General features: G+C 56.7%; 5 protein-coding genes across 6 annotated transcripts in view; all 5 read right to left on the bottom strand.

The window, feature by feature from the left end:
* Nucleotides 1–4085, bottom strand: part of LSMEM2 (leucine rich single-pass membrane protein 2) — an 8793-nt gene extending 4708 nt beyond the window's left edge. The window contains exon 1 of the mRNA XM_026657034.1: nucleotides 4052–4085. Coding sequence (XP_026512819.1) covers nucleotides 4052–4073 — 22 coding nt within the window. The 5' untranslated portion in view covers nucleotides 4074–4085. The remainder of the gene's footprint in view (nucleotides 1–4051) is intronic.
* Nucleotides 4086–12154: 8069 nt separating this feature from the next.
* On the bottom strand, nucleotides 12155–31943 carry HYAL3 (hyaluronidase 3). Its single transcript, XM_024193628.3, has 4 exons — nucleotides 31897–31943; nucleotides 15839–16822; nucleotides 13311–13400; nucleotides 12155–12825 (listed from the first exon to the last, which is right to left on the bottom strand). The coding sequence occupies exons 2-4, from the start codon at nucleotides 16757–16759 to the stop codon at nucleotides 12391–12393; spliced, it is 1446 nt and encodes a 481-aa protein (XP_024049396.1). The 5' UTR covers nucleotides 16760–16822; nucleotides 31897–31943; the 3' UTR covers nucleotides 12155–12390.
* NAA80 (N(alpha)-acetyltransferase 80, NatH catalytic subunit) lies at nucleotides 25682–31701 on the bottom strand. Of its 2 annotated transcripts, none has more exons than XM_024193629.3 (2): nucleotides 30745–31701; nucleotides 25682–27060 (listed from the first exon to the last, which is right to left on the bottom strand). In XM_024193629.3, exon 2 carries the CDS (start codon nucleotides 26759–26761, stop codon nucleotides 25727–25729), a length of 1035 nt encoding a protein of 344 aa, XP_024049397.1. In that variant the 5' UTR covers nucleotides 26762–27060; nucleotides 30745–31701; the 3' UTR covers nucleotides 25682–25726. The 2 variants fall into 2 exon arrangements, with proteins under 2 accessions (XP_024049397.1, XP_024049398.1); XM_024193630.1 differs by lacking the exon at nucleotides 30745–31701 and adding an exon at nucleotides 30523–30728.
* A 9136-nt stretch (nucleotides 31944–41079) lies between the features above and the next one.
* On the bottom strand, nucleotides 41080–45271 carry HYAL1 (hyaluronidase 1). The gene is made up of 3 exons (XM_024193631.3): nucleotides 43169–45271; nucleotides 41831–41920; nucleotides 41080–41526 (listed from the first exon to the last, which is right to left on the bottom strand). The coding sequence occupies exons 1-3, from the start codon at nucleotides 44072–44074 to the stop codon at nucleotides 41206–41208; spliced, it is 1317 nt and encodes a 438-aa protein (XP_024049399.1). The 5' UTR covers nucleotides 44075–45271; the 3' UTR covers nucleotides 41080–41205.
* Nucleotides 45272–53171: 7900 nt separating this feature from the next.
* Nucleotides 53172–64890, bottom strand: HYAL2 (hyaluronidase 2). Its single transcript, XM_024193633.2, has 4 exons — nucleotides 64811–64890; nucleotides 62141–63114; nucleotides 54991–55080; nucleotides 53172–54437 (listed from the first exon to the last, which is right to left on the bottom strand). The coding sequence occupies exons 2-4, from the start codon at nucleotides 63065–63067 to the stop codon at nucleotides 54036–54038; spliced, it is 1419 nt and encodes a 472-aa protein (XP_024049401.1). The 5' UTR covers nucleotides 63068–63114; nucleotides 64811–64890; the 3' UTR covers nucleotides 53172–54035.
* Nucleotides 64891–68379: the final 3489 nt, after the last annotated feature.

The raw sequence follows: 68379 nt of genomic DNA on the forward strand, positions 1-68379 counted from the left end.
GGGGGTGCGCTGGGCCGGGGGCCGGGGCCGCCTCCTCCCCCCACCCCCCCAGCTTACCTGCTTCCTGCTTCCCGCGAATCAAATGTTCGCAGGAAGCAGGGGAGGGGGCGGAGTTGGGGCGGGGACTTTGGGGAAGGGGCGGGGCTGGGGGCGTGGGCGGGGCTGGGGGCGGGGCCGGGGCCCCGTGGAGTGTCCTCCTTTAGGAGGCTCCAAATATGGTAACCCTAGCATAGGGGCACCAGTTTAATAATACTGCACAGGGTCCCATAAATCCTAAGGACTGCCCTGGGGGCGCCAAAAAGTGGTGCCCTGGCTCGGCAGGGAGAAGTCGCCTTCCAGAGGCACCAGAGAGCCAGAGCGTTGGCTTGCGGGGGCGGTGAGCCCCAGCCATGGAGGAGCCGGTGCGGCGCAGGAGGGCAGGAGCCCTGCAAAGGCGGTGGTGCCGCTAGCAGGGAGCAGCTGTGCCCTCGCCCCTCCTGCCCAGGCTGTGGCCTGGCCCCCCTCAGGGGGGCTCCTGCAGGCTGTAGCAGATGCATGCGGGCAGAGGCCCCCGTGCGCCCCCCCAGCTCCCCCCTCGCCACACTCGGGCTCTGCGGCTCCTGGGCATGTGAGCCACCACCGGGGCGCGGGGCCCTGGGCCCTGAATCAGCTCCGGGAGGAGGAGGGGCGGCGGCTCACACTCCCGGGAACCGCAGAGCCTGAGCGCGGCGAGGAGGGAGCCGGGGGGCCGCACGGGGGCCTCTGCCCACATGCATCTGCTGCAGGAGCCCCCAGGAGCCCCCAGAAGGCAGCTCCTCCCTGCCGAGCTGCTGCAGCGGCCCAAGCCCGGCAAAGTCAGTGAGTGGACTCGGGGCAGGGGCCAACGGGGTTGGGTGGGGAGGGCTCACGGGGGGGCTGTGCACCCTCCAGGGAAGTTCAGGGTGCAGGGAGCGGGGAACCTGGTTTGGGAGCAGCCCCTGGGCACAGCTGGTCCCTGGGGTCTATAAAGGCTCGTTGGGATTTGCCCTCAATGAACCGATGTTACGGGGGGGGGGGGCAGGGGGCATAAGGTGGAAGTTTCGCCTAGGGCGCAAAATATCCTTGCACCAGCCCTGCTCACAGCACTTTCCCTCTGGTTCCTAGTCCTGCCAGGTCTCATCTGGCAGCTTCTGCCCATGCAGAACCCCTTCTTGTGTACAGTCTCCGGGGGAGCTGCAGATGGACTGGACCACACAGTCCCACTGCTTGGTGCAGGCAACCCGGAGTCACGTCCAAGCTATGCCAAGCAGGCATCACTATAGCTTGTAACAGCCGGTCACACCCCTGTGCACTTAGCTGGATTTATCCCACAGGATGCAGCGGATGTGTCATTCCCGGCCAGCCCATGGCAAGACTCAACGGCTGGTGGGAGCCATGCCCTAAATGAGCATTGCAGACTGATGTCATGCTACCACGCGGCCATAAATACACAGCTGACTTGTTAATGCCACCCGGCTTAATCACGCTAATGTCCCGCTCTCCTAAAACGGTGCCTGTCCTTAGCTGTGGCCATGCAAAATCCATTTGGTCTGGACATTGGAGCCTTACTGCCACCTGCCATTTGACAAGCAAAACCTTCTGCAGAATGGGACAAATCATTGCTAAGAGGAAGCAGTTCATTGCCCCCACCCACCCAGAGAGCCCCATTGAGACCTCCTCATGCCCTCCCCAAACCCTTTTCCTCAGCCCCCACAAATTCTCAGGGTCAGTTCTGGTTACCCTTGTCGCTCGTAAAGGGGGTCCACCTTACTTCATCCCAGGAAATGGTTGGCCCTTTTTTAAATTGGCACTAGATGGCTGGGGGAGAGAGGACAGGCTGGCGCCTTTCCCGGCTGGCTCACTAGTGTGATCCAGCCCTTATCAGCACTAATACAAAGTACAAGAATGGTTAACGCACATCTGGAAATGGGGGCAGGGGGAGGGTGTTGAAACCCCATCTATTCCACAGACTCACTGCATGACCTTGGGCAGGTCGTATTGCTGCTCTATGCTTCAGTTTCCCCAGCTGTATAATGGGGGGGGGGTAATCCCCCCCGCCTCACAGACATGTTAATGCACGTGGTGGTGGTGCTGCTCAGACCTTATGGGCAAAGACTCTGATGGCTGACAATGAAGCAGCGATGGCCGATGCTGACTAGCAGTGCCAGTATAGCGAGCATTGCTTTGCTCACAGACCAGATGCCAGCAGAGAGAGTATATCTCTGCCAATGCCCCAGACTTGACCTCTGGGACCTGTTCAACCCTTGGCCTCTCTGATCAAGGACACCAGGTAGGGCCAGTTGTGAGGCTGCAGTTTGTAACATGAGCTGATGAACCAGTCACAACCTTGCCATAGCCTGTTACCAAGTCCCCACCCCCACCCCCGCAGACAGCTTCTGTGCCCAGCTTTGGATTCCCACAGGTCCAAAAATTGGCCGCCGTCACCCAGGTCTGATACTCCTGTTTCAGGCTCAGGCTGTTTAGCAGCAGTCATCCCTGCCAGACTCCTGGAGCTGCGTGAGCGGGAGGAGCCACCTGGCCCATGTGAAATGTATCCGCCGGCAACAAACACTGCAGCCTATTAGCCCTGTCACCTTAACATAACCGTCACACTGCCAAGCTGACCTGGGGGGAAATTCCGACCCGACCCCAGATCTTGGGATTGGATGGACTCTGAGCATGTGCGCAAGCCTCACCAGCCAGGCATCTGTACGAGTTATTGATGAGACCCTTGCGTTGTTCTGCTGCCCACACCACAAAGCAAACGGTTGCTCCAGCCCACGTGCCACAGGGTCCCCCTCCTGTAGGGTTTAGTTTTCTGCTTCAACGGGACCCAGCCAGCTAGAGCCAAGCCCAGCATTAAGGTGTTTCAAGGGGTTTAACCAACCCAGCGCCAGTGAGGGACTCAGCCATCTGGCCAGTCCCAACAACCATGGCAGGCTCTAGCAAAATCATGAGAGTGTTTTAAAAATCGTGAGATTTTAAAAAAAAAGCTATTTTGGGGTCTTTTCCTTTGTCTTCTCACTTTGGAGTCTTTCAGACACCTTGGGGGTCACATTTTCAAGCTTGTCTTTGCAACCATAATGCAAAGAAATGTACATTTAAAAAAAGGTGCTCACATTTTCATGTGTTCCCATGACTCCAGGAGCTGGGGCTTTAAGGATCATCAACCTTAACACAGCACATGTGACCTACTGCCCTGTGTGGTATGGGTCCGCCTCTGGTCCAATCAGCAGAGACTATGAACCGATTACAGGCCCCCAAGCGCAAGCTTGGGTCTTTAGTACTGGAGGGCCGTGGCTCAATCTCATCATGTGTCAGCCAAGCTAAGTGAGGGCTGGGGGGGTTGGTACTTTAAAACAGAGGTGCCATAGCTCATGAAGGTCTCCTGCAAGCAGGTTAAGCTGGCGCTCATGTTCAAGGAACTCCCAGTTCCACCAGCTTCTCCCTGTTGCGCGTTCTCTGCTGCCCTAAGCGTGAGCCGATGGCACCCCGGTCTTGTGCCCAACTGTCAGGGAGGGACAGTGCCCAGCCTGGGGTTAGCGAAGTGCAGAGCAGGCACTGAGCCAGCCCCATAGGATGTGGGGATGGGAAACCAGGGGGTTAATGGGGTGTTAACACCCTGATAGGCTGGCAGGAGCGACAGTGCAGTTATCCCTGCATGCCGGCCTGTGCTGCCAGCAGCCTCGCTGGGGTCAGCCTGGCCTTGGACCCACCTGCAGCTGCCTGTCCCATCTTGGGCCTGAGCTGGGGGCTCCACCTTTAAGCCTGGCCTCTCCTGGGCTGGGCTCACGCTGGGACCCCCTCTCAGGCCTGTGCTGGCAGCTACCTCCTCCAATCTGATCTTGCCTGGGGTCTCTGCCCTCCCAGGGCTGGGCCAGGGTGGCCTCGCTTTCCCCTTGTAATCCCACGGCTGTGCCCGGCAGGATGAACACCGAGGGAGGCAGCTCGAGGCTGGCACAGAAGCAGGGGAATGGCTCCCATGCCCTCCATCCCACCCACTTCCCACACACTGACGGGCACAGTGCCCCTGACGACTGCCCTTCCCCCATACCTTCTCCAGCCTCCCTGGGCATCGCTGCGGGGCCAGCAACCGCTGCAGCCGTTGTGCCTCTGCCAGTGGCCGTGCCGCAGGAGCCGCCAGAGGAGGGTCCCGGGTCCCTTGGGAGCTGCCCTGGAAGCCGGCGCTGGTGCCGACAGCACCAGCTGCTCGGGCTTAAAATAGGCCTGAGAGGAGCCCAACGAGGAGCTATAAATAGAGGGGGAATGAATTGGGGCGGGGGTGCGATGGGCTATATTAAGGGAATGCCTGGGATGCCGCCACATCTGGGGGCAGCCAGGGGAAGGGGAGGCAGCCAGCCTGGGGAGCAGTGCAGGCTGAGCCGGAGCTGGAGAGGGTAGGGAGGGCCCAAAAGCCGAGTAGGTAGGGGAAAAAGGGGCCCCAGTCCATGACTTGTCTCAGACCCTCCTTCAGAGCTCTGGCTGGTTAGGAAATAGTTAACCCCATGAGACCCATATCCACTTCATGGCTGGGAATGAGAAGGGCTCGAGCCTTCTGGAACATCCCCAACCCCCGATAGGAGCAGGGGCAGGGGCCACCCCCCCAACTAGTCTGAGGCTGGAACTGGAGGGGCTGCTATGGCGGTGTGGCCTGTGCAATTAGGGACTGGTCTTGCCAACCCAGGAGGGTCCTTCCAGGCTGATGATCCAGATGGGGAAACTGAGTCACGACAGAGCAGGTGACCTGCCAGAGGGTCTGCAACAGCACTGAGGAGGGCAAACCTGGTGGTTAAGGCAGTGAACTGGCACTTGAGGGACATGGGGGGACTCCCAGTCACTTAGTCCCTCCCTGTGGGAGGAAGAATAATTCTGCCCTGTCTAATTACTTTGTAGGGAATGACCCTCACTAGGGCTGGGTGCAATGGTTGGTGAGTCCCACTAGAGCACACTGCCTCTCACGTGAAACCCTGTTACTGCATCATCTGCCCTGGGATGGGAGCTTTCGCTGGTTCCAGACACATCACGTCAGCTGCAGAGGAACGTGACAATCCCATCAGGGAATGGGAATGAAATCAGATTACAAAAATCCCTGGGGTATCCTGGGGAAAGCTTGGAGACCTGCACCCTCCATTTCCCAGGCAGATCCCATGGTCCTTGCACATTCAGCCTCCCCTGCTGACGTCAGTGGGAGTTTGACGTATACAAAAGCTGCAGGCTGGTACTTGCTTGGTGCTATGCAAAGAGGATGTCTGGCACCCCAGGCAGAGGGCCAGCACAAAGCCAAGGTACCCCGTAAGCCCTACCAGGGGGTTTCAGCAAGGCACAAGCCTGGTGGGGCCCCTCTATGGGAGTGACTTACACCCAGAGTGTGGGGAAGGTGGCAGGTTTCTTTGAATCAGAAAACCAGAGTTCTCCTCATCTATCCGGGACAGCAACTTGCTCCAATTAACCTCTGCTGAGAACGTCCATCACCGAGGAGCTGTTGGTCCATCCTGGACACTACATAAGAACCTGTGACCCCCAACTGGCAAAGGGCACAGAGGGGATGCCTAGGGGTTTACAGGGTGGCATGTGAGGTCTCTGCCAACAGTAACACAGTGGTCCTGTTAGCCACTGTGAACTTGCAGGTGATATTTAAGGCATGATGGATCTAGGCTGGAAATTCTGACCTTGAAGTTAAAAGCAGGTCGCCAGGCGGTGACAGGCCAGGGACTGACTCTGTTCAGCCAGGGGGCAGGAGATGCTTCCCTCTCTTTGCCTGCTCAGGTGTGTAAGCAGGGGGCTGTCCTGCTTATGAACAAGAACAAAGGCTTGTCCTGCCTTAGCTAAGGGCCCCAAGCGATGCCTTTCAGCCTTCACAGAGGAGACAAGTCGAGCGTGTGGCTGGGTCCATGAAAAAGGGCTTGCAGGGCTGCCTGGCTGGAAAATGCTGCAGATGGCTGAGCTAAACGTCATTATACAGGACAGTGTTGGCCAATATATGCCGGTAGCACATGTGTATATATAATATTAATCATAGCATATTAGGGGCACCATGCATTAGTTTGCACAAAGCACAAATAACATTAGGCACAGCCAGTTTTATAACCTAAATTGGCCTATACCTTTGCTCTAATACTGTTCTCTTTGCTAAGTAGCCCACACCACATTGCAGAAGTCAGTTTTTGGCTTAAGCAAATAGAGATGCTGTTGAGCTCAGGTCAGAGGAGTGTTTTACCATAGCAACAGAAAGGGAGTTACTCTCACAGGCGAACACGGCCTGTTCCAAAAGAGGAGGACAAGACATATGATTGTTCTACACCAGTACAAACCTAGGAGGTGTCTTCATGCCCCATGGTACAGTACTTGGAATGCGTGTGTTCAGAACAAAGCGATAAGGGGTACCAGAAAACAAGACACAAAGCTGAGTGGTTACCTGTAGTTTCCGGTGTACCCTTTACTTGTAACCAGGCAGGATACAAACCGATGGCTGTAACTTTGGGAGCTGTGTAAGGTGAACAAAACAAGGCTGCACAAGCCAGCTTCCTGGAACTGTACTGAACCTTTTTCCTTTTCTATATTCTTCTTGCCTTTTAGCAATAAACCCACTGATACTGCGTATTTGATCTCCTGACTCTATTTCATAACGAACCAAACTGTGGTCAAGCAATGGCCTATGCAATTTCTCAACACCAGTATCTTGTTAAGGAAGTCGCAGCTCCAGAAGGCTTTTATTTGACATGTAATGCCATGGTCCCAAGCTTGCTACTTGCCAGCACTTAATTCGCTGCTCTTTGGTAAATACACTTTAGCGCGTGTTCACTACAAACATGTCTAAGTGCTGTGTGTGTGAAGCAGAGCTGTGTGCAAAGGGGAAGTAGGGACATACTGTGAATCCCACGAGTGGCCAGTGGACCAGGGGTTTGGCACTCCAGAACCTATCACTAACCTACCAAGGAACAGCAGAGCCAGCATGGCTGGCGGAGCCAGGGAGCTGACCCCTGGCGGGCACAGACAAGGTTTCCTCACACTAAGGGCAAGTGGTAGCAAGGGGCTTCACAACCCTGGGTACCCCTGGGAAGCGTCACAGAGCCTCTAAGCAAAGCTCCCCGTCTGGGCTTGTTGGGGCAGTGGAGAAAGACACCAGCTTTACACAGTTAAGGCTTTAGTTAAGTTATATTGCATTCACATGGAGGTAACACGTATCACTCTGATTCATTTCATCCTTGGGAGCAGGGCTAAAAGTGAACAACCATTTGAGGGAGTGGCCAGAGAGGAAAAGGCGTGGTTGATTGGACGCGCAAGCTTTTCACTTTAATTTGGGGGCAGGATCATAATAAATGCTGCTGGACTGTGATTGGCTGAAATCCTTTCCCTCATCTGAAGTCATCTTAATGGACTGGTTTTAGTCGGCCATTAATTGAAGCTGTAGGAGTGGGGCTGGGGGTCTGATCACATCCGGGCTGAAGCCATGGGGAGGAGAGACCACGGTGGGGCTTCCAGGGATGTAGAACATAGAGATGGGACCATGCCACACAGCTCAGCCATCCCCAAGGGCTCGGGAATCAAAAACCAGGGGCCAGTCAGTGAGATCTGACCTGCTGCCAAGGTGAGGTGCGTGGGAGCCCACGGCTCTTGGCTTGCTCCCCTCACTAGAGCATCTGATGGCTGAGGCCCTCAGAGGTGCCCATCACAGCCCATCCCCAGCCCTTTGCAGTGCCAGGGCCCCTCTTGAGATGGCAGCAAGAACATGCGCAGCTGGCCCTGTTCCAGAAATGCAGCCATCGGGGGCGGGGAGGGGTGGTGTAGGGGCATTGGGGGCAGGGAGGAGGCCAGGGTGGGGGAGTCATGCTGCCTCCTGAAGATTTGGGGCCTTTGAACTGCACCATCCTCCCTGCCAAACTCCCCCACTGCCTGCGACTTACTGCACGAAGCAGCTCCTTGCTGATCTAACGGCAACTGAGTGCCTGTTACTCACTGGCCATTGTGTCTCTCGCTAGCCCTGGCCCTCAGAGGAGATAAGAGCTAGAGCCTCCTATGAGGAGCAATTTATAGAGCTCATGGGGTTGGGGCATGTGCTTTGGGGACAGAAGGTGCCCTGGTTCTGTCTCTGCTGATGCAGCTCATGTTGGGTGTGTTCCACGGGGCTAGATCTCCCCTGGATGAACTCATCTGGGACTGGGCATCTCCTCCCAGATGGATTAAAGATTAAAGAATCCTTATTGAGGCTGCAGGAACAAACCATCCCGATGTGTAGAAAGAACAGTAAATATGGCAGGCGACCAGCTTGGCTAAACAGTGAAATCCTTGCTGACCTTAAAGGCAAAAAAGAAGCTTACAAGAAGTGGAAGATTGGACAAATGACCAGGGAGGAGTATAAAAATATTGTTCAGGCATGCAGGAGTGAAATCAGGAAGGCCAAATCACACTTGGAGTTGCAGCTAGCAAGAGATGTTAAGAGTAACAAGAAGGGTTTCTTCAGGTATGTTAGCAACAAGAAGAAAGTCAAAGAAACTGTGGGCCCCTTACTGAATGAGGGAGGTAACCTAGTGACCGAGGATGTGGAAAAAGCTAATGTACTCAATGATTTTTTTGCCTCTGTCTTCACGAACAAGGTCAGCTCCCAGACTGCTGCACTGGGCAGCACAGTATGGGGAGAAGGTGACCAGCCCTTTGTGGAGAAAGAAGTGGTTCGGGACTATTTAGAAAAACTGGACGAGCACAAGTCCATGGGGCCGGATGCGCTGCATCCGAAGTGGAAGATTGGACAAATGACCAGGGAGGAGTATAAAAATACTGCTCAGGCATGCAGGAGTGAAATCAGGAAGGCCTAATCACACTTAGAGTTGCAGCTAGCAAGAGATGTTAAGAGAAACAAGAAGGGTTTCTTCAGGTATGTTAGCAATAGGGTGACCAGATGACAAAGGTGAAATATTGGGATGCAGGTGGGAGAGGGGGGCCGGCGGAGGGAGAAAAAAAAGGAGGCGGCAGAGGGGAAAAAAAAAGCCACCAGAGGGCCCCCCACACACCAGCTCGCCTCGGGACCCCTTGGAAACCTGAGGTATAGTCTGTGGGCCCCCGGGGACCCCAGGTTGAAAACCACTGCCGAGTTGAGCCAGCCCCTCCAACCGCACCGCAGGTGTCAGGGGAGCCCAGCAAGGGACAGGCATGATGGGACCACAGCCGAGCAGTGCAAAGAGGAGCAGAAACGGGGTCCCAGCCGCAGAGCTGCGCCCACGGAATTCTCCAGCGGTGGCTGCAGCAGGTGGGAGGTAGGCCAGGGGGAGCCGAGTGGGGCCGCCGGGCCGGGGGAGCAGCGGCAGCTCCCTGCAGCCCAGCTAGACCCCCTGCAGCACTAGATGGGGGGCCGGCGCGCCTGCAGGGCAGAGTCTCTTTGTGACGGCAGCCGCTAGGCGGCACAGCCCCGACTCCACCCGACTCTATGGTGGCCACAACAGCTGAGCGCGCCCCGGCCCGGAGCTGCCAAGCCCACGTGCTGCGCTAGATCCCCAGGGCAGCCTGGCTTACTTCCCGGCCGCCCTCCCCACCCGGGCCGGGCCGGGCCGGGCCGGGCCAGGCCGCTCCGTGAGCCATGACTGGAAAAAGGCTAATGCAGTGCCCATCTTTTAAAAAGGGAAGAAGGAGGATCTAGGGAGCTACAGGCCAGTCAGCCTCACCTCGCCTTCTACCGGGGGCTCGGGCGGAGGGAGCCGCTGCGGGATCTCTGCCGCGCCGTGCTCACCTTCCTGGAGAAGCTGGACTGGAGCAGTTCGCAGGGTGAGTGCTGGCCGCCACCCCCTCCCTCCAGCGCTTGCGCCGCCATACAGCTGATCAGCGCAAGCCTGGGAGGGAGGAGGAATGCAGCGTGCTTGGGGAAGAGGCAGGGCCAGGGCGGGGATTTGGGGAGGGATCCAATGGGGCAGTGAGGGGGCGGGACTGGGGGTGGGGCCAGGGTGGGGATTTTGGGAGGAATCCAATGGGGGAAGGAGGGGGCGGAGTCGGGGGCAGGGGGGGCGCGAGCCCCTCCAGGCGCCGCCTGTGCGCCGGAGTGGAGGGCAAAATTGCTTGTTTGTCCAGTGTCCCGACCGAACATCGGTCGGGACGCGGGACAAATAAGCAAATATCGGGACAGTCCCGATAAAATCGGGATGTCTGGTCACCCTAGTTAGCAACAAGAAGAAAGTCAAGGAAAGTGTGGGCCCCTTACTGAATGAGGGAGGCAACCTAGTGACAGAGGATGTGGAAAAAGCTAATTGCTTTTTTTGCCTCTGGTCTTCACGAACAAGGTCAGCTCCCAGACTGCTGCACTGGGCAACACAGCATGGGGAGGAGGTGACCAGCCTGCTGTGGAGAAAGAAGTGGTTCAGGACTATTTAGAAAAGCTGGATGAGCACAAGATGTGCTGCATCCAAGGGTGCTAAAGGAGTTGGCGGATGTGATTGCAGAGCCATTGGCCATTACCTTTGAAAACTCATGGCGATCAGGGGAGGTCCCGGATGACTGGAAAAAGACTAATGCAGTGCCCATCTTTTAAAAAGGGAAGAAGGAGGATCTAGGGAGCTACAGGCCAGTCAGCCTCACCTCAGTCCCTGGAAAAATCATGGAGCAGGTGATCCTAAGGAATCAATTCTGAAGCACTTAGAGGAGAGGAAAGTGATCAGGAACAGTCAGCATGGATTCACCAAGGGCAAGTCATGCCTGACTAACCTAATTGCCTTCTATGAGAAGATAACTGGCTCTGTGGATGAGGGGAAAGCAGTGGATGTGTTATTCCTTGACTTTAGCAAAGCTTTTGTTACAGTCTCTCACAGTATTCTTGCTGGCAAGTTAAAGAAGTATGGGCTGGATCAGGGCCAGCTCCAGGCACCAGCGTAGCAAGCAGGTGCTTGGGGCGGCCAATGAAGAGGAGGGCGGCACGTCCGGCCGTTCAGCGGCAATTCGGCGGCGGGGCCGTCACTCTCTCTGGAAGCGAAGGACCTGCCGCCGAATTGCCGCCGATCACAATTGCGGCATTTTTTTTGTGTGTGTGTGTGTGTGCTTGGGGCGGCAAAAACGCTAGGGCCGGCCCTGGGCTGGATGAATGGACTATAAGATGGATAGAAAGCTGGCTACATTGTCAGGCTCAACGGGTAGTGATCAATGGCTCCATGTCTAGTTGGCAGCCGGTACCAAGCAGAGTGCCCCAAGGGTCGGTCCTGGGGCCGGTTTTGTTCAATATCTTCATTAATGATCTAGAGGATGGTGTGGACTGCACCCTCAGCAAGTTTGCAGATGACACTAAACTGGGAGGAGTGATAGATACGCTGGAGGGTAGGGATAGGATACAGAGGGACCTAGACAAATTAGAGGATTGGGCCAAAAGAAATCTGATGAGGTTCAGCAAGGACAAGTGCAGAGTCCTGCACTTAGGACGGAAGAATCCCATGCACTGCTACAGACTAGGGACCAAATGGCTAGGCAGCAGTTCTGCAGAAAAGGACCTAGGGGTTACCGTGGACGAGAAGCTGGATATGAGTCAACAATGTGCCCTTGTTGCCAAGGCGGCTAATGGCATTTTGGGCTGTATAAATAGGAGCAATGCCAGCAGATCGAGGGACGTGATCATTCCCCTCTATTCGGCATTGGTGAGGGCTCATCTGGAGTACTGTGTCCAGTTTTGGCTGAGGCCTACAAGAAGGATGTGAAAAAATTGGAGAGAGTCCAGCGGAGGGCAACAAAAATGATTAGGGGGCTGGAACACATAACTTATGAGGAGAGGCTGAGGGAACTGGAATTATTTTAGTCTGCAGAAGAGAAGAATGAGGGGGGATTTGATAGCTGCTTCCAACTACCTGAAAGGGGGTTCCAAAGAGGATGGATCTAGACTGTTCTCAGTGGTACCAGATGACAGAATGAGGAGTAACGGTCTCAAGTTGCAGTGGGAGAGGTTTAGGTTGGATATTAGGAAAAACTTTTTCACTAGAAGAGTGGTGAAGCCCTGGAATGGGTTACCTAGGGAGGTGGTGGAATCTCCTTCCTTAGAGGTTTTTAAGGTCAGGCTTGACAAAGCCCTGGCTGGGATGATTTAGTTGGGGATTGGTCCTGCTTTGAGCAGGGGGTTGAACTAAATGACCTCCTGAGGTCCCTTCCAACCCTGATATTCTATGATTCCCCTTTAAACGGGCTATCCCAGCATAGATTCATTATTGTTTTATTTGGGGAAGGGAAGGATGGATTCTTATGGCTGGACTGGGCAGTCCCGGTTGATCCCCTAGGAACAGTTGATCATCCTGTGGCAGATCCAGCCGTCTAGCCAGGAATAAAGGGCGCATCAGTGCATGAATTTCCACCACCACCACCACAGGCTCCCTTCTCCCCGAGTTCCATATCTATGAGCCTGCTGAGGTCACAGGAGCCACTCCTTGATCCAGGCGGTCACCTGAGCTCCGTCTTCCCCTCATAGGCAGACTTAGGGCAGATCTGGGAGCCCACAGTGTTTCTGTCCCGCACTGCGACGCAGATGTCAGGATGATGGGCCCGCGCAATGCAGTCCGGACCCCTGATGGGCTCAGTCCACCCCGGCTTCTCACAGCTGACTCCCGTCCACCCGTGGTAGCAGCGGCAGCAGAACTGCCCCCATGCCCTCTGGCCCGGCTCGTCCAGGCCCACATAGTTGTTCAGCATGGGGTCCGCTCCCCACTGCTGCGGGCTGAGGTGCAGGAAGGCTCCCAGCTCGTCGGGGCGCTGCCTCACACACCGTCCATGCCCATGGCACAGCTGGCGGCTGCACAGCTTGGCCGCTGATGTCACGTTCACCACGTAGGGCCCCAAGGTGTTGGTGATGTAACGGCGGAGGCTCCTGCAGCTCTCCTGGGGGGCGGAAAGCCACATTTACACCCAGTTCCGCTGCAGAGGCTGGCATGACCAGGGAGCAAATGCTGCCACCCATCTGCCCCACCAACGACCCCAGCCCTGCCCTGGAGGGACCCCACCTCCAAACTGAGCTAGGTCTCAGGGGCCCATTGGCTCGTGGGCCTCCCTGCCGAGAAAGAGGAGCAGCCAGTGCCAGCCATGCAGGGCCCCAGGGAAGGGATCTGAGAACCCACACACTCATCTCACACCCCTAAGAGTGAGTCCCTCTTCCCAGACATCTCCTACACAGCTGCTTGCATTACGACTAACACATAGGTGAGTAAATGCAGGCATCGGGCCACGTGGCTGGGCACCGTTCATGCCACATGGACAAAGGGCAGGGCCGCCAGAAATGAACGTACAGACTATTGCAGCTCTTAGTATCTAGGTGACGACCCCCTGGCTCTGCTGAGGGCCTGACTGGGGCAAACTGGGGTACTTACAGCTGAACGGGAGTAGGAGTTGTCCCCCCACAGTGCCAGGCCGGTGGCACCGAGCACCGCGCTCTCCCCGATCGTATGGACCAGGTCAGCCTGACCGAGGAAAGAAGGGAACGAGAAAGGGACATTTAGACAAGTAAACTTTGGGCACCAACTCTGGCACCAGTCAGTGGGGGCATGTTACCGTACAGGGCTGTTTTCTTTGCTGGTCTCATGGCACTGGCACCGCATCATCTGTGCATGTGTGAGAGGCAGTGCCCGTGGGACCGGTACCCGCCTGGTTCCGGACAGGTGCAGCGTGGTCCTGAGGGCGCCCACGAGGCGTGAACGTAATGTTTATGTTGGCCTGCAGGTGATATTGGCATCCCCCATGACACTGCATGTGCCCCCAGTACAGCACAGCCCCATGGTACTGTCGGGGCAGCATATGAGCCCCTGGCCCCACCTGCACTGAGCAATGCCCCTCATTCAGCGGTCGGTGTCACTGATGTGCAATGAGCCCTAAGCAGAGATCAAAACAAGCCGGGGTTTGCACTGACTGAGGCCGTGTCTACACTACAAAGATAAATCGACCTATGTAAGGTCGACTTACAGCCACCACATCTATTACTGCGGTGGCTGATGTTCACACTGCCCTCCTTCTGTTGGTGGTGCGCATCCTCACCAGCAGCGCTTCCACTGACTGAAGAGGGGCAGTGTGGGGGACTGAGATCCAGGGAGTGGAAACTGTGTGGCTGAGGAGCCAAGAGCAGACTTTCTTGTCAATTTCACAGCTGCAGTAGAGGCCTGAAATTGACAAGATGGCCAACAGCAGATGTTACTACAGGAAATTCTGTGCCAAAAAATTAAAAATTATGCACATAAAATTTTAAAATTTTGCTAATTGTATTTGTCAATAAATAAATGTGGCTCCAGCATGGGGGTGGGGAGCACAGGCAACTGGCTGCACTGAGGTGGGCGATCTCCCTGAAGCCTTCACCTCCCCCTGTACAGTGCCTGGCAGTGAGGCTGCACCTGACCCTGACACAATGCAAGGGCTGGGCCTGCCCCAGAAATGCCCTGTGGGCCCTGCCCCTCTGCGCCAGGTACACCAGGTGTGGGCAGGTTCAGTGCATCAGGATCCAAGTGTGGAGGGGCTTAGTGTGGGGGGATCCAGGTGTGGGGTGAGAGGGTTCTGTGTGGGGCAATCTGTGTGCAGGTGGCTCAGTGGGAGATCTGGATGCACAGTGGCTCATTGGAGGGTTCCGGGTGCAGGGGCAATGGGACTCTGCAGGAGATCCAGGTGAAGGTGGTTGCGGCTCAGTGGGGGGGTCTGGGTGAGGGGAGATGTGGCTCAGCGGGGGGGTCTGGGTGTGGATGGCTTAGTGGAGGGGGTCCGGGTGCTGGGGGAGTGGGGCTTGATGAGGTGGGGGTTCAGGTGCAGCTGGTTGGAGCTCAGTGGGGTGGGAGCCTGGGGGAGGGCTTGTCGGAGGGGTCCAGGTGGAGTGGGGGGGGCTTGTTAGGATGAGGGTTCGATGGGCCTGCTTAACAGGGGAGCCCCAGTTGCTGCCGAGGGGATGCTGCATGCCGGGTTCCCGCTCGCCTCCCCCCCCCCAGCAATTCCTCTATCCCCTTTTCTTCTCCATTCCCGTCCCCTCACTCCCACATTCCCCTCCCCATGCCCTATTCCACACCCCCTTTCCTTCCCCACTGTCTCTTCTCCCCACCCCATCACTTTCCTCACTCCCCCTTACCCAGCCCCACTGCGGGCACTCACTGTTGCACAGAAAACAGGAAGGCTCCCAGCACACAGAAGGAGAGCCCGACTGGCAGTAGGACCCAGGAGGCGGCATACAGCTGCAGTCAGCAGAGCCCAGATGCAGCCTCCTTCAGCTGGGCAGCTCTGTACTTGCAGAAATGGGGCGGGGGGGGCGGCAATGGCATGTAACCCCATGTATCCCCCATGCCTCGCCTCTGTTTGGGGGGGCAATAATATCCCAAAAACTACACCCATGATCTCCCCCACACACAATGTGTAGCTTCCCTGACATTTTCTGCAGGGAAGCACAGGAATTCTGGGGCGGGGGGGCATTTTCTGTGGGAGCACAGTCACGCAGAATCCCCCCAGGAGTAATCAGATATAAGGAAGGCAGTGTCTACACAGACACTACCTAGTCCTAACTACACCGACATAAGCCTCTCATTGAAATAGTTTTATTATGTCAGCATAGCAGGGGAGTTACATCGGCAAGAGGAGTATTTCAGTGTGTACACCTACACTGTTTTGTCTGCAAAAGCTGACTTTCATTGACAAAACTGTGTAGTGTAGACAAGGCCTGAGGCAACTGGGTGTATCCTGATTACAACAGCCCTCATCCTTGCTAGCCCCGGCTGTCCTAGAGGTGCAGCTTCATCACCTAGTGGCCATCAGCGGCTGATCCAGGGCTATTCCCAACCACCAAGAAGGCTGGAGTCTACTGATGAGCAGGATACCAGGCACATGGATCTCCAGCTCTGGTTCTCTCCTTTGTGTCCCAATCCCTGGCTCTTACCTTGGACAGGTACCTGGCGGAGTGCCGATAGGAGACTCGGGAGTATGCTATCACCGGCAGGGGGTGCTCCAGGCCAAACTGTGCCACGCGGAAGGCCTCTTGCAGGCGGTGGTGAACGTAGCTCTGGCGCTTGGCCGGCGGAAGCTTGGGTGGGAGGTAGATGCTCGGGTAGAGGGCGGTGGAGGCCTCCCAGAGCCACATGAGCCGATTGTTCCGCAGCACCTCCATGGCATGGCACTCCCCCGTGTAATTCCCCCCCTTCGTCCAGTTATCGTTGAAACAGTCAGGGAACCTGTAGAAGCCCCACAAACCCCAGGGCCTCAGCTCTTTCCCCAGCGCCAGCGTCCTCTCCATGAGCTCCTGGGCTGCTCCCTCGAACTCTAACTCGGCCAAGTAGACTCGCTTCTTGGCACGCATCTCTGGGAACCTCTCCCGGACCCACTGTTCAGAGGCCTCCTTGTACACTGCCTTGGGGCCCCAGTTCCGTCTCCACAGCGGCCTCCACTCCTCCCAGTCGACCACGGCCAGCCCGTGGAAGTCTGGCTGCAGGAGCTGGGTGATCGCCGCCGCAGCCCTCTCTAGGTGCTGCTTGAGGCGGACTTTCTGGGGGATCCCCCCATTGTGGTGCTTGCCCTCCAGGGAGATGTAGGGGTAGAGTCCAAACTTGTTCTTGTAGAAGATGGTCATGTTCTGGCCCTGGAATGCATTGCCTTGGTTCTCCACGATGGCGTAGTCCTCGAGAGGCAGGGCAACCCCAAAGCGCTGGTGGCACCGGGCTGTGGGCATGTTCCACACCACCACAAACGGCTCGTGCTGGAGAAGGGGGCCGGCGGATGCACTCTCCCAACTGCGCCCTCTCAAGGGCAGGATGGCTCCGAGGCAGAACAGGACCCAGGGCCAGACAGTTAGGCCCAGAGTCATGGTGGATGTTCTGCAACTATGTCCGGTCCAGACCCCCTCCTGCTTCCTTCCTGAATGAACACCCTACAAGGAGAGAGCAAATCAGAGGCGGGGTGAGACCAGGGAGCCATGCCTGATCTAACACTAAGGGGAACAGCTTGTCCACGGCTTCCTCTCTCAGCCCCACATCCTCTCCCTTGAGCTCCAGCCATGGCAATGGGAGCAACCAACACAACCTGTGCCCCAGGACAGACTGTGGCAGGTCACCCTGGAATCCTGGGGAAAGGCCCCAGCCCATATCACCCACGTCAGGCTAAGGAGGACCTGATGCCAGCTGAGAACTGGTCTTTTCTTGCTACATCCTGAGATTGCCCAAGGTCGGCTTGTGGTTGAGCCCATTGGGGCACCAAAGGGCTACTGGAGAGGATAGCTGTGCAAATTATGCCCCAGGATTGAGAAGCATAAAACCCCATGGCTTAGTTTGCTCTGGGTCCCTCCTCGTCCTTTGTTTTCCCTTCCAAATTACAGGTGTAATGGGTGTTGAAACCTATAGGTGGTGTTTCTCTGATTGCATTAGTGCATCCCAGCCAGCTCTCAGCCTGGGCTTTGTCTGCCCCCATGATGTTGTCTCCACTGTTTCCTGCCCCTTGGACTGGACCTCACCTCTGACCCGGCCTTCCCAACAGATCACACTTGGACCAGGGACTCGCTCTCCACAGGGAAAGAGCCAGAACTCCCAGTGTTGACACCAGCAACCAGCATCACCCCCAGATTGGTGCCCCGGGAAAGGAGCCCCTGCTTGGCCCGTCTGGGTGCAGCTCCCAGGCTGGGATGCTTGAGAGGATCTAAGGCTCCTAATTCCCAATGGAAGCTGGGAACCTTTGTGGATCTGGGCCTTAGGTTCTTTGGGGCAGGGAGTGTCTCTTATTATGCATGACGGGCAGAGCTGTCCCTAGGGTACGGTGAATCGGGGTGACCGCTCCGGACCCTGTGCTTTGGGGGCCCCACGGGCTGACACAATTGGCCAGCATGGCTGGTCCCGGAAGTGATGGGTCAGTCCCGGAAGTGACAAATTCATCACTTCCGCCCCGGGCCCCGCAACCCCTAGGGACAGCCCTGATGACGGGGTCCTGATCTTGGAAAACCTCCTACAATGAAACAGCCACATTCTCGTCTCCCGCCGTCGCTCTGATCTGCGGTCAGGGCCTCAATAGCACGTGGCTAAGGGCAACACTAGGTTCTCTCTGCTGGTGCCCCTCCACACCAGGGTACACAGATGGTCCTGAGTGGGCACCAAGAAGCTCAGGCTGGGGGAACCACCTAGGGGGAGATTTGCAGGCAGGGGTGCAAGTAGGGCAGTACCCTCCAGTACGCAGTATCAGCAAGAGATTTTTAGTGGGTACGGGGTATCAGAAAGACTTGGGGCTAGCTCCCCACCCCGGAGGGCGGGGTGGGGCTGCGCTCTGCTCCTTAAAGGAGCAGAACGGGGCTAGGGAGAACATTCATTCTTTAAATGGCTTTAATAGCACAATACATATGCTAACAAATGTAAACAAAGGCTTTGTTTAAGTTTTTTAGCATATATATTGTGCTGTTACATTGGTCAGGGGTCCTTAGGGGGGATGGGGGGGGGGATGGACAGAAGGTGTTTAAACAGTGTTTTTGATTCTGTTTCTCCCCATTGGTCTGAATTATCCATGACATTCATACTGCATCACATCAAGTCCAAATCATTAGAGGAATGCCTCTGCTTGCACCAACCAGAGGATGTTTGGATTCTGATGTCAACCCAGTTCTGCAGCCTTATGGGAATCAGGTATTGTCCCCAGTGTACACAGAATTCTTCTTTGCAGCCAAACTAGTCTAACATGCATTTTGTTAACTGGAACTGGAGCAGCAAAACAAAGAAAACAAATGCCTCATTTTCCAGCTTTGTAGGTGAGAGAACTATAAGTGAAGATTATAATGCCGGACACTGATGGCCATAAACCAGCTGCCTCAGGAATCTGCCAAGAACTTTGCTGAAAATATGTTCCTCATCTTAGCAACGGAACTACAACTTATCAGACATCTGCCCACCTTTATTCGAATGAAGCTCCTTCTGATCTGACAGCTCAGGCATTGTCAGTTTCATCCAGAACAATTTACAAACTTGGAACCTAATCCTGTAAACTCTTAATCATTTGATCAGTCCCATTGAAGACAATGGGACTATTTGCATGACTATGGACCACTTTTGTGGACTAGTAAGAGTTTCAGAAGTCTGTTCCTATAAAAACAACGAGGAGTCCTTGTGGCACCTTAGAGACTAACGAATTTATTGTGGGTTATAGCCCACGAAAGCTTATGCCCAAATAAATCTGTTAGTCTCTAAGGTGCCACAAGAACTCCTTGTTGTTTTACTGATACAGACTAACATGGCTACCACTCTGAAACCTGTTCCTATAAAGGAAGTTGAATGCCCCATTGAAATGCAATGTTTGGGAACAATACCATAAAGCAGTTAAGGATACAGTTCTACTTAAAATTTATCTTTTAATAAGTCAGACCTATGCTGAAATGGCTCCTCACCAAACTCCCATATTCCATATAAACAGACTGAATACTATATATGTGGGGGGAAAGTGAGTAGTTAAGCATGTTGATGTTTGTATATACAAAGGGGGGTGTCAGAGGGGACAGGGAGAGCGTGGGGTCCCCGGGCTGGGGGCAGGCCAGGGAGGAGTCACATGGAGGGTCACGTGGGGAGGTCACGTACCCCCCCCCCCTGTGTCCCTCCCATGAGTGCTGTACCGGGAAGAAATGATTTCTACTTGCACCACTGTTTCCAGGGGGGCAGTTAGGCACCACTGGGAGTTGGGCGCATAATGCTCAGGCTGCCTGTAAGCCGCAGCACCAGCGGGGAGCATAAAATATCACGTTCCCGCTCATGCACAAGCCATGCCACTGCCCCCCTCCCCACTGGGCTCAGATGCACCCTCCCTGCGGTCACTCCAATGGCCAGCGAGGCGAATGCAAGGTGGGGGAAGGGGTCCAGAACAGTTCTGACTCTCCCCACTTAACATCTGATCCAACCGTTGGACCAGGCCCGGCTGCATGCGGCCAGGGCAGCCAATGCCAGCTCGCCACTCCCCAGCTGCGACAGAGATATCTTCGGAGAGAGAAGATTAGGAACCAGATCGGTCTCGGGTGCCGCGTGACAGCCCAGAGCCACGCTCTAATCCCCCCAGAATGCACTGCCTGGGCTCTCACTGCCTCCTAGCACCCCGGAGACAGGCTCTAATCCCCCCCCAATCTGCTGCTCAGAGCTCAGTTACAACTGACCTTGTTGCTTGAATGTCATCTACCTTTTCCCCCATCTATTTTCACAGCCCTGGTAATTCTAGGTCTGTGTTTTCCCAGCACAAACATTCCAACACTTATCTATACACTGCACTCGCACCAGCAGCCCAGCCCTCCTGGGAGACCCTGCAATAACAAACCCAAGTGCAACACTCAGCACTTGCAAGCAACCCTACGATAACAAACCTGTGTGTGTATAGCCCAGCACTTCCAAGCAACCCTACAATAACAAACTCACGTGCAACATCCAGCCCTTGAGAAACTCTATAACACCCTAGTGTGTGAATTCCAGTGCTAACAAATGACCCTGCAATAGCAAACCAATGTGTGCAGCCCCTGTCCCCCCAACAACCCTACAGTACCAGCGTGCATGTAACTAGCTCCGCTTGAGCCCTTAGCGGGGTTTGATCGATGGCACTAGAAGCACAAGCACTATTTGAGCTAAAGAAATACCTCTTAGCAGGCAGCTGTAGTAGACTTTTAGCCTCTTACATGAACCCGCCACTAGAGGGAGACAGAGACACACTCTCCCCAGTGTGGGTTACATGTGCTCTTGAGCAACTCTGCAATGACCAGTCCCTGAATATAAAGCGCATCATCAGAAGCAAGCTCCCCACAGAGCAGGACACTCCACCTCACACCTGCCAGAACAACAGATGCAAAACCTGCAGCCATATCTCCACTGCTACAATGATCAACACCCCCCTCCCCCAGCACACTTTTCAAGATCCACAGGTCCTACACATGCCAATCACAACATGTGCTGTACCCCATCCAGTGACTAAATGCCCCAATAGCAACTATGTTGGTGAAACTAGGCAATCCCCATGCTCTGGAATGAACCCTCACAGGAAAATGATAAAAAGACAAAAGCACCCTATCACCCATGGCCGAACACATCTCACAAGGCGATCACTCTTTGTCCTTTGACCATTCAGTCCTCAGCCCCAAAGGAAACCTGCACAACACTTACAAGAGATGAGCCTGGGAGCTTAAATTCATAACTTTGCTAGACACTGAAAATCCCAGACGGAACAGAGACAGACAATAGATTTATGGCTTATCACAACAATCTATAACCCACTAACAACCCCTCTCAGCTCCTTTCCTCCTCTAACTGCAAGGGTGTTAATGGGCCACCCCACCTTGACTGGTCCCTTGAAACATGTGTTAAATACTTATGCTAAACAATTGTTCAAATCTGGGATTTAATTGTGGCACTTTGAGGAAGAGCTCTGTATAGCTCCAAAGTTTCTCTCTTTCACCAACAGAAGTTGGGCCAATAAAAAATATTACCTCACCCGCCTCTAATATCTCCTGTCTAATGTCTCTCTAATATCCCCTAGAGTCAGAGAGCACATGGGCATGTGATGGGGAGGGGACATTTTTGCTAAGGAAGCTTCCGAAAGGAGCTCAGCAACATTTTTAGATGGGGGGATAGAACGGGTGCATGACAGCTTCAGCAGGGATGCTGTGCTAGCCGAAACATTGTCAGGTCAGTACAACTGGCCCCACGGAGCTCACAGTGTGCAGTGTTCCAGGGATGCACAGACAGCTGTTCCGTACTCGGAGCTCCTCAGGGGGCTGGGGTATTGACAGGCCAGCATTCAGGGTGGCTGACGTCCCACCTGGACTCATTCTCATTTCCCCCACCCCAGCTGAGGGTCCTTTCCCAGCAAGCTCCACAGCAAATGAAGATCCCGGCAGCAGGGAGTACGGTGTGAATGATCACATGACTAACAATGACTACATAGAACCAGCTGATGGCTCTTGAGGGTGATGGGGTAGGGCGGGATGCAGCAGATTGATCTCAGCCACTCTCTTCCCCAGTTCTCCCGGTGTTGTCACTGGGGTTCAGAAGAGCTACAGCCACGACAAACCCCATTGCCACCTTGCATGTCAACCGTGCTTCCCCACTAGAGCTGCTCCCCTCCCAGGTGCAGGGGGACAAGTGTGCAGGAGGCTCCTGGGGGTTTCCCTCATCACACATGGGTCTCTGCAGAGAGTGCTGCCTCCTACAAAGGAGCCTTGATCCTGGTGACTCCAATCTACTGGACAGGAGTGGATCCAGTGGGCCCACAACAGAGGTAGGGGTTACCACCCCAGAAGTGGCTGCATTTCACCAGTGGGGGAAGTGACTCCTGTATAGTAACCATAGGCCAAGGAGGCCAGGTTTGATTTTTCTTGAGAAAAAATAGGAGTGGTTCCGATGCTGGTTCCATTTTATCCAAAGCCCCGATCTCCAGATAACAGCCAGCGTGGGCCCATCTCCCTTGTGAATACTTAGAGCCACATTCTACTTTCAGATCCATACAGCGCATCTCCACTTACAAGAACCCAGTTAAACTCATAAGAACGGCTATAGTGGGTCAGACCAATGGTCCATCTAGCCCAGTATCCTGTCTTTGGCAGTGTCCATGCCAGGTGCTTCAGAGGGAACAAACAGAACAGGGCAATTAACAAGTGAGCCATCCACTGTCGTCCAATCTCAGTATCTGCGGGTTTAGAGACAGCTGGAACATGGCATTGTGTCCCTGGCCATCTCAGTTAACAGCCACTTATGGACCTTGCCTCCATGAACAGATCTAATTCTTTTCTGTGTATAGAGCAGGGGTTGGCAACCTTTGGGAAGTGGTGTGCCAAGTCTTCATTAATTTAAGGTTTTGTGTGCCAGTAAAAGGTTCCGCGTGCCAGCCTGGCAGCACGAGCAGCAGACGGAACCTCAGACCGGCAGCGGGCTGAGCCGCTCAGCCCGCTGCCGGTCTGGGGTTCCGTCTGCCGGCTCCTGCCAGCCAGGGTCCCAGCCTCTGGTCCCGCTCAGCCCACTGCCGGCCCAGGTTCCGTCCATCCAGGCTGACAGCGGGCTGAGCGGGGCTGCCAGCCAGGACCCCGGCTGGCAAGGGGCTGGCGGCCGGGACCCCAGACTCGCAGCGGGCTGAGCGGCTCATCCCGCTGCCGGTCTGGGGTTCCATCCACTGGCCCCTGCCAGCCAGGGTCCCAGCCGCCGGCCCCGCTCAGCTCGCTGCCGGCCCAGGTTCCGTCCATCCAGGCCGGCAGCAGGCTGAGTGGGCCTGGCAGCTGGGACCCTGGCTGGCAAGGGGCCGGCAGCCGGGACCCCAGACTGGCAGCAGGCTAAGCAGCTCATCCCACTGCTGGTCTGGGGTTCCGTAATCCAGGCCGGCAGAGGGCTGAACGGGGCCGGCGATCGGGACCCCAGCTGGCAGCAGCATGCCACTAAAAATCAGCCCGCGTGCCGCAGGTTGCCGACCCCTGGTATAGAGCAATCCCTCACTAAGCCCACCCCCCTACACACACACAAAACCAGCTGCTTCTCCCCACCTCTCAGCACAGTTAAGAGCAGACAGAGCTGTGGCAAGAATTCACATTACCAAGACTTCCCTCTAGTTACGAAACAAGTTGCCAAATGGTAACACAAAGCAGCCTTGTGGGTCAGAACCCACCACGATTGCCCCAACAGACAGATCAAAGGCCTTTTGAAGAGGCACTCGCCTGGTTTGCTGGAAGTTGCATTTATTCCCTTCCTTGCAAGATACGCTTTTGCAATGGGGTTTCCCAGCCATTAGCCTGGGGAAATTCACATCTTAGTGGAGCCTGCTATGAGTCAATTGTCCCATTGTGCTATCTAGCACATGCCCAGTACAGGATCGTTTGCAATTAACCCCTAGAACAACTGACCAAGGGTCCTGGGCCTTCTCCATCACAAACAATTCTTAAATCCAGATTGGTTCTAGGAATTATCATGGGGCAGTTCTCTGGCCTGTGTCATGCAGGAGGTCAGCAGATGATCACAAGGGACCACCCTGGCCTTGAAATCCATAAGTCACATCACACAGTTTGCGTGACATAGGGGAGTTGGCGAATGGGTCTGGAACTAACCCTTACTGCTCTCCCACCTGTATATATAGGACTTTAGCTCCACCCCTAATTCAATTAACCTGGTCCCTGGGAGGGCCTTATTTTAAAATGACCCATTCTCCAGTTTGGGTTCCCCCCTCCAAAGAGAGAGAGTCAGACTAGAAGCTGGCAACCAAAGAGACGAGGGAAGAAGTGACAGAAGAGCGATGGGTCAGAGGACGCCCCCTCCAGCCAGCCTGTCCTCTCTTGAACAAGAAGGGTGGCACCTCCTTGATGCCAGCTGGGATGCCCTTCTGACACTCACCCACCATCCCTCTACATAGAGTGCCCCAAGAACTTCTTCCGGTCCGTCCGGTGCCTAGTTATAAATGCCTCCCAAAGGATCTATTTGCAGCAAGACAGTGGCCACCGCTGTCTTCTCCCCGTGTACCTCACACATTGCAGATATTCTTGTCTGTCCTGTATGGGCGCCTGCATGTGACTGTTGCCCTGGGGGTCTGGCTGTGAGACTGATGGCCTGGCAGTGTGCCAGGCCCTCCCTGTGTCTCAGCTGGAATGTGCCTGTTATTAGCTGCAGTAGCTCAGGGTGATGGTTGATCCCAGCCCGGGGAGCAGGTTGTGGGGGGCCCTGGGAGAGAGGCACCTTCCCCTCTGCGCTTGCCATAAACTCCTGCAGTGTAGCCTAGTGGGTCGAACACTGAAGTGGGTTCTATTCCTAGCTTGGCCGGCTGGGTGACCTTGGGCAAGTCATTGTGCTATCTGTGCCTCAGTTTCCCCATCTGTGAAAGGGGGCTAATGATCCTGACCTCCTCTGTAAAGCACTTTGGGCTAGATTCACAATAGGACTTTAGACACAACTGCTACTTTAGACACCTGAATCAGGGATTCACAAAACCACTGCCCCTACCCCCAATCTCTGTAGGTGCCCAAACTTTTTCGGCACCTAAAACTTTCAGGGTAAAAGTTCCCTGGGCACATCTGTTTCTGCCTCTGAGCATGCACACTGCAGCCCCACACATCCGGGCACCTACACCCCAAAGAGCGATCCATAAACCACAGGTCTCGCAGGCGGTGAGATCAGCGCCCTGCTGCTTAGCCAGCCATGCCAGTCTCCTGCCCTCGCTGAATCCTTGCCTGCTGGAACTGGGCACGTGACCAGCCAGGCTTGGCACAGGTGTAACCCACCAGAGCTTCGTCATCAATGCACAAGGACCAGCCCCACGCAGATTTGTTAGCAGGGCTCTTAGCTGATCGGCCTTGGACACACAAGGAGCAGGCCTGGGGAGTCCCTTTGCTACCATGCTTTCAGCTCCAAGCCCCATGTCCCATATCTGGGCCTCAAAGGCCTTCCCCTCTGGCAATGGGAATAGAGTAGGAGGCCACTTGCTGATTTCCCCACCCCGGCAGCTTGGGGGGCCCCCCATCATAAGGCCGGCCCTGCTGCTGCTAGAGATTTCTCCAGCTGCTTCCCCAATGATCCAAGGAGGCAGCTCTCGTGAGTATCTCTACATCATAGATTTGCAGAGTCTCTCTGTAGAAATCCCCTTCTGGCTGGACCAGGAGAGATACAGGCTCTCTGATTTACCCAGGTGAACATGGCAGATGGCCCAAAAGGGAATGCCTGGGATTTGGACTCCCACCCCACCACCCACGGGAGTTTGTGGTAGCCCAATCAAAACTAAAACAACCAAGCAGTGGGTAAGGTGGAGGGGGAGAGTTCTCCCCACCCCCAACTTTTAATCAGCATCTCATTGGCACACTGTGCGGGAGTCAAATGTCCTTCTTCATCCAGAAGATGGGGAGCCCTCTGAGGTCACGGTACGGTGTCTCCAGGAGGGTGTGACCATAGGGATCCTTCCCTGGTGGACTGTAGGCGATGGGGCCAGGAGAACCTGGTTGCCCTGGCAGAGGGAGGAGGCGTGGTGGAGGACCAGGGGGAGGGGGCAGAAAGTGTGCAGAGCTTACATGGGCAGCTGGTGCAGGTAAACGGGGTGGTGGAGGCAGCCCAGCAGCAGCAGTCCTGGAATGGAAAGGGGAAGCATGGGGTGGTGAAGGTGGCAAGGGGAGTGGAGGGGGAATGGCAGATTGTGAGGAGTTTAAAGAGCGGGTCGGTGGAGACAGAGATGGTGGCAATGGTGGCGGAGGTGGTGGTGGGCACACAGTGGTGGTGCAGTGGGCAGGGAGCGTGGAGGACGGTAGTGGAGGCAGGTTGGCTCCTGAAGTTCTGCTGTTAAGATGGGAGGTGATGGGGCTGGGCTTTTCCAGTCCCCAAGCAGGTGCTCTAGCATGAGGAGGGGGGCTGGAGAACATTTGCAGGAACTCCATGGGGACCAGGGAGCTCATGAACCCCATGCTCTGCACCGGCTCAGATGCAGTGTAGCCCAGGTGGGCATAGAAGTGCTGCTTGTCATGTGTAGTCAGATGCAGGTGCCTGAAGCCACGGGACTTGGCGTAGCACTCGGTGGCTTCCATCAGCTTCCGGCCATACCCCTGGCCCCGCAGCACCCTGGAAACCACTACCGTTTCCACAAACAAGCTCTGGGGCTGGCTGACTACGCGGGACAACCTGGCGTGCCCAAGGAGCTGGGTCTTCGCCATCTTCCCTTCCTCGGCAGCCTCTGTGGCCCTCTGGGTTTTAATCAGCACCAGGCACAGGGGGAAGTTGTCCGTGGACTTCTGGAGTGAGTACATGCGAGAGGTCTTGCTTTTCTTCCACTCTTCGTTGATGAGCTCGGCGCAGACCTCCACCAGATCCGGCCTCTGGTGAAGGGGAACTGCTGTGAGCAGCTCCGAAACTGAGCCCATTCTTCCCACAGACGGGAGACCAAGCGGGCAAAGCTTTGCAAGTCACAGAGAGCTAGCACCGCTCCCCAAAGCCACGATACACCTGGGCGGGTGCACACAGCCAGACGCAACCTTGCTGCTGGAATTCCAACGATCACTGCAACGGGCCATTCCCACTGGCCTTGGGCAGATTTGCGGCAGGGTAGGGAGACACCAAGCCCCCGGGGGGGGGGAAGAAACTCCCCCAGGCGAATCCAACCAGGCGCACGCCCAGTCTTGCAAGGGTTCAGTAAGTGCTATAGGTCGTCTTGCACCAACAGCTGATGGAAACAAAGCAATAGGCAGAGCTGTCACCATCTCACTCCATCTGGCACCTGGAGAGTTTATTTCTTTTAATTTTTTCCATTTCTGGATGAGCATTTGAAAATCCACCCACAAAACTAGCCCTATAAATACCACATCTATTAGAGGAAGGGATAGTAAATGGGGCAGGAAGGTCCCGGAGGAATACTGGCTGGGTCACAGAGCTGCCAGAGCCGAGCTGGGCTGGTCCCCTTCCCTGCCCCAGCAAAGGGGTATGGGCCAAAGAGTGCTGGGCTCCGACTGGTCACACCTGGCAGATGGCCCCTGGGGGCCAGGGACACAGAGTGTAAATCCGAGCATGCTCTAGCTTACATCCAGGGGTGGGTGACAGCTGGTCCAAGAGTACATGGAGGGCAAAGGTGGCCTAAAGCCATCTCAGGCCAGGCGCCCTGCTCCTGCATAGACAAAGAGGAGTGGGGACTCCGCAGTCTGCACAGTAGATCAGTCTCAGGGGCCGGTCGAGTCCTCACTGCTGAGACCAATGGGGCTGATCAGTGCCAACTGCGATGCCAGGTTCTGTGATCAGGACACCCGTCCGAGAAGGACAAGGCTGAGAACCACCAACTCATTGCACGCATGCCCTTGCTGCCCACTTGAGAGAAGGCCTCGGCTCGACCGTCAGGACAAAGAGGGAGAGGGCTGTGTTAGGCTGGGCTGGGCGAAGTGGGAAGGGGCCATGCCACAATCACAGTCCGTTCCAGATGGGCACCGTCTGTACCAGGCCGAGGAGGTCCCTGCCCCATCTCAGCTTTGGCTTGTGCCGAGCTTTAAACCCAGGAGACACATGCACACGCTGAGGCTTGGTGACTACTTTAATGGAGGCTGCCTGTGCCCCCCACGAGATGGCAGCAAGTCATGGCATACGGGGTACCCCTCCTGTGTGCCAGCTCATCTCAGAGCTGCTGTCGGGCAGCTGGATCAGACCCTCACAAACCACCCGTGCACCCAAGCTAGGGGAGACAGAGCACAGTAAAGGCTGCACCTTGCCAGTGGACAGTTTAGGTAGAGCGTCCCTGCCTCCCAGTCACCCCACCCACTGGCACTGAGCCAGCAGGTCACAGCCCAGCAGATAGGCCTGGGGATGCAGTGAAATCCTCACCCTGCCCCCACTCCCCCGACTTCCGCTCTGGCTGGGTCATGAACCTTGTGAAATTGCAACATGCACAGTCACCACCACGACTTCCTCTGAGCCATCCACTCGCTGGATTTAGAGGCGCCTTGAAAAGACCCCAGCCTCTCCCAGCAGGGGGCGCTGTAGGGATGGGGCAGGAACGCTGGCTGGTGAGGGGGGGTCCTAGCTACTCCAGCCCCAGCCTCTCTCAGCAGGGGGCGCCGTGGGGAGCAGGGCAGGGGGTGCTGGTTGATGACTGGGGATCCCAGCTACTCCAGCCCAGCCTCTCCCATTATCAGAGCACGGGTCTGCAGGTTGCTCAGGCCAGCACCTTTCATCAGCACTAAAGTCACTTAAAAAGACCCTGAGAGACAGAGCAAACACTTGCTGTCCTCTGTCCAGGGCTTACAGGGACCAGCCCACCCCTGGCACTGCGCCCTGGCACCACTCTGGAGACGCTGACCTCACGCCCATCAACGGGGCCTGAATTTCCTGGCACTGGCGGGTGCCTTTCCCCGAGGCTAGTTCCCCTTGCTAGGAGCCGGCAGGCTCTGGGAAGCCACAGGCAGTTTGCAAGAGGAACCACCAGCTAAGCAGTTTTCTCAATACAGTCCGATAGCAACGACTGTGCTTCCCCGCCAGGGTCTGGAGACAGAGAAGGGTCTGGCCTCGGCAGGCGGACGGGCTCCCAGCCCTGCTGCAGCTCGACACTGAGACAGGCTAACATCTCCTGACCTGGGACAGCCCAGATCCGACTGTCGTGTACCCCATAGTACCTGCACAATCCACCCTGGTGCAGCCAACCCCAGCTCAGATCCCCCCACCCTGAGCCACAGCCTCATCTCCGGGGCTTCGTCCAGTCTCATATTAAAAGGCCCAAACGAGGGGGCGCCCTGTTCTGGGGAGGAACAATCACAGCCTCGGACATCTCTGCAAACGGGCCCCATTCTCCAGCCTGCCTTTGCCATTGCTCCATTTCAACCTCGTAGTGAGACTCAAAATACCCATTCAGGCCCAGGGGAATGGCATTAAAGCCAATGGCATCCCCCTTTATGCCAGGACCCCTCTCGGGCCTGCCCGGAGCAAAGCCAGCCTCCCAATCCCCTCTGCAGGCTAGGTATCATCACCCCCACTGGGGAAACTGAGGCATGAGGCATGTCCAGAGCCAGTAGTGGAGTTGGGAAGAGATTCCAGGAATTCCTGGCTCCCAAGCACTATGGAGACTGAGTCAGCTCTGTTAGCCGGGGAGCATGTTTTTGCTGGGTGTCCACTCACCCTGCCCAGCATCAATGCCCGTTGAGCTCCTGTGCTCTGCGTCTCCTCCCTGCCTGGGGATCGGCTCAGAGCCTCTGCTCTGACTGAGGCCCCAGAGACGCTGTCCAGCCTCTTTCACAAGCACCTCACAGGAAGCTGCACGTTCCCCAGCCAACCACAGACACTGACACCCAGTTCTGCTTCCCAGCCATGAATGACGTGTCTGTTTAAACACAGGATGAGCCCTTAACCCACGGACCTGAAATGGAAATTGGTGTGGGGCAGCCCCTCCCCAGCGCTGGCACGCAGCCCCGAAAAGCTCTGCTCGCTGGGGGCTCCTAAAAACCAGGTAGGGCATGGCAGGATTTCAGTTCAAAGGTGGCCGAGTTGGTGGGTTCTCAGCCTGATCTCCCCATGGAGCCATCGTGTGGGCACAAACCAGCCCCTTACGGGCAACTTCAGCACAAAGGCCAAGAAGGAGGATGGCGATAGAGACGGAGTTCCCTCCACAGCTGTCAGTGAGGGGAACATCCAGGGGGGCACAGTGAGGAGACAGCTTGCCCTGGCGCTGGCTGAGCTAGACCTGGTCTCTGGGGTTTCAGCCTGGCACCTTCAACCTTCAAATAAAAACAAGACCCCAGCACAAAGGCCCGGGGCATACAAAGGGTTAATCCAGGGAGTATTCACTATGGTACCCGGCGCACTCCCATAACTGCTATGCCGATACACAAGCCCCTGGGGGACCAAGCTTCAGGGCAGAAGAGTAGGGAGGAAGGAGGACCAATCTCCAGATAGGCCTGCCTGTCTAGTGAACCTACCCAGCCAGGGTCCTAGCAGGCACCCACAGGGCACTGCCAGGGAACGCTCACCCTGCCAGGGTCCCAGCGGGCACCCACAGGGCACAGTCAGGGGGAAGCTCACCCTGCCAGGGTCCCAGCGGGCACCCACAGGGGGTGTGTTTACATGGCTCAGAGCACAGAAGTGGGCTGCATCTGTGCAGCCTGGGGAAGTGTGGACATATGCCTGGGCAAACGGATAAACCCCTGCAGTGTACCTGGTGAGAAGGGGGCCCAGCTGCACCCTGCAAACATTCCCTGGCACTGGAACAGAAATTAGAGGCAGACGAGGGGGTTGCCCCCAGGGTCAGACAGAGCCGTGGGGCTCCCACCCACATTCCTGGGGGGGAGTGGGTCAGCCACCAGGGCTCCACCTTGCTCCCCTAGGGGTGGGGAGACCCCTCCGCAGCAAGTACAGCTCCACTTCCAGGGCATCGTACCTGCCATTCAGCTCTCCTGCTCCGGAGGTTCGTCCTAATTCTCCCTCTTGGGACCAGATCCCTCCCTGCACCTGGCCCAAGAGGCGGCAGCCTCCCCTACTCAGGGTAAGAGGGGGGTAGGGGGACCCCAGAGCAGCCCCAAGAGTGCCCCAACATTGTGCCTCTACCTCAATGAGCCCTATGGGGTTTGCAGGGGTGCAGAATCACCGGGGTGCAGATCCGGCCCCACCTCCTCCCATCCCCATCTGCTCCCTTTCTCTACCCCTTCCCCCCAGGATGGCCCCTGGGCCCAGAGCTGCTGCAGAGGTGGTGTAAAGGCCAGGGCTATTACCCAGGGGCTGACACCTGCCTGGCACAGCCCCTTGGCATCAGCCTTGCTGGCACAAAGGGCACCTGATTCCCCATTGCTCTGTGCAGCCATTTAAGCCAGGGCAAAGTGTGGGTGAAACTCCCTCATGGTGACTGAGTGGCACTCAGCACCCTCTGTGCACTGGCATAAATAACTACCCGGGGCATAACGGAGAACCAGGCCCCAGAGCACGACTGGCACAGCCCAAGGTGTTCACACCCTTCGGGTGCTCCCACCACTGTGTCCCTCTTGTGGCTTCCACAGACATGGGCTGGCCAAGCTTCCTGCCTTTACCACCAGGGACGGCTCAGGTGCAGGGCAGGGCCCTACCCACTGGCGCTGTTGGCAAAGCACTAGCAAGAGCTGTGGGTAAATATGGGGTTTCCCTCCCCAGTGCGGACAGAGGTTCTTTTGTCTGAGATCCAATGTGTCACTAGACCCACCGTCTAGACAGTGCAGGGACAGAGAAACGCCCCTGATCACGCCTGTGGGTTTAGTCCCCAGCTGCCAGGCCGGGTCACAGCCCGAGAGGGACGCTGTGGGGCAGGGCCAAGGGGACCCCCAAATTGCCAGGCCGGGTCACAGCCCAAGTAGGACGCTATGGGGCAAGGGTTCCTCCCCCGCTGCCAGGCAGGGTAAAACCCCGAGCGGGATGCTATGGGGCAGGAGCTCCCTCCCGCTCAGAGCCCGAGCGGGGCTCCCCCCCCCCCGCAGCCAGGTCGGGTCACAGCCCGAGCAGGGCGCTATGGGGCAGGGCCCCGTTTCCCCGCCGTTCCACCCCCTCGCAGGGCCCCGGTACTGACATGGCGGCACCGTGAGCTGTGGCTCGCGCGTCCCGTCCCGTCCTGTCCCGCTGCTCTCCCCCGGCGGCAGACACAGCGCCGCCTGCTGGCCGGAGGCTGCCGATCGCTGAACCCGCTCCTCGGCCGTGTGAACGGGGCAGTTCCCCGCGTTCGGTCAGGCCCGGCCCATGGACACCCGGCCTGGCCCAGCCCCGCTCATAGACACCCAGCACGGCCCACTGACACCCGGCCTGGCCAGGCCCATTGACACCCAACCTGCCCCATTGACACCCGGCAGGGCCCCGCTCATAGACACCCGGCCCGGCCCATTGACATCTGGCACATTGACACCCAGCCCATTGACACCGGGCCCAGCCCATTGATACCCGGCAGGGTGGATAAAAATCAATGATTTTTTTTTAATCAAAAACATCGGATTTTTTTTACCTAAATGGGGTTTTTTTTTATAAAACGCCTTTTAAGGAAAAAACCTATCTAAAAATAGTTCTAATTAAGATACATTATAGCTCAAAAATATCTCATCATGGAATAGGGATTATAAATTCTAATTCTATAGTATGAGACAATATATTCATGTAATGTTTAAGACAAGTTTTGTAAATGAGTTCCAATAGTTATGGATTAGGGACCCGATTTTATGGGATTCCAGGGGCTTCTGTATAGATTATTTAGGTTAATCTTTCTATCTACCAAATGGGACTCAGTGCTCAGTCTAGAACAGAGGTGGGCAAACTACGGCCTGCGGGACCCTCCTGCCCGGCCCCTGAGCTCCTGGCCCGGGAGGCTAGCCCCCGGCCCCTCCCCCACTATTCCCCCTCCCCCGCAGCCTCAGCTCACTGCGCTGCTGGCGCAATGCTCTGGGCGGCGGGGCAGTGAGCTCCGGGGGCAGCGCAGCTGCAGAGCCCGGACTGACCCGGTGCTCTGTGCTGCGCAGTGCGTGGCTGGCTCCAGCTGGGCGGCGCGGCTGCAGCGCCACCAGCCACCGGTGCTCCAAGCAGCGCGGTAGGGGGACAGGGAGTGGGTTGGATAGAGGGCAGGGGAGTTCGGGGTGGTGGTCAGGGGGCGGGGGTGTGGATGGGGGCGGAGCGGTCAGAGGGCGGGGAACGGGTTGAATGGGGGCAGGGGTCCGGGGGGGGGCAGTCAGGAAGGAGGAGGGGTTGGATGGGGCGGCGGGGGGCAGTCAGGGGCAGGGGTTCCAGGGGCGGTCAGGGAGCAGGGGTGGTTGGATGGGGCAGGGGTTCCAGGGGGGCAGTCAGGAATGAGAGGAGGTGTTGGATGGAGTGGCGGGGGGCAGTCAGGGGTGGGGGTTCCGGGGGGGTCAGGGGACAGGGAGCAGGGGAGGTGGATGGGGTAGGGATCTCAGGGGGGCAGTCAGGAATGAGAGGAGGGGTAGGATTGAGTGCCGGGGGGCAGTCAGGGGCGGGGGTTCCTGGGGCAGTCAGGGAACAGGGAGAAGGGGTGGTTGGATGGGGGCAGGGGTCCCAGCGGGGCAGTCAGGAAGGAGAGAAGGGGTTGGATGGGGCGGCACAGGGCAGTCAGGGGTGGGGGTTCTGGGGGGGGTCAGGGGACAGGGAGCAGGGGGGGTGGATGGGGCAGGGGTCCCAGGGGCGCCGTCAGGGAACAGGGTGGTTTGGATGGGCCAGGAGACTGGGGGGGGCCGTCAGGGGGCCAGAAGCGGGGGGGGGTGGATAGGGGGTGGGGGCTGGCCCACGCCCCCCTCCCCTAACTGGCCCGCCATACAATTTCCAAAACCCGATGCGGCCCTCAGGCCAAAAAGTTTGCCTGCCCCGATCTAGAAGATACCATCAGAGATGCTTAGTTTTGCAGTTCTCAAACTGTGGATTTGTGTCTCCAGAGATAACATGCTTGTTAATAGCAAAAATGTTTTAAAATAAGTAAATAAATAATATTTAGAGGTGAGAAATAACAGACCTCAACCCTATTGTCCCTCTGCAAATTTGTGTACACAGAGTCAATCCCTTACCTCTCTCTAAAAGTGCAAAGTTTCAAAAAGTTCAATGAATAGAAGATTGTTGGGGTCAGAATAGAGCTTGACAGGGAGAAGAAGTCTGGAGATAAATGTGAGAAGGGAGGGACAGGCAGTAGAAACTAAAGTGAAACTGAGCAGCATATTCCAGAAGTCTTGAGGTCTTTCTGAGTGTAGCTTTCATTGATTTATAGACTCATAGACTTTAAGGTCAGAAGGGACCATTATGGTCATCTAGTCTGACCTCCCGCATGATGCAGGCCACAAAAGCTGACCCACCCACTTTCCCTTAACTCAGCTGTTGAAGTCTCCAGATCGTGATTTAAAGACTTCAAGTCGCAGAGAATCTTCCAGCTTGCGACCCCTGCCCCATGCTGCGGAGGAAGGCGAAAAACCTCCAGGGCCTCTGCCAATCTACCCTGGAGGAAAATTCCTTCCCGACACCAAATATGGCGATCAGTAGAACCCCGAGCATACAGGCAAGATTCTCCAGCCGGACCTTCATTTTACCAGCGATGGCATGTTATTGCCTAATTGACTAAAATCATGTTATCCCATCAAACCATTCCCTCCATAAACTTATCTAGCCTAATCTTGAAGCCAGAGAGGTCTTTCGCTCCCACTGTTTCCCTCGGAAGGCTGTTCCAAAATTTCACCCCTCTGATGGTTAGAAACCTTCGTCTAATTTGAGATCTACCATATCATTCTCTCACTATGTAAGGGGGACTGTTGTCCCCTTACTAACATTCAGTGGGGGTGTTTTGGTTGCTAACTCCCAGTGCTAAAAGAAAGGGGAAGGGTCGCTGGGAAATCAGGGCCCTGAGACTGACAGTCTCCAGGGGCAATGGAGAGAGGCCAATGCTCCAGGTCAGCCTGATTGACAGGGCAGGCAGGCTAATCAGGGAGTCAGGACGCCAGGGTGGGGTCCGGTCCTCCATGTGAGCTGGAATTGCCTGGGTCAGACCGAGTGGGGCTGAGCTAAGGAGAAAGCAGAGGCCCAAGCTGAGCTGGGGAGCAGAGCCGCACCAGCCAGAGGGGCCAGAAAAGCAGCCCAGGAAGCAGGTCAGAGCTGGGAGCAGAGTCACAGAAGCAGCCCACAGAGCAGACCTCCTCGGGGGAAGAGCTGCAGCCACAGAACCAGAGACACAGCCCAGAGAGAGCAGCTCCTGAGCTTTGAGCAGAGCTGCAGCCACAGAGCCAGGTGCAGTGAGCAACTGGGGCCAGCCAAGGGGGGATTCTGGGCAAAGGGCGCAGCGCAGAAAGACACCCCCAGCCTTGTAGGCCAGACTGGGAGGGGGATCTTAACCCGATGGGGGGCTGATGCTGGGAAGAAGGGTCCCACCACCCAAAGCCCAGAGCTGTGTGGCCACCATCAGAGCAAGTGTCCAACCCGCAGCATTCCTGCAGCACAGCCAGGGCCTGAGAAGAAGGCTGGGACCTACAAGGAACAGACAGTGAACTACCCAGATGTTCCAGAGACACTGTTTGTAATGTTCCCTGCTACAAAGCGGGGTGATGTGTTTTCCTTTAACCTTTCCCATTTTTTTTTAATTAATCGTTGATTAAACAACTTGTATTTGCTTTAAATTGTATGTAATGATCAGTGGGTCAGGGAAGTGCCCAATGCAGAGAGAGTTCCCTGGAGTGGGGACACCCTAGCCCCTGTCCTAGGTGACCACAGCAGGGTTGGGGGTCGAGCCCCCCAGGAATCCTGGGCCCAGCCTTGTTGGGGTTACGAGGACTCTGACAGACAGGAGAGTGGAAGGGGAGTCCTCAAGGGCAGGGAAGCCTCTGGGTAAAGGAAGTGGGAGCGAGGACTCAGATCCTTTCGCTGGCCCACTTCACCGGGGAAGTGCAGAAGCCAGGAAAGTTCCCCACAATAGCGGGACCATTCCCCCGCTTACATAATTAGAAGGGAAAACCTATAATGGCAGCAGATCGTAAAAGAGACCCAGTTTGGGAATATTTTAATGAAGTTCCTCTACCTGTGGGTAAGACAGGCATGCGTACAAAATGCAAACAGTGCAACAAAGAAATGCAAGGCCTGGTTGCCCTCATGAAACAACATCATGAGAAGTGTTCCTTCTCAGAAGGAAGCTGTGTTGAAGATGATGGAACATTTCAGGTTGGTAAACTTTTTTATTTCATACTTCTTTCTTAAGGTCTGCCTGACTTCCTTCTGGACTATTCTTGAATTCTCATGTTTGAGCAAAAAATATAGTTGTTACTCTATGGTACTATCATTTTAGATGCAGTTGTGATGAAAAATAAATAGCTGAAATAGGCAGATCTTCCTCTTACAATTTCACCTTTAAAGTAGTACTGAATGTCAGTGAATGCAATGAGTAATACTAAATGAGCAGTGTGGTAATAATAATTAAATAACTGCATTGACTTATTTTGTTTAGGAGAATCCATCCTCAACATACAGGATTCTGAAGACTATCCACCTTCAAGATCACCATAATTTTCTATAGTTTCAGAGTTATCTGCCAATGATAGTGTTTCAGTCACATCATGTATGTCACATAGTATATCACCTGTAGCAAAAAGGGGAAAAAAATCTCCATCATCCAGAAACAACCATATATAAGTTTGTGATAAGAACCAGCAGATTACAAAAAGAGGTAATTGATGAAAAAATTGCCCGGTTTGTTTATGCAACAAACTCTCCTTTCCGTATGATTGAGAACCCACACTTCATTAACATGGTTCAGTCATTAAGAGCAGGATACAGTCCACCCAACAGAGCAGATGTCACAGGCAAATTGCTGGATAAAGTGTATGAAAGAGAAATTGAGCAGTGTGCAAAAGGTCTAGAGGGTGAAATTATTAACCTGAGTCTTGATGGGTGGAGCAGTGTCCACAATAATCCTGTTATGTGCTTGTGTGACAACAGAAGAAGGGAATGTCTTCCTTACAGAAACAACTGATACAGCTGGAAATGCACTCACAGCAGAATACTTACAGGAAGTAGCAATAAAAGCTATAACAAACTGAAAAAAAATCCAAATGTCTATTATGCAGCTTGGTCACAGACAATGCTGCAAATATATCCAAGATGAGAAGAAATTTAGAAGAGCTTCCCAAGCTAATAACATACGGTTGCAGTGCTTATTTGATGCACTGCCTAGCCAAAGACTTCATTGTTCCAGAAATAAAGGCTAATGTTGTTGAAATTGCAAAATACTTCCGTAACAACCACTTTGCAGCAGCTGCTCTGAAAAAAGTGGGAAAAGCCAAGCTAACTCTCCCACAAGACGTGTGATGGAACTCAGTAGTGGACTGTTTTGAGCACTATATCAAGAACTGGCCTAATCTGATGACAGTTTGTGAACAAAATAGTGAAAAAATAAATGGCACTGTCACAGCCAAAGTTCTCAACATTGGGCTTAAGAGAAGTGTTGAACACATGCTGAGTACCCTGAAGCCTATTTCTGTAGCCTTGAACAAAATGCAGGGAAATAGCTGTTTTATTGCTGATGTTGTTGAAATTTGGAAGGAACTGAGTGAGATCGTAAAAAGAGAAATATGCAATGACAGAGTTAAATTACAAGCATTAAAAAAACGAATGGGACAAGCACTATCTCCAGTTCATTTTTTTTTTTTGAAATATTCTCAATACTCGGTACCAGGGTCAAACCTTAACTGCTGAAGAAGAGGAGTTGGCTATGACATGGACATCCAGCAATCATCCTTCCATAATGCCAACTATAATAAACTTCAGAGCGAAGGGTGAACCATTCAAGAAATATATGTTTGCTGATGATGTTTTAAAGAAAATCACACCAGTGAACTAGTGGAAGTCACTTAAGCTCTTGGATTCAGAGACTGTTGAAGTGATAATCTCACTTTTAACAGCAGTAGCTTCTTCTGCCGGTGTAGAAAGAATATTTTCTTCCTTTGGACTAATTCTTTCCAAATTGAGAAATCGTTTGGGACCTGAAAAAGCAGGAAAGCTTGTTTTTCTTTTCTAGATTATGAATAAACAGGAAAATGAAGGTGAAGACGACTGAGTTAGCTGCAGAAGCCAATATTTTAAGTTTCTCATGTTGACCTGGCTGACACAGTCGATTTAATTTTTATTGTTTTTTTTTAAATATTTCATTTAACTATTTTAGTTAAAAACAATTTTAACAAAAACAAACCTGATTTTAAAAAACTTGAATGTTTAACTAAATTCAAAAATTCATATGCCTGTTTTGTTAAAATATTATGTTTGCTGTTGAAGAAAAAAATCCAGAATACATAATGTTGTTTTAGTTAAATAAAACAATTTAAATGTCTGTCTGGTGATGTTATCCTCCTAATAAAGCATGGCAAGAAAATCCTCCAAATATTAATGATTAACCTGTTGAATTGGAGTTAGTTCACCTCCCACTGACTTCATAAATATCTGCTTCCATTACCTTTGGTAAATTAAATAACAAAACAATCATTTATTTTCTGATATATCTGTAAAAGTAATCTGAAAAGTTTTCAAAATAAATCACTTTAAAAATGTATAGTGTGTACCTACTAAAAATGAAACCTACATCTATCTCTGAGTTGTGAAGAATATGTATTAAGGTTATAACAACCAACAAGAATGCACTTTTATGTAGAAATCCGTGATCAAATTGAGTCTTTCTGACTAGTGATTTAAATCAAATCCACCCTGACACCCAATCCATTGACACCCGGCCCGGCCCAGCCCATTGTCACCTGGCCCAGCCCATTGATACCCAGCCCATTGCTATCCGGCCCATTGACACGCCCAGTCCTTTTACATCCAGCACATTTTCACCTGGCCCAGCCCCATCCATTGACACCCGGCCCAGCTCAGTCCTTTGACATCCGGCCCATTGACACCCAACCCATTGACACCAGGCCCAGCCCATAGACGCCCGGCCCGGCCCGGCCCGGCCCAGCCCAGCCCATTGACACCTGGCCCATTGACACCCAGCTCATTGACACCCAGCCCAGCCCATTAAAATATGGCCCAGCCCATTGACACATGATGCATTGACACCCGGCCTGGCCCATTGAGACCCGGCCCATACACACATGGCCCGGCCCATTCACACCTGGCCCGGCCCAGTCCTTTGACATTCAGTCCATTGACGCCCGGCCCAGCCCATTGGCACACGTTGCATTGACACCTGGCTCAGCCCAATGACAGCTGGCCTGGCCCATTCACACTGGGCCCGGCCCAGTCCTTTGATATTCAGCCCATTGACACCTGGCCTGGACCATTGACACCCGACACATCCCAGTTCTTTAACATCTGACCCATTGACATTCATAAAAAGAAAGAAATATAGATGAGAGCTAAAATTGGTCAAAGTAATCAATTACATACAGTAATGGCAAAGTTCTTGGTTCAGGCTTGTAGCAGTGATGGAATAAACTGCAGGCTCAAATCAAGTCTCTGAAGTACATCCACAGCTGGGATGGGTCATTGAGTCCCTTCTTCAGAGCTTCAGTTTGTAGCAAAGTTCCTCCAGAGGTAAGAAGCAGGACTGAAGACAAAATGGAGGGGTTTCCAGGGTCTTTTATATCCTCTGCCATGTGGAAGGAAACCCCTTTGTTCTTACTGTGGAAAATCACAGCAGCATGGTGGAGTTTGGAGTCACATGGGCAAGTCATATGTCCATGCATGACTCAGTTTTTTACAGGTAGAGCAGCCATTGCTCACATGTTTCTTGATTGGGCACTTAATCTGAAGAGTCTCTTCACAATAAGCTGGCCAAATGCTTCACTGGTGCTACTTAGAATCAAACACATTGAGATACAAGTACATAGCCAATATTCATAACTTCAAATACAAAAAAGTTACACACATACAGACAACATAATCATAACCAGCAAATTACCACCTTTTCATAGACACCTTGACCTCCTTTGTACAAGATTTGGTGCAACTATAGGACCTTGGTTGCAACAATGATCTGTACGGTCACAGTTCATGTCAGTAACGTCACACCTACCCACAAGCGTATCTACCTCTCCTCCCATCTTAGTGTCCCCACCATGTCCCCTTCCAACACTCTCATGTAGCTCCCTGCCCTCTCCCTGCTACACCTTCAGCTCGGAATTTCCTTCCAAAATCCATTCAGCCAGCCCCCCTCGCCTCGGTCACTCCTAAATACCAGATGGTGCACCATCAACTGAAAAATGCCAGTGTGTTTGTGATCCACCAGTGGGTGGGGATGTTATAGGTCTGATCTACACAGGATGAGAGCCTTGTATAGGCCCTGCTAAGACGCCTTGATTCTTCAGCTCAAGCTTGCAGTCGTCCATGTGGTTAACTCTGGAGGTCTCCTGTTCAGTCCCCGTGGTATCAGCCAAGATGGAGGCCATCACACGCTTACACTTGTGCAAACAAAAAGCCATTTGATTGGGTGGCAGTGCCGGGTGCTCTGCATGTGTGAATCAGCTCTTGAGGTTGGCATGTGAATTCTTTACATGGCTCTAGCTTGTGATTTCTTTTTATTTTGGAATGATCACTTCAGCCAGGTGCTGTGCGTCATTGTGAATTGCACTTTGCTACCCTGCATGGTGCTGTGTATATGTATGGTGTGTTCCAGGGGTGGGGTGTATGGGCCACGTAGGGTGCACGGGCCCATGGGGGGGGGGGGTGTTTAACAGCCCCACACTGAATGGTTCAGTGTAGGAGGCTTACACCGCAGTAGCCCTTGCATGCTGCTAGTTACAGCGCACATTTCGGGCTATGAGATATGAATCTCCCTCTGTTGTGGACATGACAGAGATCTCTATACGTGGTACGCACCTCCCGGTGAGGTGGTTTTAGCATAGGATGGATCTGACACTTACATGTCAGTTTATGATGGGGTTCCGCATATCATGCATGTTTCCTGTTACAAAGTACAGAGTTACACTATGTGAGGGGTACATGACAGAAAGGAATGAACTGCATCCCAGACTGTGTCCATATTGGTGTTCGGGTGTGTTTCAGGGTGAGGGGGCCATGTGGATGCAATGGGGCCACGTGGGGGGGTGTTTCAAGGGTTGGATGTATGGGGCTACATAAGGTGCGTGGGCCCACGTGGGGGTGTATATGTGGGGTGTGGGTGTGTCGGGGTGGGGTGTATGGAGCCATGTGGGATGCATGGGGCCATGTGGGGGATGTATATGTGGGGTGTATGGGGCCATGTAGGGGTGTATATGTGGGCTGTGGGTGTGTCAGGGGTGGGGTATATGGGGGAATGTAGGGTGCATGGGGCCATGTGGGGAGTATATGTGGGGTGTGAGTATGTCAGGGGTGGGGTGTATGGGGCCACGTGGGAGGCATGGGGCCATGTGGGGTGCATATAGGGATGTCACTCTGGGTTGCCCTCACGTTCACACCGGGTCCCTGCCCAGCCAGTGTAGCACTGGCAGCTGAATTCTTCCACCAGCTTGGCTTGCTCCTGCTTTGCCAGTTGTCCCTGCAGGTGGACGCGGGGCCAGCTGCCTTGCCTCCGGACAGTGAAGCTGGAGGGGCTGAGGTGCAGGAACGCGCCGGGGTGCCCGGCCCGCCGCACACAGCGCCCGTGGCTGGAGCACACCGTGCGACTGCACAGTGTGGCACTGCTGGTCACGTTCATGATGTAGTGGCCCAGGCTCCTGTCCACGTACTCCTTCAGTGCCAGGCAGGACTCCTGTAGGGGGGGCACAGTACAGGCCCAGGCAGGGCTCTCTCAGGGGAGAGGAGGGGCCCATTTTCCTGTTGTGCTTCCCTTCCACACAGTCCCCCCAGGACCCACCCTCCCAGCTCCTGAGTGCAGGGGGAGCCAGACCCCAGGGCTCCCACTCTCAGCATCACACACACCTGGGAACTGCCAGTTACACACCACATGAGACCCCCACACACACCTTCCCATCCTCTGAGCGCAGGAGCATCCACACCCCAGCCAGGATTCTATTCCCAACTTGTAAGCGGCCGTAGCCCCCCATGTAACGCACCCGTGAGTGAGTGTAATCCTCGTTGCCCCACAGCACAACCCCCGAGGCACCTTGAGAAGCACTTTCCCCAATGGTGTGGACCAAGTCCTCCTGCAAGAAGCAGAGAATCACCATGAAGATAACAGCTTCGGCTACTAACACCTGGGAGGGGTGGAAGGCTGTTCCGGTAGGATCCTCGCATGCATCTTTCCCGCACAGATTGTCCCCTTCTGGCACAACAGGAGACAACCACCAGCACCTGCTGCCTCAAGCCAGATTGAGGAACCTCTGTGGTTCTGTTCCAGGTGAGAAGGGTGGGTCAAAGACAGTGCCATGGACTCGCTGCCCACATGCAAAGCCATGTTATGCTGACAGGTGTTAATGACTGCCAGCAAGCGGGATCTACAAACAATCACACACCTGGTTAAAGCAACCTTCTTGCAGGCTAAAGGGAAGGAGCAATTAAGCCCCTTTATGTAGTGACAGCTGGAAACAACAGAAGTCACCATCCAATGCAATGGCAAGTCCTGATCAGAAGGTAAGCTGTGCAGGCTGTGGGGTTCCCTAATGGCAAATGCAGGGGCTAGGAGCTGGTTTGGCAAGCTGTGAGGGGGTGCTAGAGCAGGCAGGGAGACATCATGGCCCTGAGAGAGCAGAGGGACAGAGCTCGGTGGGCCCAGCACAGACTGAAGAGGCAGGCCTGGGGATTTCTCAGTAAGGAAACTGCCGGCTGTTTGTTTCTTTCTGTTCAGGGAAGCTGGACTTTGTGCCCATTCTTTGCAAATAAACAATCTGACTCAGAACCAACCCAGCAAGGCCCTAGCTGCTGGCTAACCACTCGGGGCCACTGGGACCACAGCAGTGTAAAACAAAGACAGGTCTCTGCTAAGCTGGGGTGGGAGGGGGGCGGAGAGTTGGCTGAGTTGGGAGTATTTTCTTTCCCGGAGGTACAAGGAAAAGGCAGGGGAATAGCCTGAAACAGGCCAAATGTAGAGAAACCCTCCAGGAGCCCAGACCTTTATCTTGTGTAAAAGCATTGCTCTCTTCTGGACCCATGGCCCAGGATATGGCCCTTGTCCCTCACACGTCTCCCACTGAGATCCCTATGGATCCCCCTTCTGCCCTCCAGGGCTTCTCCACCCCACTGCCCCGAGCTGACTTCATCCTACCAGACTTCCTCCCTCTGCCCCTTCCCCGCCAACGGCTGCTCCTTGGCCCCGGGTGACAATGGTAAGCAATGGCCGAGAGGACCTGGGCTAGAAGATGGGAAACACCCCCGCCCCTAAAGCTGGCCTCTGCCTCATGCTGCCGCTCTATTCGGCCCTGGGGGGGCACGGCAACGCTGGCTGGGGGCATCACCTGCGAGAGGAAGTCCTCCGTGAAGTCGTACTGGATACGGGCGTAAGGTAGGACTGAGAGGCTGCTGGTCCCCGTCTGCCCCTGCACCCGGAACGCCTCGGCCACACGGTGCCGGACGAACTTGCCAACCTGGTCTGTCAGCCAGAGCTCCTTGGGCAGGTAGATGCTGGGGTAGAGTGCCCGGCTTTGGTTCCAGAGCCACCAGAGCTGCTCGTTCCGCCGCTGCTCTATGGCGGGACACTCCCCTGTGTAGTTGGCCGCTTTGAAATCATAGTTATAGCAGCTGGGGAAGCCATAGAAACCCCAGAAGCCCTCAGGCCGCAGGCTCTTGGCAAGCACCAGGGTCTGCTCCATGAAGGCCCGAGCGCTTTGCTCAAATTCCTCCTGAGCTTCCTCGGCCACCCTGTCTGGGGGCCAGTCGGGGTGCCGCTCCTGGACCAGCTCTTGGGACTTCTCCTTATAGAGCTCCATGGCATCCCAGTTCCGAGCCCACACGGGGCGCCAGCTCTCCCAGTCGATCACTGCCAGGCCCCGGAAGCCTGGCTCCAAGATGGTGGCCTGGATGTCATGCCGCACCTTGCCGAGGTGGGCCTGGAGGCTGCCATTCTGGGGGACACCCCCGTGGGCCGCCGTCCCCTCCGGGGTGTAGTGTGGATAGAGGCCCAGTGTGTTGCTGTAGAAGAGGGCGATCTCCTGGCCCAGGAAGGACTCGTTGCGGTTCAGCACCACGTCAAAGACCCCCAAGTCAAGGGGCACATGATATTTCGCGCTGCACTCCTGGCTCGGGGCGTTCCACACTGTGACAAAGGGGCGGTCCCAGAGAACTGGACCCCCATCTGCCGTGCTTCGAGCCACCAGGGCCAGGCTCAGCAAGCATGCCCAGGGCAGTAAGAACACGGTGGCCATGTTAAGCCTGCGTGCCAATGGCTGGCGTCTAGTCCTTGAGGCCTCGGGAGAGCTCCTGGGGGCCCGGCTCCTCAAATCGGGAGAGCAAAATCTCAGTGGACGCTCCGGCTGCCCAGTTTCTCCACTCAGCCCCCCAGGGATGGGGAAGCTGGGAGAGACGGGGGGTGGGGTGGATTCCTGCTGCCCCCCAGGGGAGCCGAGTGCTGTCAACTTTCCAAAGCTAATTCCTACTGGTTTGTCCCAACCTCGTCCCTCCTAATAACTCCCAGACTCTCCCCGCAGAGGAGCGAGGGCTGGGATCAAACCGCTGGCTTTCGCAAGGATTTGCGGTGGGAGGCCTGGCACCTGCTCCAGAGCTTTGCCCTCCCCATGACCTTGGCTGACGTGTCAGTGGGTCCTATTCCCCGCCCCCATTTCTTCCCCTAGGAGATACTGAACCGGACCCGGCATGGCCCCTCCCTCTTTTCCTTGCGCTCCTGTCCTCAGAGGGGGTGGAGTGTGTTTTCCCCATGTGAAGGAACTGCTGGGCCATGATCCAGGGCCGCTGCTCCAAAGGGGAAGCAGTGTTTGCAGATGGGGTGGAAGAGCCCTGGGTTGGCTGCTCTGTGCCCAGGTTAAAGATTTACCTGCGGGGGGAAAGAAGGAGCAGGGAGAACGGGTCAAAGAGATAGCGTGGGGTCAACGGAACATGGGTTAGAGCTGCAGTGCTAAACTGCAAGGCCAGAATCCAAGCCATGGCAACAAAGCCACAGCTCCAAGGAAGCTTTCAGTGCTAGGGATTAGCTGGCATGGGCAGGGCACTGCTCCAAGGAAGTGCACAACACTGGGGATTAGCTGGCATGGGCAGGGCACTGCTCTGAGGAAGCTGGCAGTGCTGGGGGCCAGCTGGCGTGGATAGGGCACTGCTCTGAGGAAGCGCACAGCACTGGGGGCCAGCTGGCATGGGCAGGGCACTGCTCTGTGGAAGCTCATAGCAATGGGAGCCAGCTGGCGTGGGTAGGGTGCTGCTCCGAGGAAGCTTGCAGCGCTGGGGGCTAGCTAGCATGGGCTGGGAAGGCAAATCATATCCTGGGGCTGGATGTGGATCATGCCCATATCCTTGTGGCTGTGCTCAGTAGCAGAAGCAGTGGCCCACGCTGTCTAGCCTTGCCAGGATCCAGTGGAGCCAGCCAAAATTAGCCAGGCTACTTCTCAGGCCACAGAAGTCAGTCCTCCCAGCCCATATGGGGCGGGCCCCTTCCCTTCCTGCCCCGCTAGGAGCTAGGCCTGCAGCATCAGTGGGGAAGCTGAAGAAAGTGGAGACCTGTCTATAAATCTCTGGGCTGGTGTTGGGATGCAAACTGATGTGGGGAAAGGGGGATAAGCAGGGGGCAAGGGCAGAGAGGCTCATGGGAAATGCAGTCCTGGGGTGGTTCAGCTCCATCCCCAAGGAATCCTTGCGTCCCCATGCTCTGCATAGCCACGTGGTGCTGAGACGTCACCTGTACTGCCCCAGCTGGGCCGAGGGTGTCACACCTCGCTACTGCGAAGCCCTCCTGCCGCCCAGGGCTTCTGAAGCAGCAGATTTGGGAAGCCAGAAATATGACCCTGGCATTGGGCCGCACCCAGGAGGGAGAGCATTTTAAAAGGGGGCAGCCAGGGTAAAACACCAGGCCCAGGGCTGGGCCCACTCCCTGAAGGACCTCTGATCACAGCCCTGCTCTGCCTGTGGCAGCATGTCCCTGTGGACCCAACATGACCATGCAGGCCCGAGGGCGGCTTAGGACCCAGATGGAGCCCACTGCCAGACCCTACACCCTGGGATTGGTGGGGCTGGAGAGGAGGGGCTGGAGGAAGCTCAGCTAGAACAATGCCTCCCTCTGAGCCAGGAGCTTAATTTGCTATAAGAAAGTTCCAATCTCCCACCAGCTCTGGAATCCTTCCTCCCAGTTTGCCTCCCTCCCCAGCCAACGTCAGGCTGGGGGAGTGGGATGGAGCAGACCCTTCCAACCAGGGATTAAGGGGATGAGTGAAACTTTCCAGCCTATGAGAGCCTTAAGGGGGTGGCATAATGGGGGAGGGGCTGGTTCCACCCCAGTAACCACAGCCGGTGTCCCGGGGGAATCTCGGCGGCTGGGGTCTACTCCGGAACATTTCCAGGTGGTCCGTCAAACAGGATGGGGGAGGTGCACATGTGCAAGCCAGATGGTCCACATCCCGCACAGCCCTGGCGCTAGCCAACCCCGAAACCAGAGCTCTGATCCAAACCAGGATCCGGATCCAAAGCAGGCCCTGATTTCTATAAAGGGCCAAACCAAAACTCAGAACCGGACCAGCCCCTCAGGCTGCCTCAGTGTTTGTGATGGAGGCAGCGTTGGGGGCTCCAGCCCTGACCTCCAGAGTATCCTCTTGTGGCATGGGGTGGTCCTGCAACATTCATGCCTCAGTTTCCCTCTCTTCAGGGCTCCTCATTAATTTCACAGACTGGTTTGGCTGTTGCAGTGACTTGACCCTCGGCCTAAGTCCCTAACAAAAGGTCCACCCCATCCCGGGTATACGAGGCCAAAACCAAACACAGTTTTCACACTGGGCCTGTCTAAGAGTCTGGTTGGTCTACACTAGCCCAGACATGGCTCTATCTGCCTGCCCTCGGGGCTCAGCTTTTCCCCCTTCCCAGGCTCCTCTCCATCCCTCCCCCCCCCCCACCCCCTTTGTGCTGCCCCCCCCCCCTCCCCCGCCGCCCCCCCCCGGCCTTCCTGCCTGGAGTCCCTGCTCCCCTGGCACATCATGATACCCTGCCAGAGCCTTGCCAAACTCTGCAGCCCTCAGTAGCCTTCTCCAGGCCTCTACCTTCTCTAGCCCAATGGGGTGACATGATTCACCAGTCACATGTCTGTCAGCATTCACCCCACCTAGGGAGGTGAGCTGGCTGGGTCACAAGTCTGCTGAGCCCCATCGCCTCTGAATAGGCCCAGCCAGCCTAGAAGAATGTGCGATAAAGGTGCAGTGCTGTGAGGTGCAGTGCTGCAGGGTACCCTGCAGGGGGCAGTGTGTAATAACAGTGCAGTGTTGCAGGGTGCAGTGCTGCGGGGTGCCCTGAAGGGGGCAGTGTGCGATAATGGTGCAGTGCTGGGGGTGCCCTGCAGGGGGCGGTGTGTGATAACGGTGCAGTGCTGGGAGGTGGGGGAGCTGTAGCCCAGCCCCCTGTTGTGATTAGGGGAGCAGTTCCAGGCATCGATCAGCAGGTGGCAGCACACGCACGCACACATTTCTCAGAAAAGCAGCCGGCCAAGCACTGGGGAGGAGGAGGAGTGGAATGGGGCAGAGCTCAGCCCCCCTCGAGTGCCGAGTCTGGTTCCTATTACACTGCGGTGGGGGGGACCGCCAGGGAGACTGGGAAAGGAAACAATCCAGCCTTCAGCTTCTGGAGACCTGGGGCCTTGACTCGTGCAGCTCAGGCTATTAACTCTTCGCTGGGCAGCGGGCAGCAGGCGTTTCAGGCCCTGCCCAGGGTGCCCTGGGTTGCGCCCGCACTACGCCAGGGGAGGCTGCCCCGTTGCAGTGCAGGCGGGGTCGTGGCTGGAGTAAACTGGCTGGCTGCAGCCTTTAGCCAACAAACGGCCCAAATAAAACAGAGTCACCTATTTTGGACGGGCCGGGGAGGAGGGGGTAATGTTGGGGGGAGCAATTGGGCAGCCCTGTAATGGGAGTCATAATCGCCGCTAACTGACCCCCTGCTTGGCACATTGGCAGAGGGGGGCCAAGGACGGACTGGGTCAGTGGAGACCAAATGCCCCTCTCCGGTTACAGCACAGAGGGAGAGGCCAGCGACGGTACTGCCTGTGCTGTGGCTGATTTCTGGGGCCGTCTGTGGCTGTCACAGCCCAGGAATACCAGCCTGGCCTGGGCACAGCACCATACCCGCTTTTGCAGTGGGGAGAGGAGATGCCCCTATGCCTGGGGAATGCCACGCTGCTCCCACCATACTGACAAAAAGGGTAGGCCGTGCTAATGACCCTTCTGGATGCCATTTCTCCTGCCAGGGCAGAGGAGCTGAGATTTCAGCAGGTTTCTGAAAAGCCACAAAGAGTTAAAGCACCTCTGAAACATGGAAATGACAGGTCTCCTCCACCCACACACCTCTCACTGTCATAGGACAAAGGGCTTGAAGTGATCTGGGCCAGACTGCATGGGGGCGGGTAGGTGAGGAGAAAACACGCCCCCATCAGCCCGGATCGAGTGGGGTGGTGGGGGGAAGAGGAGGAGAGTGATTCAGACTCTTGGCTCACAGGGGGAAGTGGAAAGCAAAGGCTCAGGTCTAACCCCTGCATTGCCCCTCGCCCAGGAGAGCAAATTCAGGGCCAAGAAAAGCACTAGCGAGCTGTGAAGCCTCCCAGAGCAGGTCATAACCCAGCATCTCCTCCAGAGCCTGCATTCTACGGGGCCGTTGCAAATGAATGGGGTTTTACAGCTGGTCAAGTGGGACAGATGGGGCCGGCTAGAACAAGACACAAAGGTGGCAGGCACCTGGCAAGGTTTTCCCCATACAGCCCCCTGTAGGTTTTCCCCATGCAGCTCTGCCAATGCACTGAAGTCCCGTCCCGCAGGCCCCCACTAGCCCAGCCCAGGGCTCCCCGCACCCCACAGCTCCTCTGGTGCCCCTCAGCCTGGCCTCACGGTGCACTGTCTATCCTAGCCACAGGCCTGTTCTGAACAGACAGCAAAATTGTTGCACACTGTACAGTAGTTTTGGGGAGCAGATGCATCTCTGCTTGGCTGCAACCAGTGGATCTGATTTCCCTGGGGTGGCCAGCGAAGAGGCTGCTCGGAGGCTCCAGCTGGCAGTACCCATTGTGTGATGAGTGGGGAGGGGGCTCCGGCCTGCCCATAGCAGGCACTGTCTCCACATCACACAAACCACCTCATTGGTCACCTCAGCTGGGCGGCCACAGACTGGGTGGTCATTGAAACGGCACCTGTGGGCCCTGCAGGGCAGGATGTGTGGTGCTTGCCCTGCTCCCATCTATGCTGCACCCACTCCGGGTATGTGCCAAGGTGCTTGTGCCCCTCTCTGGCTTTAACCCCTCACCCCATGCATTGTAGGGCAGGGCCCCCCCCCCACCTCAAGCCAGCACAGGCTCCCGTCACGGCCAAAACTGAGGACTTGTGAAGGCCCTCCGGTGCAGGCACTGGAGAAGCCAGTGGAAGTCTGGCCCTGCCAGACAGCAGCTGCCTCCTCCTTGCAGCCAGGGCAGGGCACTAGCCCTGCTCCAGGCCCTGAGGAGGTTTCTCCACGCTGGCCTGGGTTGTGTTTGCTTTGGCTGCCCAAGCTCAGCTCCTGCCAAAGCTGGCAACAGGAGCCTTAGGGGTGGGCAGGGGGGTGGCGGTGCCAGCAGGGAACACAGTGCAAGGGGCAAGGTCGGGGCAAAGGCACATGCCTGGGCAGCGGGGAGGCCAGCATTGCCAAGGGGAACTGGGCTGAGAAACCTCCAGGGAGGGAGAGCACATGGGCTGCTGGGCCTGCCCCATGGACACCCAGCAAAAGGAGCCCGTGGCCTTCCCTATCCCCTTCCCCACTCCTTCCAGCCCCCCCATCCCCTCCCTTCAGCCCCCACCCAACTGGCTGCACAAACCCCTCCTTCCCTAGTACTAGGTTTACAATGGCTCCAGTGGCTCCATGGAACCAGGCCTATGCTCAGAAGGGGCCCCGGCCTATGCTCAGAAGGGGCCCCGGCCTGCTCTGCTTGCACTGCGCCCTGAGACCCCGCTGGCTTCCCCCACCCACCACTTGCTCCTCTCGTCCTACCTGCAGGCTGGCTGAGGGCTCCCCTCCACCCCTTGGCCCCACCCCCTGCTCCTCTCAGCCCCCTGGCCGGACCCCAGTGCACCTCCAGCCTTGGGCAGTCTCTGCTTCCTACCACCTATGGGGCCCCACCTGTCTCCCCGAAGCTGAGCCGCTTGGGACTGGTGCAGAAGCCTGGCCAGTCTCAGTCAGGTGTGGGGAGGAGACAGTGCGGGGAGCTTGGCTGGGCCCCTCCAGGCAAGTGCATCTTGAGGGCCCCCGGCCGAGGCAGGTCCTGGCCTGGCTGATTGCACCACTCCCGAGGGGATGGAGTGATTCCCAGCCCTGGGACCAACCCTGCCTGCGCTGCTGGCTCAGCCCAGCAGACACACTCGCCTCCAAGCAGGGCCCGTGAGTGTGGCTGGGAGGCAGGGCTTGGGGGAGTGGGTCTGTGGGGAGTAGCGGGGGGTGCTGGGCTGTGAAGGGGCAGGGAGGATCTGTGTGTGTTGGGGCACTAAGGAGTGGAGATTCTATGGGGGGTGCTGGGCAGTTGTGGTTGGGTCTAGGAGGGGAAGCTGGGCATAGTGGGTCCATGGGAGGCTCTGGCCATAGGGAGTTGGGGGGTCTTGGGTGGGGGGGGTGTGTGGCATCATATGGGCCTGCCCCCAAGGGGACATGCTGGCAGCACAGGGCCAGGCGGGCCACTGTGCATCTGGCAACTGCCGGTTTGTAAATAGTGCCCTCGCACTGGGCGGAGCATGGCTTCCCCTGCCATGCCATGCCATGCCCCGCCCCGCCCCACTGCCTCCGGCTGGCCTTTCGCTCTGGGGACTGACCTCCCTACACCATGCTCCACTGCCTCCATGGGGTCCCACAACTATGTTTGGTGCCGGACCCATAAAAGGCTAATCCGGCCCTGTCCTTCCCCTTTCCCACTGAACACTTGCCTCAACCCCCATATAACCCCTTCCCCTCACTGTCCCATGGTACTTTGGGCATGTTGCCTAGCGGGAGTGGGAGTCAGGCTGGAGCCCTCTGTCCCCTCATCTCTCCCATCCTCCTCTTCTCCTTCCCCTTCCTCCCCTCCTCTGTCCTGGAACACCCCCTTGTTCTTGCCATTCTTGCAAACTGCACTGGAAGGCCAGCAGCCGCATGCAAGTCAAGCCCGGCCTCATCTTTGAAATTATTAGTAGGTAATGAGAGAAAGTGCCAGCCACTCAGCCGCCCTCCCCCTACTGACCCCAGCTCCATCCCGTCCAGCCATGTGCCCAAGCCTGGCAAGCTGCCGGGGCCCTTCCCCATGAGGCCACCATGCCTGCAGCTCCAGGACTTTTTCTAACGAGACTCCCGAAAAGCCCTGTTGGGCTGTTGCCCCCTGAAAATGTACCCTCAAAGCATCATGGGGGAGACATGCCCTGCAAAAACACACAAAAACCAAAGACACCAAGCTGACCCTGGCAGAGAGGAGCCAACTATGTGATACTGCAGCTACCTTGCCTGTGCACCTGGCTGGCTGGCACACACTAAGCAGGGTTGGGCTAGCCAAGACTTGGGTGAGTGACCACCCCACAACCCCCAGTTGCTATAGAAAGTGGGGTGGGGTACTCTCAGCTGGTGCTGTGTTGCAGGGAGTATAAGTGGGTGCAGGGCTGGTTCTAGAGTCTCATTACTGGATCTACTTTGGGGACCCTGGATGTCACTGAAAAATAAAACAACCCCGTGGCCAGGTGTGTGTGTTAGACCAACGGGAAATCTTGGATTTTAAGCATTTACCAAAGTAAAATTTAACACCTGGCTCTTGCTCTGTGATTTCTATTATAGAAAGGATGAAGACTGGCATGTTTGGGCTTTTCTGACAATAATTTGGGGGCCCTAGAAAGTTGCTGGGGGGGTAAACACCCCCATACCCTTCCAGTAGCACCAGGCCTGAGTAAGGAGCTCAGTAGGGGGCACGCTCCCCTCAGTCACTGCTGACCCCAATGGGACGCTCAGGATGCCGTGTTTCAGGGAGCAGAGGGGGTTAGTCAGTAGGGGACGCTCTCCCATCAATCATGGCCACTCCCCGGGTGCTGCTGTATCTCAGGCCAGCTGTAAAAGCAAGGCCCCTCCCCTAGTGCTGGTACCAACACAGGGTGATCATGCCTGGGGCATGGGGCAGTGCTGGTATGGGGGGGGTAGCACCCAACGCATGTGCACTGTTTAAGGAGAACACAAAGACGAGTGGGCAAAGACAGCCCCCCTCCCTACTGGCTTCACACCATACTGAGGGGCATGAGACCAAGGGGAAGGGAAACATCCCAGAGCAGCAGGCACCCCACTGAGCCAAGTTTCCAGCACTCAGATCCAGGGTCTGGCAGCAGGGGGTGAGCTATGTAGCTCAGTGCAGCACCCTGCAGTGCATGAGCAGGGCCAGCTGTCAGAGAGGGGTCTCACCTCCTGTAATTAACCCTGAGCCCCCAGCCGCATGGCTTCCAGGGAAACCACCCCAGAGAGGGTCAGTCACCCACTGTGGTTTCAGCAGCCCCAGCTTTCCTCCTCACTGCTGGCCTTGAACCAGCATGCAGCATTACTGTACGCAATAAAAACACCCCTGTGTATCTCCCCAGCACTGGCTGCATTTCAGCCCCCAGCAGCAGAGAATCCATGCAGAAACCACACTGCTGGCACACAGGGCCACCAGTAGTTTTATGGACAGATGTTGGAGGGCAGGCCTCCCATGAGGTACCAGCCTCTGTACATGGAACAAGGCAGAGGCTGAACGATAAATGACCTGGCTGGGCTGTGGAGACGCGGGGCTGCCTGCTGCCCCCCCTTGCCCTGGAGCTGCAGGCATGACTCACACCAGCTCCCAGCCTTAGTGCCCCCTCCACAAGCTAGCCTTCCCCACAGCAGTCTTCTGCTGCCATCCCAGGGGGAAAGGGAATCCAGCCCAGCGGGAAGCCACTGCCCAGCCAGGGAGAGTGCACACCCTACAGGAGCAGGAGACCTCACAGGTAGATGTCTCCTTGCCGTGTGCCAGGAGCTAACAGAGGGCAGCTCAGTGAGCTGGGGAGGGAGGGGTGCTTGGTACTGTACACGCTGGCTGTTGAGTCATACACCAGGGACCAGGAGAAACAGGGAATTGTCAGCATTGGGGGATGGGGGGGAAAATGGTCTGGACTTGATGCAGATATAGTTGCCTCGCTATCCCAGGCACTGTGCCAGCCAAGAGGGGCCCAACCAAAAGCCCCCGGAACGCCTGCCCCAGCCTCCCCTGCAGCAGGGGTGGGGAAATGGGGCTGCCCCCTGCTCCCAGGGCAAGGGGGAGCCGCGCCGTAAGCAAACAGCAGCCGCCTGCTCTCTCGTTCCGCCTTTAATGGTGAGGTAAAGCACTTTGGTTTCTTGATGACAGAGGCAGGGGGCTGGTTCCTGGGAGGCACCTGGCCCAGCCCCTGCCTCACTCAGGCACTGAAGGGCATATCCTCCTACAGCCCATAAACTCTGCCCCCAGGGGGGTTTCCAGACACATACAGTAGTATTTGTCACATCAGGCCTTGCCTCCCCGACACTCCTCTGCTCACTGCCTATCCACCCCCCTCCTTACAACAGAAGAAGGGCCCTGCCATCCCCTTGCTCCTCCACACCCCACAAAGGCTAGGGTAGAGCTAGGGGGCACCCCACACCCCCTGTGCAGCTTGGCTCATGCTGAGAGGCCCCTGGCCCTCTGCTGAGCCGGGGAGGGGATGAGCATCCCCCCCACCCACACACCATGGGGCCAGGATCTGTATTGGGGCACACCCAGCAGCAGGGAAGGAGGGGCGACCTGGCCCTGGGGGATGAAGCCAGTCCAGGGCACAGCCCTTGTATTTCCACACCAGGGCAGATCTTCCCCGACTCCCAGCTGCAGGCTGCCCCCTACCCCTACATCACTGCCCAAGAACATCCCCCATCCCCCAGCTGCAGGCACTCTGCTGGCCAGCAGGGAGCGCTGGAGGGACCTCTCGCCCCCTCGGCTGTGGCACAGGTAGGGGGCCACCTCCAATAGATCCACTACATCGGCACTAAATGAAATACAAAAGGCTCCTGGGTTCTAAGTCTGTCTGCCCCACGGAGGGGCACACCAGGCTCTGGCTACAAGTGCCATCTATTGCACCCATGCCCCTGCCATGCTAAGCACCAGAAGACTGCCTACTGCCACGAGGACCCGAGTAAGGGGCCGAGCTAGTCCAAGCAGGCCAGGAGCCCCAGCACCAGGAGTCCCAGAGTGGCACAGGTCGGGCAGGCTCCACTGTTGTGGGTGCTCAGCTGCCGCTCGCACGCGTCCCCATGCCAGCCCTGGTAACACTGGCACCGGAAGTGGGTCCGTAGGTATGCGGTGTCGGTGGCAGACAGCTCCCCCTCCACCCGCAGCATTGGCTGTTGCCCGTCGGCCTCACCCCGGTGCCGGATCTGGAAGCTGAGCGGGTTGAGGTGGAGGAAGACGTTGGCGGTGCTGTCCCGGCGCAGGCAGCGCCCCCAGCCCTGGCACAGTGCCTGGCTGCAGCGCTGAGCCGCTGTGGTGACGTTGACGATGTAGTGACCCAGCTCCTCCTCCAGGTAGGCCTTGATAGTCCGGCAGGTGCTCTGGGAAGGGAATGAGGGGTGAGCAAGAGCCAGAGGAGAGCTGTGGCCTGACTACCATGGCAGGCCCTGCTAGGAATCCAGGGGCAGTTCAAGCCCACCAATAGCACTGCCAGGCGCTAGCATTGTTCTTTCACCTACCTTCAGATACCCAGGGGCTGGCAGCACTATTGCTGCATGCAGGGGGTGGCACTACCCTATGCCCAGGCCAAGCCAGGAGGCAGAAATGCTGAGCAGGCCAGGATCGGCAGGGCCCCAAGGAGACTGGCAGCTTCCTCTGCCCCACTGATTGCAGTGGGTCAGACACCATGGGATGCTCAGACCTCATGGGCACAGACCAGAGCATCCAGCAAGGCCACAACACACACTGTGCACAGCCCTAGCAGGCAGATGCAAGCAGGGCACCGGGCCCAATCCCGTTTCAGTCTTTGACTCCACAGGGGGCAGGAGCAGGCCTGTTGAGAGGCGCTCCCCATGCTTGATACCAGAGCTCAGATGGCAGGTGGATGCTTCCCTACTGCGGGCGGAGGGGGAGCTGTCCTTCCCCGGTACCTACTTGGCTCTTGGTGTAGTCTGCATCGCCCCAGAAGATGGCACCAGCTGCCCCCAGGGCTGCGCTCTCGCCGATGGTGGAGACCAGGTCCATCTGCCAGGGAGGAATCCAGACAGAGCCAATGGTTAGGGTGGAAACTTGCAGCAGGAGGTAGGCAGGCGCAGCTCCCCGAACCAACCTGCATACTCTAATCTATTGCTTCCACCTGAATACTCCAGAGGCAGGAGGCTCAGGCCATTGGCTCACGTGGGAGGGCAGTGCCGCAGCAGTCAACCCCTGGTTGGGGGGGTGGTGGTGGTGCTGCTTAGACTCCAGTTAGGCTGCGCCAGAGACTTGAGCTCTCTGCTAGTCTCTGAGTAGGGCTAGGCCTGGCCAGGACCGTGCCAGGAGGCCTCCTGGGTGGCACTAGTGCCGTGCTGGGGTGTTAGAGGCAGGTGCTTTTGGGCACGCTAACTTGCCATTAAAGATCTCAGTGTACTTTTCCTGCTTACTCCCCCCCCCGCCTCCAATTCTGCTGCCCAAATCCCAGCTCCCTACACTGCACCTCCCTGATTGCTCCCCCATCTCTTCCCCAGTCCAGCTGCCTGGGGGATTCTCCATAACATGCCCCACACTGTTGCTGGGTGCTGTTAGAACAGCTGCTGAACTCTACCCCAGAGATGGCTGCCTTTCTGGCACCAGGGAGAGCAGTCCCACCCTCCCCGCTTACAGTCCATGAAGCAGCTGGGGGTGAAAGGTTGCCAGTTACCCAAGATATGAGATATCCCAGGGCTGCACCCAGCCTAGTCGCACGTGGGGGTGGAGCATCCCCATCCCATGCTCCTCACATTCCTGCCTCTCCCTTCCTTGCCCCCGGCCAGCATGCATGTTCCTGGGCTAGGCCTAGCCACCAGGGCTGCTGAGACAGCAGGTGGCCTGATGGAACAAGCCCTGAAAGTCGGGCAGGAGGGAGGCGTCTGGGCCTCACAGCACTGGGAGCCACCAGCAGCCAGGAAGCTGCCCTGAGAGTGCCAGAGGTGGGAGGCAGGGCATCCTTGCAGCTCAGCTCCTGCCTGGGATGGGGGTGGGCGGCTGCAGGATTAACTTGTCTAGCAAGTGGGACTGGTGGAGCAACTGAGAACCAGGCTCTGAGCAGCCTCCCCACACATACCTGGCTGCTGCAGCCCCCCCGAGATCCCAGGCCTGGGCTCCCTGCATACAGCTCTGCCAGTGCCCCTCAATCCCAACCCACAGCCCCCTGCTATCCCTGCCCCAGGCTCTCCCCACACAGCCCTGCCAATGCCCCTCAATCCTGACCCACAGCAGCCCCCTGCTATCCTAGTCTCACAAAGGGGATGTAGCCTATTAAAGTCCCTTCACGTCACATTAATCCAAACAGAGCCAGCTCTTCAGCACAGAAGTTAGTGCAGGGGTTCTCAACAAAAATTTTGGTGGCTTCGGAGTGTGACCACCAACTCTTGCTAGTGCCACACTGACACTTTTTCCTAAAATACTTAATTAACTTTAGGAAAAACAAAAATATCCACATCTACACATCCAAATCATTGTCATTTATTTATGTAGGGTGGGTTTTTTTGGGGTACAGACTCAAAAATAGTGCTGTGAAAAGTGATATTTGTATGTTGGTTAATATCACTTTTCACAGCACACTTGGTAGCTAGCTGGGTGGCTGTGATAAGTCTGCTGGGAAAAGTGATACTTGCTGAGAACAGTGATATTAACAAACATGCAAGCCCCAGGACAAATTAAGGCCTGGATGGGGCGGGGGGGGGGGGGGGGTCAGAGCAGGAGCGGCACCAGGGTTTTTGCCGCCCTAGGCGGCAGTGCTCCTCCTCTGAGCATTCGGCGGTGGGGGTCCTTCCGCTCCACATTTTCGGGGCACTTCGGCGGTGGGTCCCGGAGCGAGTGAATTTCCGCCGAAGACCCAGAGCGGAAGGACCTCCCGCCGCCGAATTTCCGCTGAGGGCGGCAAAATGCCACCCCCCAAATCCTGCCGCCCTAGGCGACCGCCTAGGGTCGCCTAATGGAAGCGCCGGCCCTGGGTCAGAGGAGGAAGTAGTGGGGGCCTGGGGCCATGGATGCAGGGCCAGGGGAGACAGCAGTGGCCCAAAGCAAATGGGGGAAGGAGGTGGTGTGCCTGCATGGCTGAAGCCAGGGGTCAGTGCCCATGGTTGCATGGTCAGAGCCAGGGGCCATGCAGCTGAAGCTAGGGGTCGGAGCCTGCTGCCTCACAGCAGGGGCTAGAGGTCAGCACCAAGGGTCGGCTCTGCGACTGGAACCGGGGACCAGAGCCTGAAGCTGGGGCCACACGGCCAGAGCAGAGGGTTGGCACCTGCATTCCCATGGCCAGGTTCCTGAAGGCCCACCACTGGATCCTGCTGCCTAACCACCCCAGGGCTGAGCCCTACCACCCCCTATCAAGGTGGGTTGAGAACTTGCCTTGCTCCTGCAGCGTTGTACCCCACCTGTCTCCAGAGGCAGTGCAGGGGGGGAAGAAGAGGTTGATTTTCCCTCCCCCCGCCCTTCACTCCCCAGGAGGCTCTTGTGGCCATGCAAAAAACCCCTGGTGGCTGCATGTGGCCACAGTGCCACATTTGAGAAGTGCTGGACTCGTGGATTTCAGAGCAACGCTGGGCAGGAAGGGACCTCAAGAAGCCGTCAAGTCCAGCCCCCTGTGCTGAGGCAGGACCAAGTAACCCTAGACCAGCCCTGACAGAGGTTTGTCTAACTTGTTCTTAAAAACCTCCAGTGACAGATTCCACAACCTCCCTTGGAGGCGATTAGTCTTTGTCCTACTGTCAGTGGCTATGGAGAACAATCAATCACCATCCTCTTCGTAACAGCCCTTAACATATTTGAAGACTGGTATCAGGTTTCTCCCCCCCCCCCCCCCCCCCGTCTTCTTTTCTCAAGACTAAACATGCCCCAATTTTTTAACCTGTCCTCACAGATCAGGTTTTCTAAGCCCTTGATCATTTTTGCTGCTCTTCTCTGGACTCTCTCCAGTTTGTCCACATCTTTCTAAAGTGTGGTGCCCAGAACTGGACTCAACACTCCAGATGAGGCCTCATCCATGCTGAGCAGGACAATGTCCTCTCATACTACAACACTCCCGTAAAAAATATCCCAGAATGAAATTAGCCTCTTTGGGGGAGGTGGGCAACTCTACCACATCAGTTTGATCCACTCTAAACCCCAGGCCCTTTTCAGCTGCACCACCACCTGGGGCGGCCGGCCGGAGCCGGGGGGGGTGTAGCCAGAGCCCCGGCGGGGGGGGCAACCGGAGCCCCGGCGGGGGCTCTGCTCTCCCCCCGGCGGCCAGGGGGAGGGCGGCCGGAGGGGAGGGCCGCGAGCCCCGGCGGGGGCTCGGCTCTCCCCCCGACCCCGGCGGCCAGAGCGCCGGGGGCAGGGCCGCGAGCCCCAGCGGGGGCTCGGCTCCCCCCCCGGTGGCCGGGGCGAGGGCGGGGGGGGCGGCCAGAGCGCCGGGGGGAGGGCGGCGAGCCTGGCTGTGGCCCCGCTCTCCCCGGCGGCCGGAGCGCCGCGCCGCCCCCCCTCCAGGTGCCGCCCCAAGCACCAGCTTGGGTGCCTGGAGCCGGCCCTGCCAGTTAGTCCCCATTTTGTAGCTGTGCATTTGATTTTTCCTTTCTAAGTGTAGTACATTGCACTTGTCTTTACTGAAGTTCATTTTGTTGATTTCAGACCAATTCTCAATTTGTCAAGGTCCTTTTGAATTCTAATCCTGCCTTCCAAAGGGCTCACAACACCTCCCATCTTGGTGTCCCCTACATATTTTTATAGGCAAACTCCCCACTCCATCGTCCAAGTCATTAATGAAAATATTGACTAGCACTAGACCCAGGACTGATCCCTACAAGACCTCACTAGATGCACTCTCCCAGTCTGCCAGCTAACTATGAAGTACCATCTTTCAGCCAATTGCGCATCCACTTTATCGTAATGCTATCTAAACCCCATTTCCCTCCTTTCCTTATGAGAATGGCCAGCAGCCGGCTGCCCTGCTCCTTGCCAGTGCTATGCCTAAGCTATCACTAGGGCACTTGCCGAACACCAGCATCCAGTGTCTCATAATTAACCCTCTCATTGCCTCCATGAGGACTAGTGTGCCCATGTTACAGAAATGGAAACTGAGGGACAGGAGAGGATTTATTCAAGGTCAGAAAATTTAAGTGCCAGCATTGAGAATAGAACCCAGGAGTCCTGGCTCGCAGTCTCTTCTTCTAGCCACTAGACCCCACTCCGCAGCCAGAGCCAGGAATAGAACGCAGGAGTCCTGGCACCCAGTTCCCACTCTAACCATTAGAACACCTGGTCCTTCCTCCCCGGCACACAAGATCAGGCCTGTCCACTAAGAGGGGAGCTGCACTCTAGCAACAATATGTACTACAGAGAGAAGCAGCCTGCCACCCACAGAGACCCCATTCCCATCCCCCCCCCCTCCCCCCCAGAACCCCTCCACCCCCCAGAGCGCTTCCTGTGGGAAGCAGCCCCAGCCAGGAGCTGCACTCAGGTCACATGAGGAAGCATTTAGGCATATGCTGCCCTGGCAGGCAGCAGAAAAGGAGGACACAAACACCAAGAGTGGGGGGGGGGGGGGGAGAGAGAATCTGCCCAGCTGGGGTCACTCGTGTCCTCCCACTCATCTCCACCCCCTCAACATGCCCAGAAGGCCAGGCCCCCTCCCATGCAGGTAGGAGCCACCCAACTGGGCAGGACAGCATGGGGACCCCGAGAACCTCTGACTCCCAGCCTGCCCCAGAGATATGGCTTTGCAGCCCCAGCCATGCTAGCAGCTGGCTGTGTGCAGGGCCCCCTGGACTTCTACTCAGTCACTGACAGGGAGCGCTGTGCCCAGCAGAGCTGGCATGCTGGGCACTATAAATGGGCTGATGGGTGCAGCCGCTAGGGCCTCTGTGGTGCTTTGGGCCTCAGTGGCACCTTCACCCCCATCTCAGCAGCCAAACATCCCGCAGAGCCTCTGTGCAGAGAGGTGTCCCATGGGGCTTGGCTCAGCTTCCTCCCCCCATGCCTGCAGGGTGGGAGCGCAGAGTGGAGCAGGGCTCAGATCTGAGCCCATTCACATGGGCTCTGTTACAAGGGGGCCCTTTATACTAAACGGCTGGGAGTCCCTACGTCTCCTGTTTCAGTGAGGCACCCCATGTTACATCCTCAACAGTTAGAGAATGAGATTCTGTTGCCTCCTACCCCTACCCCATTGCTGCCAGGGAGCTGGGTGCCTGCTTTGCCCACCCACCACCTGCTAGCACCCAAGGCTCCTCCATGCTCTGCTGAAGAAGCCCACCCAGGGCACAGCCCTGCCCCATCAGCAGGGTGGTTGATGGAGCTGCTGTCCTGGCCCATGGAGCCCAAGCTCAATCTCCATATCGGGCTGGCAACATGAGTTACCCAAATCTACCACTCCCGCCTGTCACCCCAACAGCATGACTTGGAGCCCCACACAGGACAATGGGGAACCCCCTTGTGGCAGACACTGGCCTCTGCCTGCCTGCTCACAGCTCGGACGCGCCCCTGCCCCACAGGGAGAGACTGCAATGGCTTCTTACCCGAGAACGGCTTAATGTATCTGCAGGTCCTGCCACTAAGTGCCAGGCATGGATTGAGTGCCAGGCATGGATGGGCCAGAACAATGGTACCAGCACCACCCTCCCACTCCTGCCTTTTCTCCCCCACCACAGCCACCTCCCCGCCCATCATGCTTCCTCCCCCCCCCCCCCCCCCCCAGGCCCTTGTGGGGACAGTTACACCACGGGGCACCACGAAACTGACTTCCCAATGGAGATCCACGGCACTGCAGAGGGCGTCCTGTGGCAGCATGGACCTTCTACGCTGGGCAGGGGGGCTGGCTAACAGGGGCATAGTACAGGATGTGATCATTCCAGACTCTGCACCCCACCACAGCTCCATATGGCTCCCCCAACATGGGACCTTTCCCCCATGCCACACCTAGGTCCCAGAGAGCTCAGGCACCAGATTTTCAGCTGAGCTCTTAAGAAAATCTGGCTCTAGGTGATTTGCCCATGCTCAGGCAGGAGGGCCGGGAATGGAACCCAGGAGTCCTGGCTCTTGAGGCCATGCTCTTCTTCTGGCTGCCTCCTGAAGCTGGGCCCTGAAGGGTGGGATCCAGAAAGGGGAAGTCATGGCTGTCAATGTGCAGTTAGCCTGCACAGCGGCAGGGCCACAGCTCCCATTTCAACAGCTGCATTCCCCCCCGCCAGGAGGGGCATGGTAAGGTCAGGCCTTCCTCAGCCATGGCAACTCTGGGCAGGACCAGGGAGCTGGAGTGCAATCTCAGACCCACCTGGCTAACATGAGAAGATTCTCCCCCACCCCCTCCACTACTCATCCTTCTCTCCTCCACCCCAGCCTGCCAGGAAGGCCACAGAGCTGCCCTGTCTCAGCTCCCTTGGCTACCACCATGCAAGAGCCCTATGCCCAGGCAGCACAAGCAACAGGGCCGCTGGCAAGTCAGCTCAGATGCTGAGGGGCAAGTGGGACTGGGACCCTGCTCTACCCCATAAAAGCGCCACCAGCCCACAACAACGCAGGAAGGGCACAGCTGGGGTTGAATTTGAGGAGCCTTTGTTTAAAGCCTTGGATGGTGGGAAAAATCAATTCCTCCCACCCTCCCTGGCATAAATCACATGGGGCCTGGAAAAGACTGTGTAAAGTCCAGGGCCAGCTCCAGGCACCAGCTTACTAAGCAGGTGCTTGGGGCGGCCACTTCGGAGAGGGGCGGCACGTCCAGCTGTTCGGCGGCAATTTGGTGGACGGTCCCTCACTCCTGCTCGGAGCGAAGGATCTCCCGCCAAATTGCCACCACAGATCGCGATTGCAGCTTTTTTTTTTTTTTTTTAATTTGTTTGGCTGCTTGGGGCGGCCAAAACCCTGGAGCCGGTCCTGGTAAAGTCCGGCCCCTTGGTATGTTCTGGTGCCTTTGCTGTAATATGCTGGGAGGGTGTGTGATCACACTGCTCCCTAGTGGTGAGCCCACCCACTACCCTCTCCCAGAACCAGAGAGCTAGAGGCCCAGGTTTGGGCCAGGAAGAAGCAGGGTTCTAGCTCCAACATTTCTGGCAGAAATGGGTCTGCCCCTGGGGCGTGGGCGCCACCTTACCCTGCTCAGCACGTCCAGCTTACGGCTGTAGGTGGGCCTGGCGTAGACGAAGACAGGCAGCGAGTAGCCGTCGTGGTGCTGGTGGGAGATCCGCAGAGCCTCCATGACCCGCGAGCGCACGAACTTGCGGCCGTTCTCAGAGGAGGCCAGGACCTGGTCTAGGTAGATGGAAGGGTAGAGGGCTGTGCTCTCCTTCCAGAGCCAGGACAGCCGGTCATTGCGTGTCTTCTCCACGTCAGGGCAGCGCCCCGTGTAGCTGTCTGGGTTCTTGCTGTAGTCGTGGTTGTAGCAGTCCGGGAAGAGGTAGTAACCCCACAGCTGCTTGGGCCGGTAGCTCTTGGCGTACTGTAGCGTGCGGAGCATGAATTTCCGGGCCGAGCTCTCAAACTCGTACTGGGCCTCCTTGTTCACCACGTCCTCCTGCCAGTCGGGGTGCCGCGACAGCACCAGCTGCCGGGAGTTCTTGCGGTAGATGTCTTTGTTCTGCCAGTTGCGGATCCAGATGGGCCGCCATTCCTCCCAGTCAATGACAGCCAGCCCTTCCTTGGCCTCTGAGCGGATGTACTTGCGGATGCCCTCCTCGAGCCGGTCCAGGTGCTCCCGGAGGCTGCTGTTCTGGGGGACACCCCCATTCACAGCCACCTGCTGCTCATCATAGTAGGGGTAGAGGCCCAGGCGCTCCTTGTAGAAGATGGTGAGGTTCTGGTCTACAAAGCCCTCGTTGGGCGAGGCCTGCAGGTCAAAGAGGCTGAAGTCCAGCTGGACCTTGAAGCGGGGCCTGCAGTCCTGGGTGGGTGCGTTCCAGGCCACAATGAAGGGCTTCCGGGTGAAAAGGGGGACAAAGGTTGGCTTCTCATCCTGCCCACGGCCGCCAGTGACAGCAAGGACCAGGAGCCATGGCACTGCCAGCGCAGCGCCTCCCCGCATTCTCTCTCACTGGGCTGCTCAGTCACAGGATGGCTTCAGGTCACAGCCTGCAGAGGGACAAGGCTGTAAGAGGGTAGGGCAAAAGGCACTCCCCCACCCTGCTAGCAATAGAGCTTTGCAAGCTTCCCCCAGTTCTGCCAATGCCCCGAAGCCCCCCTACTATCCCAACCCCACAAACTCAGCTTTGCCAATGCCCCTCCAATCCATTGAGGTACTCAAATCGTCTGCCACTGGCCCCCATGTGAGCACCTCACAAATGTCAGTGCATCTCTGCTCTGAACTGGGGAGAATACTTTTCCACTTTGCTGAAGGGAAACTGAGGCACAAAGCTCAAGTGACTGGCCCACGGCCATACAGGACAACTGCAGTGGAGCTGGGAACTGAACCTAGATCTCCTACATTGCAGACTAGCATCTCAGACCCCAGACCAGCCTTCCTGCCCTACTCTGCCAAGGCACTTTGGTCCTGACCTGCCGCAACCCACCTGAGCCCAGTACGACTTGATGGGCAGCAGAGACTCATCCTTAGGAGGGGAAGCTTCCAGCCACAAAATCTTCCAGCACCAATACAGGTACAGGGCTGGGAGCAGTCCCAGACCCAGGTCTGTCAGCACAGCAGGCTGAACAGCCTCCCCAACCCCAGCAAAGGGCCGGCTCCAGAGCTCAGGTCCAACAGTACAATTCCAGCATAGCTTTCTTGACAGTCCCACCAGCAAGAGCCAGGCCCCATCATACAGCAGGCACGTAACCTCCCTGGAAGGGAGCTTGCAATTTAGGGCCTGGTTCCGATCTCTCCCACACGTGGCGCCGACTACTCGGGTCGAATCACTCCGGATTGAGGCTGGCGGTAAACCGGTAGGATCGGGCCCCACGCCGAAGGTTTGAAGCCCTAAAACATCCCAGGAATGTGCGGGCCTTCGCTTATCAGCGCAGTCGGTGGGTCGGACACGCTTTGTTCCAGACCGATCCCTCCCTCTCCCCCGGCTGCGCCCTCGTGCGACCCCCAGACCCCCGCCGCAGCTCCGTCGGGGTGTGCCAGCGAGGACACCTTTTGTTCGGCAGCTCCGCGCACGGAGCAACAGGCTTCGCACGAGCTGCGGGGCAGTGCGAACTTTTTTCCATTGCAATAACCTGCGAGGCCAAGCGATCGGCGAGAAGCAAGAGCCGGAGATCAAATAGCAAAGGGGGAGCGGGGGGAAGGGAAAAATGTGGGTGTCAGCAAAGCAAGCGCTCGCACAAAGCCGCACAGAGCAGCCCCAAGGAGCGGTGTTGCAGCGAGAACAGATCTGCTCTCAGCCCGGCCGGCAGGCTAGCGGCACAAATCACAGCACGGCGCAGAGCCGGGAGAGGGAATCCGTGCAGCGGCGCGTCCGGGAGAGAGCCGGGGCTCCCCAGAGTTACCAGCTCCCCAGGCTTGGGGGGGGGGGCTGCCCGTTGGGCCCCCCCTCGCCAGACCCCCAGCCAAGCCGCACGCCGGGATCCAGACCGCAAGCTGCTGGAGCGGGGCAGGGCAAGGCAGGGAAACAGAGGACCTTCCCCGGCCACCCAGGGCTCCGCTCCAGAGCGGGACGCTCGCCGGGCAGCGGGGGAGGTCGGCAGCCCCGGCGTTAGAACCGGGGCCGGTGGGAGCGCCCCACGCCCCCCAGCGCTGCTGCCTCCCGCCCCGCTCCCGGCAGCTGGGAAAGTTCCCGCCCAGTCCCGGCCGGGCCCCAGCAACTCCCCTGCGCTCCGGGCGCGCACTCACCTGAGACTCAGCTCCCCATTGCCCCCCCCCCAGCGAGCCCCTTTTAAAGGGCCACGAGCCCAGCACCGCCCCGCTCGTCGCTGCCGGCCTCGGCAGCCCCTTTAAAAGCCCAGAGGCTGGAGCGGCCTAACGTGAGCTGAAGGGGAGGGGAGATCCCCAAGGAGTCCCCCCGCCTCCAGGGAGGCACTGGCTCAGCGCGCGGCCTACTGGCCGGAAGCGGGAGGGAAGTCTTGCGGCCCCTGGCTCGGTCTGCAACGTTTTTAACGCTCCGTGGCAACGGGGACTGTACTTTTTTTTGTGCCCTAGTCCTCACCCCCTTCCCCAGCCGACAGGAGCCACTTGGTACAGCCCGGCGGTCTTGGCATGCCAGGCGCCGCTTGCTACTGAACTACAGGGGGCGGCGCGCGCCGGGGCAGGGCGGGGCTGGGGGAGCGGCCGGGCCAACAGAGCCCGCCCAGGGCGGCAGTTAGGGGAGCTGCGAACTGCTGCAGCGCCGGCCTCTGCCCGCAGGGGGCGCTGTGGGGAGGGTCACTGGCTGTGTGGGTGCTCCTAGCTACTCCAGCCCCAGCGTCTCCCAGCATGCGGTGCTGTGGGTAGCGGGGCAGAGGGTGCTGGCTGTGTGTGTGTGGGTCCAGGCTGTCCCAGCCCAAGAGTCCCCTGCGATTCCAATGTTCGGAGCCCGTTTTCTCCGGGCGCTGCAGACAATGGGGCAGGCATGTCTGCTGCCTTGCCCTCGCCCAGCAGGAGTTGGTATAAGGATTGACTTGGGAGCACTGGCTCTCTGATCAAGTCACAAAGCGGTTGTTATGTCAACGTCTGGGAATCCCTAGGAACGTTTGTTTCGTTATGGACTCTACATAAACATCTGCTGGGGGAACAATGTCATCCGCAGTGAATGGCCTTTGTCTCGGGAGGGCCATTTTCCTTCCCAGGAATGCGCCCGCCAGTCTGCTGGGTTCAATGGCTCCCCCAGAGCCCTGGCAACTGGCTGCCGGGGCAGGGCTTGGCATGCCAAATGGCTGGCACGTTCCAGCCAGACGGCGTTCTGGAACCCCTCCAAAGTGCCACTAGAGCTCAATCAAAACCAACTCTTCAGAGCCAGAAGGCCAAGCGGCTGGATCTTCTCCCATCACAAGGTTATTTGCATGTTCTTGTGATAGCAGAAGCCGACGGCGCTCAGGGGTTCAATGGGGCTTGTCTGAGTTTGGCGGCTGGCTGGTGTATGGTGCCAGCTTGGGAACCTGCAGACACAGCATGCTGAGCGATGAGCCCTTGTTGAGTTCAGCTGCAGTCGAGGGTTTTCCTCATCTCTGGAAATCAGGCTTCTGTCTAACTACATAACAGAGCCACTGCTTTCCCCATACCACCTGGCCAGCGGGCCTCAACCCTGTCGCAGAAGGGCCTTGAGACCCATGGTGTCCCAGGCCTCTCTGCTGAGAGTGCCACCACCAGGAGCAGAAATGGTGCTTGTCAGCTCAGGATGTCTCCAAGGCTTTACACTTTGCTTGAACCCTCCTCTCTGGGAGCCCTGGGCTGTGACAAGGAACATGGGGGTTAAAGAGACAGTGCTGCACACTGGATTCCTTATTGATTAAAGCCTCCAAAAAGTGCCTTCAATCACCTACGGTACTGGGGACTGGGATGGCTATGGAGATGGAGTCCCTCACCTCTAGGTCCCTAGTTCCATAACCCAGCCAGGTCAAAGAAGACCAAAGAGCCTTGCCTTGGGGTAGCTGATCAGTGGCCTGTTGGCCATGAATTAGATGGGGAGGGATGTCCCAGTCCATTTCCAAATGGGCCAGAGTATCTACGTGACACCCACTGCCACCAAACCTGCCGGCACTCCCAGCAGCGAGACCAAGAGCTGAGTCGGCCACAGGGTCCCTCTGCAGTAGGGAAACGGCCCACAGGCTGACCTAGGTGGCCCACTGCAGATCTCTCTTGATCCACCCAGGATTGCTGCTGCAAATGGGGATAGTAGGACGAGATCACTGGGGACACCGTTACAGGGTGCACGACCGGGCCCCAGTTCTCAAATGGTTTGGACCCATCTACAGTAGCACTTCCCTCAATGGTGAGGGTGGGTCCAAGGGGAATGTATTGATTGCTTTTGCTGGCCTCCAGCGGACTCCCCTGTCTCACACATAGACGTTGGTCTCTGCGGGGTGGGGCTGAGGCATGCGGGTGATATGGAGGCCGTTTGCCCTGCCGCTGCCCATGCTGTATCTTGGCTGCAAACAACCAGAGGCCTTTGAGCTCCAGGGCTGTCACCACAGCCCCAATCTCATCCCCCCCCCCCCCCCCCCACACACAATCCAATGCAGTTTTATGTTTGCACTGCCAGCTGGCCTGGGCACCTTCCCTTCCTTCCTCCGCTGGGCTCGCAGGGCATCAGGGAAATAACCTTGGGGCTTGCTTCTAGCTGGGCCCTGCTTTTCCAGCCACATGTGAGCCACTTACAAGCCACTGTGGGTGTAAAGTAATTAAGGGCTTGTCTACATGGGGAGTTTGACCACATACACTTAGTCCAGAAGTGCCTGCTGGTTTAGCTTAGCTCCCTTTGGCTGTCCACATGTAGGCTTACAGTGGTTTAAATTTACTCCCTTAGCTTCTACTGGTAGAACTTCCCGGGTGCATGAGTCTGAACAAGCAAACAGGATGAGGCCAACTGGTGACAGCTGGGGTAAAAACACTCCCTCCCCCCCGCCCCCCAAACACACACACACAGGGTAAGGAGCCATCGGCACCGTGGCAAGCCCAGTACAGAAGATCCACTCCCACCCCAGGCATTACTCGCTGGTTACACAAATGGAGGGACAAACAACAGGGCATCACATTAGGGCTGTTCTTAACAAGCAGCCACCCCACAGACAAGCACTGCTACCGCCCCACTCTACTGCTTCTGCTGGGAGAGGCGGGCCTGGTAACTGGGGGCTCCCCCCATACCCAGCGCTCCTGCCTCCTCCCCACAGCGTCCCCTGCTGGGAGAGGCTGGGGCTGGAGTAGCAGGGAGCTCCCCCCACAGCCAGCACTCCTTCCCCATGCCCCTTCTGGAAGAGGCCGGGGCTGGTGTAGCCGGGAGCTCCCCCCACAGCCAGCGCTCCTCCCCCACTCCCCCACTCCCCGCAGAACCCCCTGCTGGGAGAGGCTGGACTGGAATAGCTGGGAGCTCCCTCCACAGCCAGTGCTCCTGCCCCACTCCCTACAGCAGGTGCCAGAATCATCAGGGCAGAGTGGTACCAGCAATGCCCCTGAGCAGCAGTGGGTGGGTTCTGGCAGTGCATGCCCACCGGGTGAGGCCTAAGGCCAGGGAATAACAACACGGAGGAGAGCTACTGGATTAGCTGGTGCCTTTGTCCCAGCTGAGATGGATCTCCAGCAGCAGAGGAAATGAAGGGCTGCTGATCTGTAATCCGATCACAGCCCCCCACACCCCTGCACTGGGGAGGGGCAAGGGGGTGAGGCTGGACTCTGCAGTTCGGGGTGGAGGGGGTGAGCTCCCAGCGGGAGGAGGGGGAGGGAAAGGCACCAGGGCTAGGCTAAGGAAGGGGGCCAGGCCAGCCAAACAA

This window comes from Terrapene carolina, unplaced genomic scaffold (assembly GCF_002925995.2).
Source record: "Terrapene carolina triunguis isolate 2854851 unplaced genomic scaffold, T_m_triunguis-2.0 Scaffold235, whole genome shotgun sequence".
Lineage (NCBI taxonomy): Eukaryota > Metazoa > Chordata > Testudines > Emydidae > Terrapene > Terrapene triunguis.

Bases quoted from the DNA above. Each gene is read 5' to 3' on its own strand.
- HYAL1 (XM_024193631.3), bottom strand. From the start codon at position 44,074: ATGGCCACCGTGTTCTTACTGCCCTGGGCATGCTTGCTGAGCCTGGCC. The intron at 41,921-43,168 runs GTGATGCCCCCA...TGCTTCTTGCAG, and splicing joins CGGAGGACTTCCTCTCGCAG to GAGGACTTGGTCCACACCAT. The intron at 41,527-41,830 runs GTGCGTTACATG...CCCCCCCTACAG, and splicing joins AGGATTACACTCACTCACGG to GAGTCCTGCCTGGCACTGAA.
- HYAL2 (XM_024193633.2), bottom strand. From the start codon at position 63,067: ATGCGGGGAGGCGCTGCGCTGGCAGTGCCATGGCTCCTGGTCCTTGCT. The intron at 55,081-62,140 runs GTAAGGTGGCGC...CCTCCCTGGCAG, and splicing joins AGCTGGACGTGCTGAGCAGG to ATGGACCTGGTCTCCACCAT. The intron at 54,438-54,990 runs GTAGGTACCGGG...TTCCCTTCCCAG, and splicing joins CAGACTACACCAAGAGCCAA to AGCACCTGCCGGACTATCAA.
- HYAL3 (XM_024193628.3), bottom strand. From the start codon at position 16,759: ATGACTCTGGGCCTAACTGTCTGGCCCTGGGTCCTGTTCTGCCTCGGA. The intron at 13,401-15,838 runs GTAAGAGCCAGG...TTCCTCGGTCAG, and splicing joins CCGCCAGGTACCTGTCCAAG to GCTGACCTGGTCCATACGAT. The intron at 12,826-13,310 runs GTAAGTACCCCA...TCCGCCCCCCAG, and splicing joins ACTCCTACTCCCGTTCAGCT to GAGAGCTGCAGGAGCCTCCG.
- NAA80 (XM_024193629.3), bottom strand. From the start codon at position 26,761: ATGGGCTCAGTTTCGGAGCTGCTCACAGCAGTTCCCCTTCACCAGAGG.